Source organism: Abrus precatorius, unplaced genomic scaffold (assembly GCF_003935025.1).
Source record: "Abrus precatorius isolate BTA unplaced genomic scaffold, Abrus_2018 Scaffold11, whole genome shotgun sequence".
NCBI classification, from domain to species: domain Eukaryota; kingdom Viridiplantae; phylum Streptophyta; class Magnoliopsida; order Fabales; family Fabaceae; genus Abrus; species Abrus precatorius.
This window is the reverse complement of record NW_020874303.1, coordinates 12,851,821-12,923,909: the sequence shown is the minus strand read 5'-3', so window position 1 is coordinate 12,923,909 and position 72,089 is coordinate 12,851,821. Positions and strand designations below refer to the sequence as shown.

Here is a 72,089-nt window from a genome sequence, read left to right as displayed (position 1 = left end):
ATCGAAACCTCCACTAATCCTGACGCGAGCAAGCATTACCGAGGATCGTGGAAGGACTCGTTCCTGAGGAACCGAAATGGTTAAATTGGGAGAATATTCTTGATGGATTACATACAATGTGTGCTTGTAGGGAACGAGGGCCTCCGATCACCTTGACTGGAGGAATAGTGGGAATAAACTGAAGAAGTAGTGACGTTTCAATTACCCTGAGTATAATTATATTATGAGGAACTTATTCATTTTGTTGCGTTGTGGCTGTTTGATGAATATTATGTTATGATAATTTGATTATTGAACTATGAGTCAGTAGGTCCGTTACTATTATGCTGATTTTCTTTTACTTATTCGATTTTTGATAATTGAATGTATCGAGCTCACCCTTTCTGTTCTGTTTTGTCTGGTGTTGCATCTTGTCTTGCTGTTGTTGTGTGTTGCATGAATGCATGGCAGATGGACCCACTCCGAGCGAGGATTTGGGGAGAGGATTCGGGAGGAAAGGAGGGATGGATCTACGACCCAGCAACGCGCCGCTTGACGTACCAGGGAATGGTCTCCATGACCATGGGACCTCTCACTGAAGGCGAATGGAAGCCCAACTGGATGGACCACATTTTTGCCGAAATCTCCGTGCCCCTACCACCCGAACGGAGTATCATCATTCATACACCTCCCTCTTCTCCACCGTCTCATAAACCTCCCGCCAAACGTCTTAAGACTTTTGTGGATAAAGGTAAAACTATCATTGACCTTGACCCTGAACCCAGCCCTTGTCCTAGCCCTACTCCTGCGCCCGCACCTGAAAGGAAAGTCATTAGAGTGGTTGCGTCTTCCGTCAGGCCAGTCCCTCGTCAACCTCTCAATATTCAGGCGCCACCTTCCGACGAAGCTGGACCTTCCACCCGACACCCTTCTCCACCACTGCCATCCACCTCGAGATCGCCACCGCCTACCATCGGTTGGATTGACAGCGACCCTGACGACTTGCCACCCTCTCCTCGCCCTCAGCCTGTGGATGCTTTACCTGATTCTGATGGAATGGAATCTGATCCTAGTGAGGATTCCTTTCCATCAGAGTTTTATATGTAGATGATTTATTTTTTTTTGTCATGGATGAACACTGCTCTTAAGTTTTATATTTTCCTTTCTTTTAGGGGCTATTTATAATTAATTTTGAAATACTGAACCATGAGGTCTTCTCTTTTGTTCGTTTCACGATAGTTTACCTTGAACCGTTTAGACTTGGGACGTATATGCACAAAATTGAAATTTTCTCTCTATTTACATGTCTCTCGTTATGATTTCAGAATTTCAGTCCACGAAACATGTGATGTTGAACACTCACCTTTATCTCTTTCATAAAAAGAAATTAATTTGAAGGAATTTCAAGTACACTAGTAAAACATAGTACAATATGCATAATTTGGTAATGAATAGATTGGATAACGAAATGAAGGATAATGTACCCTCACCTATGAATTAAATTATGAAATTGTTGTTTAGTTCCACACTAATGTCGAATGAATAATTCCTTGTTCATGTTCATTTGGGTACACTATCTTAGGGAAGTCTAAATACATACATTTTTAGGAGATAGGATCTTGGTAGTAATTTAGGTGTTACACTTCTAAAGATTCATTGGAGAATTTATTTATTTTGATTATTCTGCGATTGTTACATATTTCTATTTGCTTGACTGTGTCTTACATGAGGACATGCAAGAGCTAAGTGTGGGGGAATTTGATCAATTGGATTTTTATAACCTTATTTCCTCTCATTCCTAGCTCATTAACCCTCTTTTGTTCCTAATTGGTTTGAATTGGATCATTTTATGATGTTTGAATTTTATTTGGGCTTTATTTAATTTTTCCAGTATTCGGCAAATTCTAATACTGTTTTGGTTTCTGGACCATATCTTGAGTTGTAGAACTTATTTCATTGTGATTCTTGATTTGTAGAAAAGCTAAGAGAAAGGTTCACAATTCCTATGAAGAGGTCAGAAACCAATTTTGATGATAAGAAGCTGAAACTGGGCCTGGAAAAAGTTGAAACGCTGTAGTCGCGGATCCTGAGCAAGGTGCAGTATTTGGGCCATATCTCAGTCCACAGACATCCGATTAAGCCCATTCCAGTGGCGTTTTGAAGCTAACATCCAAGGCTACAATTTTCCTTCAGGCCACAAACCAAAAAAGGCCGTTTTCACAGTCGAAAAAAGGAACAAAGTGACGAACGGAATTTTTGAATTTTGAATTTTGAATTTTAATTTTTTTGGCTCGTCTCCTCTCTTCTCCTCTCTTCTCTTTTTCATTTTTTTTCTCCCCTTTTACGACTTGTTTCCCTCCATCCATGAAGGCTTAGATTTCTATCTAGTCCAAGGATTGAAAAAGGGCTGAGACATTCTTAAGGATCGGTTTCACAATTTATTCAACAACAAATTCGGTTTCATCTCTTCCTTCTTTCTTCTTTTGCTAATTATGATTTTGAATTGAAGTTCTTCATTTGGATTAATAATTGTGCAGCTATTTGATTACATATTATTCGGTTGATGTATGTAATTAATTCTTGAAGGAGTGTGAATTAGATTTTTAGGTTTGAAATCTAAGATTAATGGCATTGGTGAATTAAATTAACACAAATCGATTAGGTTCTAGAGGTTTCTGAACTTTGATCGAATTGTGTAGTAATCAAATGCATGAGGGTTCTCGTGTGAATGCTTAATTTGAATTGAGGTTTTATTCGAATTTAATGTTAATCACTAATTTGTTAGTTGATGCATCTTCTTGGAATCCGGTGATAGAGTGGTCGTAGTTCTTCTAAATTCTTGGATTAGAGTTTTTAATTATTTTTAACTTTTGATTCTAATTAGTTATTCTATAAATCAAACCCCCTCTAAAAATTTTATAATCGTATAACGTTATCATCATTGGGAGACGACTCGGATTGCACCACTTACTACATAATTTTTTTGCAATTCAATTTTTATTAATTTGTCCGAGAGCGACACTCGCGATCAATCATCTCATATTCAAGTTGTGTACTAGAAAACTAATGCGAAATGTTGACCAAATTTTGTCAAGTAAAAAATACAACATTTAAGTAGCAATTGTTAATTAAGGTATAAAAAAGTTTGTTCTCAAATGGAATAGGGTCCAACCACGTGAGAGTTAATAAGACATTCATTCACATTTGTAATTATCATAACCATAGTTGGAGCAAATATGGATTGAAGTTAGATGGTAGTTGTTTTTTACAATTCTGAACACTAGCAAGTGCACTAGGAATTGCAGCAACTAATGAGTAATTTTTAAGATCAGAATATTGTCTCCATAGAGAATTAGGAAATCACAGAAGTATAACCATTTCAACCATACGAATTTGGAAGATTTATAACATTCAGAAGTCAAGAACAAGCACAATTTAAAAGTAAGAAACTTGCAGTAAAAACAGAGTATGAAAGTTGTGATGAAATGAGATAGGTGATCGCAAGTGTCGTGCAATGACAAATTATTAAAAACTGAATTGCATAAAAATTATGTAGTATGAGGTGCAATCCGAGTCGTCTCCCAATGATGATAATGTTATACGATTATAAATTTAGATGGGGTTTGATTTATAAAATAATGCTAATTAGAATAAAAAGTTAACAAGAATTTAAAACTTTAATCCAAGAATTTAGAAGAACTACTGATGAATCCATATTTTGACTGATATTTTAGCATAATTCTAACAATTGATAAGAAAAATATATAAAAAAAAGAAGAAAAACTTAGAAAAAGAGAAGGAATTGAAGTTTTGTTTAAATTTGTAGTTATTTTAGCAATTATGAAATTTTTGCTTAGGAATTAAGTTTTTAATCTTGTTTTGCAGGAATAAATTGAGCAATGATCATATCCATGGAGGTTTGATGACAAGGAAGAGGAAAGAAGCAAGTCTAAACTCCAAAAACACAAGAATAAGAATTTGCAGACTGGGCGTGATCACTATTGTCAGTGAAAGTGATCACTTCAGAGCTCAAAGAAGAAGTGAAGCCTGGGCATTACCACTTCTATCATTAAAAGTGATAGTTCTAAAGAGGCAAAATATAAGGAAAGCTCTGCGTAACCACTACTGTCATTAAAAGTGATCGTTCCAGAGAGTCTTCAACTTGGCGAGTTGCGCGTAGTCACTTTTATCAACAATAGTGATAACGCGCAATTACCTTGGCTCTGCGTTGTCACTTTTATCATCAAGAGTGATAGTTCCAGAGAGCTCTCAATATCAGGAAGTTGCGCGTGGCCACTATTTCTGGGAAAAGTGTTAACGCGCAACCAAAAACTCTCTGCGTAACTACTATTTCTAATAAAAGTGATGACGTGAAAATCAGGGAAATTTTATAAATACCTGAAACGATCCGGAAAAAGGGGATTCTGTTCATTTTCAGTTTTTTTAGTTAGATTCTCGTTAGAGGAAGTGAGAGAGAGGAGTGGGGATTCGAATCTTGGAGCTTCACGAAGAGGAATTGGAGTGGAGCAAGCTTCCATGGCGTTTCTGAGTTTCTTCTTCTCTTCTTCTCTTTCTTTTTTTTTCTCTGCTGCCATGGCTGTGTAATTCGTTCATAGTTAGGGATTGTAGATCTAAAACGAACATGTTGAATTGATTTGGATATGAATTTCAAGCTTTGGAATAGATTGAGTGATTGATTCTGAACTTCACGTGGAAATTGAATGGAAATTTGATTAACTAAATTCAGAGGAACTCTTGTCAATGGAAATTGAATTTGTTCTTCAGATCTGAACCAATCACCGAGATTATAGTTTTCTTAGGGATAAGGAACTTTGATCTTGCAATCTTCTGGTTTCTTATACTTAAAGCAATATTGAATTGAATCAGATCTAAGGAATTAGAATGATTTAATTGAATGTTAGGTTCACTGAGTTAAGGAATTAACCTCTGAATAATATAATGTGAAACTGATTGTCATTCTTTTCAATTGCTTGTTAATTCAGAACTTTATTGATTAAACATTGGAGTTTTGGTGAAGCAATTCCCTAGCTATGGTTTCTTCCTCTGTTATCACATAACTGTGTGTTCATTGTTCTGTTTTCTGCAAGTTCATTTTACTTTTAATTGTTCTAGTTTGCTGTTATTACATGTTACGACTCTCCTTCCAATTTCAAAAAAGCTTAAATGGTTACAATTCTATGAAGTGGTATTTGAAACCTAAATTCCCTGTGGAGACGATATTTGGATCTTAAATTTACTTATTACTTGCTGCAATCCTAGTGCACTTGCTAGTGTTAGATTGCGAACAACAAGTTTTTGGCGCCGTTGCCGGGGAATTTTGCATTTCAATATCATTAGTAGTAGAAAAGTAACTAGATTGAGCATTTATTTTGTTGCTTTGTTTTTAAATTGCTTTCTGCATAATTTCACTGCACCTTGTGTAGTATTCTGCATAATAATTCTGACTGCTGCATAGAAATTTTAAATCCTTTTTTTATATCTGCATAATTTCAGTTTTCATTGTTCTTCATATTTGTAATTGTCATTCTGCATATCTTTTACATGATTTTACAATTCTGCAACTGCTAGATTTAAACTTCTATACGCTTTTACTGATAGATTTTGCATGATTTCTGTTGTGCATTTCTGAATATTGATTGTAGTATAATTTTGCTTCAATTTGATTTGTATATGCGTGGTAAAAACAAGAATAAATCAATTCTGGTCTTTGATCCTGACATAGACATAACTTTGAGAAGATTGAGAAAAGAGTCTAGAGCAGAAAAAGCCATAGGGAGTGATAGTGAATTAGAAGCTGTCCATTCTCCAGAATTTCAGAGTAATTCTAGAGTGAAAAGAACATCTACACCCTTGAGACAACTAAATCCAGCAATAGAAATGGCAGAGCAAAACAGAATTAGAACATTAGGGGACTATGCTATTCCTAACATGCAAGGTTTTAACTCTTCTATAATTAGGCCAACTATTCAAGCCAACCATTTTGAGATTAAACCTGCCCTACTACATTTAGTCCAATAGGATCAGTTTTCTGGAGGAAATTCTGATGATCCTAACTTACATATTTCAAATTTTCTGCAGCTATGTGACACCATAAGAATGAATGGAGTTAGTGAAGAAGCTATCAGATTAAGACTATTTCCTTTTACCTTGAGAGATAGAGAAAATGTTGGTTACAAGCTCAACCATAAGGAAGCATCACAACCTGGACAAAACTTGTGAATAAGTTTCTAACTAAGTACTTCCCTCCATCCAAAGCTGCTAAGTTGAGAGGAGAAATTACATCTTTTGTGTAGCAAGAAGAAGAATCATTGTATGAAGCTTGCGAAAGATACAAAGAATTACTTAGAAGGTGTCCATATCATTGTATCCCAGACTGGATGCAATTGGAAACTTTTTATAATGGAATGAATGCAATAACAAGAACAATGGTTGATGCTGCTGCTGGAGGTTCATTAAATACAAAGTCCTTGGAAGAAGCTCAGAGAATTATTGAGATGATGGCATCTTCAATGTATCAGAATTCAAACTCAAGAAATCAAGGAAGAAATTCTGGTCATAAAGCTAAGGTTCTGGAAACTTTTCTTGCACAGAATCAGCTACAAAATCAAATGTTTTCAGAACAATTAGCTGCCTTAACACAACAAATCAGCAATCTGCAAACAGGGAGTATGCCTACCAGTCAGCTAAGTTGTGATTTTTGTGGAGGAAACCATGTAAATGGTGCATGTGAGGCATCCACAAGTGAACCACAAGAGCAAGTGAATTATATGAATAATTTTCAGAGACAACAGCCATCATATCCCCCTGGATTTCAATTTTCGAATAATAGAACTCAACAGTATTCTAATTGGAATAATCAATATTCTGCTGCAAAGAATTCTAACTCAAATTTTCCTTTTTCTAATGCAGGTCCAACAACACAACAGCCTTATTTTCAGAGGAATTCATTCACTCAACCTCAAGGAAATCAGAAATTTTCCAAGCCTATGAATGAGAGGTTGACTGAGATGGAAGAAACTATGCTGCAATTCATGAAGGTGACTCAAACAAGCTTCAAGAACCAAGAAGCTTCCATGAAGAAACTAGAAACACAAATCGGACAATTAGCTGAACAACTATCCAGCAGGGATGAAGGAAGATTTCCAAGCAATACAGTAATCAATCCTAAAGAGCAATGTCAAGTCATAACTACAAGGAGTGGAGCTGTAGTTGCAAGTCCTAAACCAACAGAAAAGAAAGTAAATGATGCAGAAGAGAGAAAGATTGAACAAGATCTGCAACAAGGAAATTTTAAGCTATTGAAGAAAGACCATTCAGAAGAAAAAGTAGATGTTCCTATGAATTCTGAGAGGAAAACCAAAAAGCAACTCTTTAAGGAAGCTTGTAGGCCAATAGATCCAGAAAAATACAAGAGGCTGCCTTATCCTCAAAGAGTCCAAAATCCTAAACAAGAGGAACAATTTGAAAGGTTTATGAATGTCTTTAAGAAATTACAAATTAACATTCCTTTTGCAGAAGCTTTGGAGCAAATGCCTTCATATGCAAAGTTTATGAAAGAACTACTTTCCAGAAAAAGAAAGCTAGAGCATGATAAAACAGTACCTTTGACAGAGGAGTGCAGTGCCATTCTCAAGAGAAAGCTTCCTCAAAAGTTGAAAGATCCTGGATCATTTAGCATTCCTTGTGAAATAGGAAACTGCACTGCGGGAAGAGCATTGTGTGACTTGGGAGCAAGCATAAATCTGATGCCATTGGCTGTTCTGTAGAAACTTGGCATAGAGGAAGTGAAGCCCACCAACATTACACTGCAGCTAGTTGATAGATCATACACTTATCCATATGGAGTTGTTGAAGATTTATTAGTTAAAGTTGATAAGTTCATTTTTCCTGCAGATTTTGTAATTCTGGACATGGAGGTGGATTCTAACATCCCTTTGATCCTAGGGAGACCATTTCTTGCAACCGGGAGAGCCTTAATAGATGTGCAGAAAGGTGAACTTATGCTTCGAGTTCAAGATGAGAAGGTAGTGTTTAATGTGTTTGAAGCTTTAAAATATCCAATTGAAGATAGTACATGTATGAAGGTAGATATACTGGATGCTTTTATTACACAACGCCATATTAATGAAATTGATGAACTTGCTGTGTTAGAAGAAATAATATCTGCAGGGAATAACAAATCTGAACTTCTGCATGAAGAATACATCATGGAAGTGCAGCAGCAACTAGAAGCTCTGCCAATTCAAAAATCTGCAGAAAATTCAGTGAAGGAGAAGCTAGAAAAGGATGATAAAGAAGAGGAAAAGCAAAAGCTAGAGCTGAAACAACTTCCTTCCCATCTACGGTATGCATTTTTGGATGAGAAACATGAAAATCCAATCATCATCAATAATGAACTTAAGGAAGAACAAAAGGAAAAACTGTTGAGAATTTTGAGAGAACACAAATCTGCAATTGGATGGAGTATTGCAGATCTAAAAGGTATAAATCCTTCATTTTGTAAGCACAGAATTTTATTTGAAGAGAATTTTAAGCCTGTTGTGCAGCCATAAAGGAGGTTAAACCCAACCATGAAAGAGGTAGTTAAAAAGGAGGTCATGAAGCTGTTAGATGCAGGAATAATATACCCTATTTCTAACAGCAATTGGGTAAGTCCAGTCTAAGTTGTTCCAAAGAAAGGTGGTATGACAGTTGTACCTAATGAAAAGAATGAACTTGTCCCTACTAGGACTGTGACTGGATGGAGAATGTGCATAGACTATAGGAAATTAAATGATGCAACTAGAAAAGACCATTTCCCACTACCATTTGCAGATCAAATGCTAGAAAGACTTGCTGGACATTCATTTTATTGTTTTCTTGATGGGTATTCAGGATATAATCAAATAGCTGTGAATCCTTTGGATCAAGAGAAAACTGCATTTACATGTCCATTTGAAGTCTTTGCATATAAGAGAATGCCATAAGGAACTTTGATCTTGCAATCTTCTGGTTTCTTATACTTAAAGCAATATTGAATTGAATCAGATCTAAGGAATTAGAATGGTTTATTTGTCATTCTTTCCAATTGCTTGTTAATTCAGAACTTTATTGATTAAACATTGGAGTTTTGGTGAAGCAATTCCCTAGCTTTGGTTTCTTCCTCTGTTATCACATAACTGTGTGTTCATTGTTCTGTTTTCTGCAAGTTCATTTTACTTTTAATTGTTCTAGTTTGCTGTTATTACATGTTACTACTCTCCTTCCAATTTTGAAAAAGCTTAAATGGTTACAATTCTATGAAGTGGTATTTGAAACCTAAATTCCCTGTGGAGACGATATTTGGATCTTAAATTTACTCATTACTTGCTGCAATCTTAGTGCACTTGCTAGTGTTAGATTGCGAACAACAACTACGACCACTCTATCACTGGATTCCAAGAAGATGTATCAACTAACAAATTTGTGATTAACATTAAATTCGAATGAAACCTCAATTCAAATTAAGCATTCACACAAGAACCCTCATGCATTCAATTAACACACAATTTGCTCAAAGTTCAGAAACCTCTAGAACCTAATCGATTTGTGTTAATTTAATTCACCAATGCCATTAATCTTAGATCTCAAACCTGAAAATCTAATTCACACTCCGTCAAGAATTAATTACATACCTCAACCGAATAATATATAATCAAACAACTGCACAATTATCAATCCAAACGAAGAACTTCAATTCAAAATCATAATTAGCAAAAGGAGAAAGAAGGAAGAGATGAAACTGAATTTGTTGTTGAATAAATTGTGAAACCGATCCTCAAGAGTGTCTCAATCCTTTTTCAATCCTTGGACTAGATGAAATTCTAAGCCTCCATTAATGGAGGAAAACGAAAAGTAAAAACGGAAGAGAAAAAAAATGAGAGAGAGAAGAGCCAAAAATTGAATTCAAAATTCCATTTGTCACTTTGTTCCTTTTTTTCGGCTATGAAAACGGCCTCTTTTTGGTTTGTGGCCTGAAGGAAAATTGTAACCTTGGATGTCAGCTTCAAAACTCCACTAGAATGGGCTTAATCGGATGTCTGTGGACTGAGATATGGCCCAAATACTGCACCTTGCTTAGGATCCACGACTGCAGCATTCCGACTTTTTACAGGCCCAATTTCAGCTTCTTATCATCAGAATTGGTTTCTGACCTCTCATAGAAATTATGCACCTTTCTCTTAGCTTTCCTACAAATCAAGAATCACAATGAAAGGAGTTCTACAACTCAAGATATGGTCCAAAAACCAAAACAGTATCAGAATTTGCCAAATACTGGAAAAATTAAATAAAGCCCAAATAAAATTCAAACATCATAAAATGATCCAATTCAACCAATTAGGCACAAAAGAGGATTAATGAGCTAGGAATTAGAGGAAATAATGTTATAAAAATCCAATTGATCAATAGGAATGAAGAATAGTTAGGAATTTATTTCACAAGAATGTCAATATCAATTCAATCATGCCTCTAAATATTCAAGTAATTAGTTAATTGCCTATCAGTTTCTCTTATTAATAGTCAAAGTTTAATTCCTTAAATCATTGACCCTAACAAGCAACTAAACCCCCCAAATCCCTTAGGTAAAGTTCAATTTCAAGTTGCATTAAGACTTAGAACCGTAGGATTGCAGTATTAGGTCTCTTTTTCCCTAAGAAATCCCCATTTGATTGCTAACTCAGATCAGAGAAGCAAATCAAACTTCCATTGGTAAATGTTCCTCTTTGATTAACCATACAAATTTTCATTCACAAAGTGGAATAACAACAGAATTAACAATTCAATTAATCCAAAAACTCAAATTTCAGAAGCAAATATCGAATCAATACATCAATTCAAGTTCCATAAACTCCTAACTACAAAGAATTAAGCAAACATTGTAACAGAGAAAGAGAAAGAAGGAGAAGAAGAGAAGAATTGCAGAGAAGCCATCTCCACGAGCTCCAATCCAATGCCTCTTCTTGGAGCTTCAAAATTTGACCTCAATCCTCTCTCTCAACGAGAATCTAACAGAAAAAATGGAAAATGAACAAAAAAACTCCGAGTTCTGAGCTTAAAACATGTATTTATAGAAATCCCGATTCTGTGCGTTATCACTCTTGTTGATAAGAGTGGCCACGCAGAAGCTCATGTGGTTTCTGGAAACTGGAACTATCACTTTCGCTGCTAAGAGTTTCAACGTAGGAGGTCGAGTAGTTGTGTGTGATCACTTTCGAGAGCAAGAGTTACCACACACAACTTGCCTTGATTCACTCCTCTCTGGAACATCCACTTTCGCTGGTAAGAGTGTTAATGCAGAGCTCGCTGAAATATTGCCTTCTTTGGAACACACACTTTCGCCAGCAAGAGTGTTAACGCAGAGCTTGTTCTTCTGAATAACTCTCTGGAACACTCACTTTCGCTGGTAAGAGTGACCACGCCCAGACTCTTTTCTTCTTTTAAGCTCTGGAACGATCACTTTCACTGTGAAAAGTGTTAATGCCCAGTATGTATTCCTCTTTGATATCTGGAGTGATCACTTTCACTGATAATAGTGATCATGCCTAGCTTACATTCCATTGTTCTTGTGTTTTGGAGTCCAGAATTGCTATTCTTCCTCTTCCTTTCCATTGATCTTCCATTTCCATGACTTTTGCTCAGATTATTCCTACAAAAACAAGATTAATTTTTTAAGATCTAAGTAGAAATTTCACAAATGTTAAAATAACTACATATTAAAAGAAAACTTTCAATCGTTCTATTTTTCTGAATTTTTCTACTTTTCTTATATATTTTCCTTATCAAATGGGTTAGAAATACACTACAATATTAGTAAAAATATGGATTCATCACTACCCCAAACTTGAATTTTTGCTTGTCCTCAAGCAAATCAAACTAAACCAAGGGTAATTCCTCCATTTTTCAAAATCAATTCACACACTGCTTATTTTAGAATTTTCAATTTTCAATTCTGTGTTTTCTGCCAAATTTTCAATCAAATTGTTCATCCCAATACTCATTATAATAGTCATACTGCATTAATCAATACTGGGCAAGAATTTGCTATCTAAATTCATATATATCAGCAAAGTTCATATGAGTACAATTAATAAACATGATCACAGCTCACTTGGAAGTGTTTCTCTCATCACTCAACAATGTTTGTGTACTGTTTTCTCTCTAAATCATCAATTTCACTACACTCTACCATATGCTTGCCCATATTCTCAATCTCCTCTACTTAATACAGGTAATCACACATCCAGAGAACTTTTTCAGGTTATAACAGGGCTAAGGTCAACGTAGGTATTGAATAAAATGGAAAACAATTTATGCATTTTCAAAAGATTAGAGACATTTTGAGTGAATAACTTTAAAACTAGCATGGGTCTACATTATCTCTCATTAATTCTCTCAATGTATGCAACACACAGATTCTTCGTGCAACAAGGTTCCAGTTTTTCTTCTTTCTTTCTTGCTTCCCTTCACTTCCTTTTCATTCCTTTTTCTGCAGCATTTTGCTGCATATTCTTCTTTTGAATTCACATTTTGCTATTTTCATAATCTTTGCTGCATATTTTTCATTTTTCTGCAGCTTTTTGCTATTTCTTTCTGTCTTTGTGAAGTCAAAACTTAGATAGCTTGCTATTCCCCACCCCAAACTTAGAACATTGCTTGTCCTCAAGCAATTAAAATGTGGATGCCACCCCAAACTTAGTTTTAAAACTCATTCTTGATTAAACTCACTATGTCTTTTTTCATTTGAATGGTAAAATTAGTTTTTCAGCAAGGCTTACAATGAGGTAATTTCAAGACAGGGATATTAAGCTCAAAGGGGTTAACTAAGACATTCAATCATAAAGGAAGGCATTTAGGCTGACTAGGCATAATCAAACATGGCCTCCATCATATATGTGAAAACTGTAAAATGCATATTCAATCAAGAAACAAGGCAAGTTCTAGAGAATGCAACAAAATATGATTAATCACACATGAAGAAAAAGTATGTAGCTCAAGCCTCACTAGGGGTTTGTAAGTGAACCTGTTAATCAATGAACTCACAATTCACTTTTCAGAATTATATGCACCTAGCGGCAAGACTGCCTCATTTTGAAAATACAAGTGTGATCTCATTTTTTAGAATGGAAAAAAAACTTAAAAAGAAAAATTAAACATATTTCACATAATTATCAATTAGGCTTTGTTTGGTTCACAACCAGCAGTTTAATATTTATTCTAGTATTTCGGTGTTTTTCAGAAACAATTCAGTGTAATGTGAAGCTAACACATGAACAAGAGGTAGAGAATGAAACCCCCTTTTCATGATAACTTGTGCAAGTGTGAGCATCCATTGTGTGTGATTGCTGTGTGATTGTGACATTTTCTGCATAAAAACACTAAAATTCCATCAATCATCAGAAAATAAGGTAATTGAAATTTTAAAAATTATAAAACTAAAAGAAACTGAACTTCATTACAACTGAAAAGTGTTAAAATTGTTCTGAACAACTACTGCATTTACAAAAATTAAACTGCTCAGTGCTAAAATTTACAAAAGCTGAAATTAAAAACAACAGAATTAAAATCCTAAACTATTCTTCTGCTCCATCTTCCTCCTCTGAGGTATCTTCCTCTTCTTCTTCCTCTTCCTCCTCCTCTTCTTCTACTGGTTGTGGAATGTGTGTTTTATACATGGGTAAATCCTTAAACACATAGGAGCGAAGGCATTGGACATTTTCTGCCAGATTAGGTGTGTGGTACATCTCCTCTTTGGTCATTCCCATTTTCTGACCAATATTAAGCATGACACATTCCAGCAGCATAATCCCAGCCTTAAGACTACTGTGCAGCTCAGTTTGTCTTTCAGCTAGCTGATTTTGTTTCTCAGCCATCTACTTTAATGCATCCTTCATCAGCATTGGTTTCTCCTTTTTGTATTGGGAAGGGATGGGAGCTACAAAGGTGCAGGAAGTGGTGGCATAAATTTCCTTCACCATGGAGACAGAGATAGGAGAAACAGATCTGATCTTTTCTTGGTATTCACCAAACTCCACTCCTGCATCTTCACAAAGTAAAGTGATTACTGAGGGAAAAGCTAGTGAATCCCTCTTGGTCTTCAGGATGTTGTGTATGCATTCACTAATGATTTCCCCCACATCTATGTACATATCTGTGACTATGGCAAAAAAGCAGCTCAGCCCTCTTCATTGCCAATGTTAAGCTGTGTTTGACTGGCATGAAGGAATTCAGGATGAAGGTGCTCCATACTTTGGCAAAAGGCAACAGATTCTTAGTGACTACACATTTTGGTTTCTTTGCTTGATTCAGCTTCCAAGTTGTTCCTAGCCTTCCAATTTTCTCCAAGATCTGCACATAGTCTATATCAGGACTATTTTTAAAAACACTGAACTCCAGCTGTCCAGGGTATTTTGCAAAATTTATGTTTAGTACTCTGTTTATGTTGGCAAGGGTAAAGTCTACTCTCATTCCCTTTACCATTGTATGAAATTTAGGGAATTGATCTCCCTTGAACTTCATCCCTCCAGCCCATTCCAGCTAAAGAACAGAAGTCATCCCACTCTCTCTTTTGAATCTCTTACTTGTATTTAGGATAGTTGTCTCCAGCTATTTCAAAAGCTCTGTCTGGGACAATCTTTCTTCTCAGAATATTTGCCCTGACGAAGTTCTCATGGGCAATACTTCTGAACCTTGGATCACAGACTTCAATTGGTGAGGAAGTTGAGGCACCATCTGTTTTGGCCTTCTTTGACCTTGGAGTGTTTCTGGCGGATCTAACTTGGATGTTCCTGTTGGATTTCCTCTTTGGAGTGTTGCTGGAAGATCCAGCCTGAGTCTTCCTGGAGGAGCCAACTGGTGTGTTCAACGAAGTTTTGGCCATTTTTCAATTTCTGCAAAAATGAAGTAACTTAACAGTTTAAATTTGTAACACATAATTGTGAAAGTATAGATCTCTGTACTAAAGAAAGTTCAATCAAACAATTTGCAGAAATTCAATTTTTCTAACCAATATAACATGCAGTCTACTGTTAGGCGAAATCAATCATATAGATACAAAAGCACAACTGCACAATATTAAGCATTCACACTCAAAGCATGTTAAATCCTAATATATGAGTTCAGAGTGTACACTCTCAGAGCATATCAGGTTAACGCAGAGGGATTATTACAGGTTATCAATCTATTTTCCAACAAACTCTATAATTTCAGCATAACAGCTATTTTAGCAGAATAGGTATGTCAATATTCGAATATAAAAACACAGATACACATAATTGATTAACCATATTCAGAGAATTTTTAAATTGATATCCCTACTTTGTACTTGTAGAATGCACAATTTCACATAATATTATGGTAATGCAGAGAGCTAAGTTCAGGTTTAAACTAATTTTCAACACAGTTATGCACCCACTCATTATCAGTAAAGAGTTACTGTATCACATTCATCAAGAACTGGTTTCAGAATCACAAATAATTTCAGATAATCATATTCAGATATTTTCAATCCAACACTTACACAGAAGTCTATTTAGACATATTGGATTCTGCAGATTCAAATAGTGTGCAATGTAAGGTTAACTTTCCTTAAAAGAAATATCATGAATGATAGTGAACACCTATTCAGCATTTTGTCCATTCTATTGTTGAATCAAATAATACCATAACAGTTCCCCGAATTCCCATTTCTGACTTTTCCCAAAACCTCAAACACATAATACAGTTTAGAAGATAAGTTCAGACAATCAATTTCAATACTTTTCAACAAACTTAGGCACTGCTTCATTACCTTTCTTTGACATTTTCCAAAACAATACATACAGAACACAGTGCATAAGATAATTTTATACCATTATCCTTCAATCAAAACATTTTTTATTAAAGTCTTTATAGATCACTAAACTTCTACAAAAATTTAATCAGAAAGTTGGCACAACGCAGATTCTAATCTCCTAGAAAATTCATACGTAACAGAGAAACTTATTCAGTGTATTGTTCATGCTATTATTGAGTCAAATAACCTCAAAACAATTTCCTATTACCCCCTTTTTCATTTTCTCCAAAACATTAAGACAGAAAACCCTAATCCCATATTTCAGAGAGAAGAGAGTTGCATACCTGGCGAAAAGGATGTAGAAAATGGGGAAAAAGCTTGTTGTTGCTAGGTCTATGTATACAAGGAGTGAAATCTCAGAGAACGCTCAGAGAGAAGAGGAATTTTTAAGTGCAAAGGTGTGTGCGTGTTCACTTTAGTTTATATTTATAGTCACGCGTTGGCACGTGACAACTTTAAGCAAGAAAAGTGAACGTTACAACATTTAAGACACTCAGCGTGGTTACTTTATCTGATCAGCGTGAGCATTCTAGAGAGTTAAGTTTTCTGGGTGAGGGCCGCGTTATCACTATTGCTGGACATAGTGATAACGCGCAAGCAATATTGTAACTTTTTTCACAAAAAGGAGTAACGCACATAAAAAACTCATACTTACCTTGCGTAGCCACTTTTGCCAAGGAAAGTGAGCGTTCTAAAGAGTATGTTTTCCCATCTGCCTTTGCGTGATCACTCTCATCAGTGAGAGTGAGTGTTCCAGAGGAGCGTGTTTACCTTGATGCCTTTGCGTGATCACTTTTATCAGTAAAAGTGATTGTTTCAGAGGGAAACATCAAATTTCACTCTTTGCGTAACTCCTTCCCTGCAACATAGTGACTCCTTTCAATAGTCAATTGCTTTTCAAAACTCAAATAACTCACTTGTCACACTTTAAACCTTCAAAGACACATTCACAACATCAAACCTCTAATCACTTATCAAATTCACCTTAGAAAATCAGATGCAATAGAATTCTAATTTGCAGAATTTGAAAATATGAAATGCAAACTTCTAAATAGTACAAAAAGCTTAAAATGGGTTAGAAATGTGAGTTGCCTCTCACAAAGCGCTTCTTTAACGTCACTAGCTTGATGTTAAATGTTCCTCACTCAAGAGGAACCAATTTCATGCATGAGATTTTCCTTGTAAACTTTTTTCCCTGATAAATCTTCAATCTCTGGCCATTAACCTTGAATTCTCTCCCTGTCTTTTGATCCTCAATCAGAATTGCTCCAAAGGGAGATGTTTCCTTGATCAGAAAAGGTCCAAACCACCTTGATCTAAGTTTCCTTGGAAATAGTTTCAATCTAGAATTAAACAACAACACTTGTGGTTTAGGTCTAAATTCTCTCTGCAGAATGAATTTGTCATGAATTCTCTTGGTTCTCTCTTTGTACAACTTTGCATTCTCATAAGCTTGCTATCTGAACTCCTCCAATTCATGTAATTGTAGAATTCTCTTCTTTCCAACACTTGGTAAATCAAAGTTCAACCACTTAGTAGTCCAATAAGCTCTGTGCTCCAACTCCAAAGGTAAGAGACATGCCTTTTCAAAGACTAATTGGTATAGTGACATCCCAATTGGAGTTTTAAAAGCAGTCCTGTATGCCTATAGGGAGTCATCCAGTTTCTTTGACCAGTCTTTTCGTGAACTACTCACTACTTTCTCCAAAATCTATTTGATTTCTCTGTTTGATACTTCTACTTGTCCACTTGTTTATGGATGGTATGAAGTACCAACCTTGTGCTTCACACCATAGTTCATTAATACTGTTTCAAGGTGTTTGTTGCATAAATGAGCATCTCCATCACTTATAAGAAATCTGGGTACTCTAAACCTTGCAAAAATGTTCTTTCTTATAGAAGATATCACTACCTTGGCATCATTTGATCTTGTGGGAATGGCTTCCACCCATTTGGAAACATAATCCACTGCCACTAAAATGTATTCATGCAAAAATGATGGGGGAAAAAGGTCCCATGAAGTCAATCCCCCATACATCAAATAGCTCTACTTCTAAAATGTTTGTCAATGCCAGCTCATGCCTCCTAGAGATGTTGCCTATTCTTTGACATTTATCATAGCTTTTAACATACTTCTTAGCATCATTGAAGAGTGTATGCCAAAAGAAACCTGCTTGCAGTACTTTTGTAGCAGTCCTTGAACTTGCATGGTGGCCTTCATATTCTGAGTTGTGGCAATGCCATAATACCTCAGATTATTCATTTTGTGGAATGCACCTTCTAATTAGACCATCTACCCCAATCTTGAACAAATAAGGGTCTTCCCACATATAGAATTTGCTATCATGTAAGAACTTCTTCTTTTGCTGCCAAGTAAACCTCTTTGGGATGAATTGGGTAGCTTTAAAGTTTGCAATGTCAGCAAACCAAGGCATCTCTTCTACTGCAAGAAGCCTTTCATCTAGAAATTCTTCATTAATTTTCAAGGAATTAGGAGTTAGACTTTCCAATGGAAGTCTGCATAGGTGATCAGCTACCTCATTTTCTTTTCCCTTTTTATCTCTAATTTCCAATTCAAATTCTTGCAGCAATAGAATTCATCTCAGCAATCTTGGCTTGGCATCCTGCTTTGACAACAAGTATTTAAGTGCAGAATGATCAATATACACAATAACTTTTGATCCCATCAAATATGATTCACTTGGGCAGGATTTAAAACTTTGCTAGAATAGTAAATGACATGTAATTTCCTATCCTTTGTCTATCTTAAAATAGCACCCACTGCACTATCACTTGCATCACACATTAATTCAAAAGGCAAATTCGAATTAGGTTTTACAAGAATAGGTGCAGAAATCAGTTTTTCTTTCAAAACAGAAAATGCATGCAAACAAGCATCATTAAATATGAAATCAACATCCTTCGTAAGTAGATCACTAAGAGGTTTTGAAATTTTAGAAAAGTCTTTGATAAACCTCCTATAAAAACCAACATGCCCTAAAAAACTCCTAACTCCCTTAACATTAATTGGTGGAGGTAGTTTACTAATGACTTCTATTTTTGCTTGGTTGACCTCCATTCCTTTTTTTGAAATTTTATGGCCAAGAACAATGCCCTCTTGGACCATGAAATGACATTTCTCCCAATTCAACACAAGGTTAGTATCTTGACATCTCTGCAAAACAATGGATAGATTAACTATGCAATCATTAAATGAATCACCAAAAACAAAAAAATCACCCATAAACACTTCAATGATGTTTTCTACCAAATCAGAAAAAATGAAAAGCATGCACCTTTGAAAAGTGGCAAGAGCATTGCATAATCCAAAAGGCATTCTTCTATATGCAAAGACTCCAAATGGACATATAAAAGCAGTCTTTTCTTGGTCCAAAAGATCCACTGCTATTTGGTTGTATCCTAAATACCCATCAAGAAAACAGTAAAAAGAATGTCCAGCAAGTCTTTCCAGCATTTGGTCAACAAATGGTAGTGGGAAATGGTCTTTTCTAGTCACATCATTTAGCTTTCTATAGTCAATACACATGCGCCAGCCAGTAACAGTCCTAGTAGGTATGAGTTCATTTTTCTCATTAGGTACAACTGTCATCCCTTCTTTCTTAGGGACAACTTGGACTGGACTCACCCATTGGCTGTCAGAAATTGGATAAATGATCCTTCCATCTAGCAACTTCATGACTTATTTCTTGACTACTTCTTTCATGGCTGGGTTCAGTCTTCTTTGTGGCTGCACAACTGGTTTAAACTTTTCCTCAAATAAAATTATGTGCTTACAAAAAGAAGGATTTATACCTTTCAAGTCTGAAATACTCCAGCCAATTGCAGATTTGTGTTTTCTCAGAATTCTCAGCATCTTTTCCTCTTCTTCCTCCTTGAGATCATTGTTGATGATGACTGGATTTTCGTGACTCTCATCCAAGAAAGCATATCTCAAGTGGGAGGGTAGCTGCTTGAGCTCTAGCTTTTGATTTTCTATTCTTTGACCTCCTTTTTCAGCTCTTCTTTAACTAATTTTTCTGCAGGATTCAGAATTGGTAGGACTTCTAGTTGCTGCTCGATTTCCATCATTTGTTCTATTTTACAAATCTCAGAATTTGTATTTCCTGCAGCTATGGTTTCTCTCAACACAGAATTTTCATCAAATTCATTAATGGGATAATGTGTAATAAGAGAATTCAATATATCTACTCTCATACATGAATTATCTGCAACTGGATATTTTAATACTTCAAACATATTAAACACTACCTTCTTATCTTGAACTCAAAGCATAAGTTCTCCTTTTTGCACATCAATAAGAGTTCTCCCTGTTACAAGAAATGGCCTTCCTAGGATCAAAGGTATGTTTGCATCCACCTCCATGTCCAGAATTACAAAATCTACAGGAAAAATGAACTTGTCAACTTTAACTAATAAATCTTCAACAACTCTATATAGATAAGTGTATGATCTATCAGCTAGCTGCAGTGTGATGTTGGTAGGTTTCACTTCTTCTATGCCTACTTTCTTCATAATAGCTAAAGGCATCAAGTTAATACTTGCTCCCAAATCACATAGTGGTCTTCCTATAGGGCAATGTCCTATTTCATATGGAATGTTGAATGATCCTGGATCTTTAATTTTTTGAGGAAGCTTTCTCTTGAGAATGACACTGCATTCCTCTGTCAAGGGTACTGTTTTGTCATGCTCTAACTTCTTTTTTCTAGAAAGTAATTATTTCATAAATTTTGCATATGAAGGCATTTGCTCCAAGGCTTCTGCAAAAGGTATGTTAATATGTAATTTCTTAAAAACATTCAGAAACCTTTCAAATTGTTCTTCTTGCTTAGGATCTTGAACCCTTTGAGGATAAGGCAGCAACTTGTATTTTTCTGGATCTATTGGCTTGTAAGCATCTTCAAAAAGTTGCTCTTGGTCTTCCTCTTAGAATTTATAGGAACTTCTATCTTTTCTTCTGAATGATCTTTCTTTAATAATTTGAAATTTCCTTGTTGCAGATCTTGTTCAATTCTCCTCTCTGCTGCTTCATCATTGACTTTCTTTTTTGTAGCTTTTGAACTTGCAACTATAGCTCCACTCCTTGTAGTGATGGCTTGACATTGCTCCTTAGGATTGATCACTATATTGCTTGGAAATCTGCCCTCATCTCTGCTAGACAATTGTTCAGCTAACTATCCAATTTGGGTTTCCAACTTCTTCATAGAAGCTTCTTGATTCTTGAAGCTTGTTTGAGTCACCTTCATTAACTATAGCATGGTTTCCTCCATCTCAGTCAACCTTTCATTCATAGGTTTGAAAAATTTCTGAGTTCCTTGAGGTTTAGTGGATGGATTCCTCTGAAAATAAGATTGTTGCGCTATTGGACCTGTAATAGAAGTCTTGGCAGCAGAATATTGATTATTCAAATTAGAATACTGCTGACTTTTATTATTCAAAAATTGAAATCCAAGAGGATATAAGGGTTGTTGTCTCTGAAAATTGTTCATATAATTCACTTGCTCTTGTGGTTCACTTGTAGATGTCTCACATGCACCATTGGCATAATTTCCTCCACAAAAATCACAGTTTAACTGACTAGTAGGCATACTCCCTGCTTGAAGATTGCTCATTTGTTGAGTTAGAGCAGCTATTTGTTCTGAAAACATCTGATTTTGTAGCTGGTTCTGTGCAAGAAAGGTTTTCAAAACCTTAGCTTCATAACTAGAGTTTCTTCCTTGATTTCTTGAGTTTGAATTTTGGTACATTGATGATGCTATCATTTCAATGATTCTCTAAGCTTCTTCTAAAGATTTTGTATTTAAGGAACCTCCAATAGCAGCATCAACCATTGTTCTTGTTGATGTATTCATTCTATTATAGAAGGTTTCCAATTGCATCCAGTCTGGAATACAATGATGTGGGCACCTCCTTAGCAGCTCCTTGTATCTTTCCCAAGCTTTATACAATGAATCTCCTTCCTACTGCACAAAAGATGTAATTTCTCCTCTCAGCTTGGTAGCTTTGGATGGAGGAAAATACGTGGTTAGAAATTTATTCATTAGCTTTATCTAAGTTGTGATGCTTCCTTGTAGTTGAGCTTGCAACCAGCATTTGGCTCTATCTCTCAAGAAAAAGAGAAATAATCTCAATATTTCATTTTGACTCTAAACTTTGAGTATTTGATTTGATTGAGGGATTAATTTTGTGTTTAATTGATCTTTGAATGGAAATTCAATTAATTAATCAAAGAGTAACCTTCACTAATGGAAATTGGGTTTGTTGCTTGGATCTAAATTAATCACCAAAACTATTGATTTTCTTAGGGATAAGTGGTCTTAGTTTTGCAATCTTTTGGTTCTAATTCGTAATGCAATATTGAACTATATTTGGCCTAAGCAATTAGGGAGATTTGGTTGAATATTAGGACCAATGAGTTGAGGAATCAATCTTTGGTTATTGTAAAGAGAAACCGACTGTCAATCAATCAATTGCTTGAATGTTCAGAGGCAGAACTGAATTGATATTGATATTCTAGTGAAATAAATTCCTAACTTTCATCCATTTGTAATTCCTTCTAATAGTACAAGTTAACATTCTGTTTTTAACAATTTCTCATTTCTTTAATTTTGAATTTTACTTTCTTGCATATTGAAATCTGTTCAATGAATTGTTTGGTGCAAATGGTTATTATCTTGTGAATTGATGATTAAAAATAAGATCCTAGAGGACAATATTTGGAACTCAATCTGATCTCCACATTTTATAACTTGCTACAACTACCTAGTACACTTGCTAGTAGTGAATTACACCATTTAAGTACTACGATAGAAAGCGTGTATCAATTCCAAACTCAACCTGTCTTTTAATTGTGTTTAGACTCACTTTCAGTAATTAAGACATTTTAATTTTGTACTTTAATTCCATTTTTACAATTCTGCACTTGTTTAATTTTTTTGCTGTTTATACATTATTTTTGGGTGACCCAACTAGTGTCATTCTTGTGGTTTAGTATTTAGCATTAATCCTTGTAGATGATAATCTTTTGTTACTTCAATGATTCGGTGCACTTGCCAAAAAGTTTATCAAAATGTAATTTGTGAGACTTAATCATAGCAATGTATTTACACAATGCAGGAATTTTGGGTTATATGTAAATGACATTTCTTAAGAACATTTAGTACAATTTTAGAAGCAAAAGGGCTTACTCTATTATGCCATAGTTCATACATGGGAATATTCTTATTTGTACTCATAGTATTATAACGTACAACAAGATGTATAAAAGATGAATGATTATTACTCCAAGAATTAGCAACACTAGGTTTGTAAAATGTAGAAAGAATTGACCAATTTAAGAGGAGAGGTAGATAGTTGAATATTGTCAAATGCATAAAGACTATTCTTAAGCTTCCTTGCTAGAACTAGCTGATTGGTTCCCTAGGTTTTAGCTAAACAGGAATTTACATAAAACTCAAAATAAACATTGTCGTACATAGTAAATTAAGAAACACTTAAAAGATTCTTTGAAATTTTTGGAATATGAAGTATATTCTGTAGAAAAAAAGGTTTATTACATAAAGGAAATGGAAAGGGTTATCCATGTTTTGAATATTTGTAGCTTCTCCATTTGTAACTTGAAGCATGATATCCCCATTATAAGTGATTTTATTGTATAAGTTGTAGCAATCTGCTGTGACATGATTTGTTGCACCAGAGTTAAGGTACCAATTGGGATCATATAGTGTTTCAAGTATATTGAAGTTTTGATAGATTGCACTTTCAGCTGTCATAGCTTTAGGAGACGAGTTGTTAAAAACACCACTATTATAGCTATCATTATTTGTATTATTGAAAATCTACTTGGAATCTTGAAATTGAGGGTCAAACCTATGATAGCAATTTAGTGTTATATGTCTAAACTTACCACATACCTATAATTAAGGTCTGTTTTGAGTTCTACCGCCTCGATTATTGTATCTCTCTTTACTTTTGAAGCTGAAAGAACATTTGTTATGTGTAGTTGAGTTCCTTCCTTTGCTAATATTGCAATTTGAATTTCTCATGAACCTTGAATCCTAATTTTGTGTAAGATTTGCTTGTACATAGAGAGATCTTTTCTTTTATGCCTTTCTATTCTTTCATCTATGGTAATTACTAATGCTTCAATCTTAGTGGTTAAGTATAGATTAAACTTGATATGTAACAATAAGATCATACTCTTTAAATAGACTATCTAGAATGGCTTTGATGCATTCTTATTCGTTAATTGAAGAACCACTAACATTTAATGTATTTGATATTTTCATGATGGAAAGAAAGCAATTGTTGATAGTACTTGTTTTCTTAATATTCTTGAGTTGTTGTGGAAGTTGGTTAATTTTGGCTCTTATTATTGTGGTAAAATAAACTTTTTATTTCTTCTAGATTTGATAAGAAAATTCACATAACCATGCATGTATGAATACTTGGTGACCTAGAGGCAAGGATCCATGTTATAAAGTAATCCTACTACTCCCATTTTGTAAATTATCAGACTTTATCTTTGGTTGAATCTTCATCCAAGAGATATGTTTTCGATTTTCCTCTATCTTTTTCATAGATAATCCTTTGCAAATTGTGTTCCTTGATGGTTCCCAGTGCTTGTTATTTTCATGTAAAAAAAATTTCATCATCCAATTTGATACTAATAGAGACAAATAGTGGTTGTATGATAGTCAAGGAGGATCGTACAATGCCCAAGGCCATAGTAATAGATTGTGCTTTGATACTACAAAGGTTTTTGAGCATTAAGGGTTAAAGGAAGGAGTGAACACAAAGTGAGAGAGAACAATATAAATCAAAATACAAAGGTGTTAGACAATGTGTATATATATATATATATATATATATATATATATATATATATGTAAGTAAAAGTAACAAACTACTTTTTGTCTATATAACAAAACAGATTAAAAACTAGTAATAGATATAACAAATAATTTTAACTAACTTTATCTCTAATATAATAATTACTCTCAACATCAACATGGAGAACATGGAGCAACCTTGTGAACAAACATGCATGTTAACACACCAAAGCAACTATCAAAGCCCCCATATCTTTGTACAAATGCAAAAATTAGAGTATGATTACAAAATAAGGGCAGCCACTCTTGGATAACGTTTAAGGTAAAAAGAGAAGGAGGCTATTATAATAAGTAGCAATGGAAGTTGTGGAGATGGAAAATAGGAAGAAAATTAAAGAAATTAGAGGGATTGGGAGATGATGGGTAGAGTCTTGAGGAGAATGAGAAATGATTTCATGCTTAACGCACAATACTAAAACGCTAACAAAATACAAAAATTTTAGGCTCAAAATGTATCCACCATTTGAGTTAGACACTAACAAAACTAATAAACCCAACTTGTGTTTGGTCAACAAAATTTGTCTCATTAAATCATTTTTTAAACCATACCCATTGACCCCAACTTGTTTGTAACACCTTAAATTTAATTTTCAATAAATAAATTTCAAAAGAAAAATAGAAATAATAAAAAATTTTCATTGAAGTGGTTCTTAGTGTAAAAGTTCAAACAAATATTTCAAAGTGAGGATGGTTTACAAGTTTGTATCAATAATTGCTACAAGACTTAATTAATACATGAAATTTTCAAAATAAATTTATAAGTCCTATAGCAATTTCATTCATCCTTCACTGAGTCCAGTGCTGATCATCTTGGTCACCTAAAAAACAAATGTAAGGTTGAGTACTCTACACTATCCAATATACATATAACCTAGAGACTCACCTTGCACACCCACATGCATTCTAACATAATCCACTCAAGTATAGGCAATCACAGACAACACTTTCAAGTAATTCATTTTAATTCATAACCGATACACTCACGACACCAAAACATTTTTTGATACACATGTGTTCACTGCACATAGCCATGCTCACTGTGATCACAGATTCACACTATGGATGGTCGCTGATTACCCTCGCCTCACGGATACCGTATGGGCAATCATGAGTCACTCGGCAAAGGTGTTGGTCAGAGGTCTAGTCAGGAAGAGAGTGTGTAGCCTGTGGTGCACCCACGCTCATTGTTGGTGTCATCACCACTCTCTCTTTCCCAAGGTATTTCTACTGTCCCCATTGATAAATCCATATTTACCAGTATTTTATCTTAGTTTTAATACATTTGATAGAGAAAACATGTTAGAAAAAGTCATGAAAATAAGAGAATGTTCAAAGTCTTTTCTAAATACATAGTTGTTTAGATTTTATGAATTTTCTATATAGGAATTAATGATTCAATAGGAAATTCTGAGCTAAATTCATAAGGCTGGAAGATTAAGAGAGAGATAGAAGAAAAGTAGCAAAAATTGGAATTAAGGAATAAGGTCTATGAAACAAGAGTTGGGCGTTATCACTTTTATTCACAAAAGTGATTGTTCTAGAGCCTAATATTGAAGGATGACTTGCGCATTATCACTATCGCTAATGATAGTGATCGTTCCAGAGAGCTCTCAAGCATAGCAAGGTGCGCGTTATCACTTTTGCTCACAAAAGTGATCGTTTCAGAGAAGCCTTTAAGAAAGTAAGTTGGGCGTTGTCACTTTTGCCCACAAAAGTGATCGTTCCAGAGAAGCCTCTAGGAAAGCAAGTTGTGTGTTATCACTTTTGTTCACAAAAGTGATCGTTTCAGAGAACCTTCCATCACTGCAAGCTGCGTGTGTCTCCTATTGTTCACGAAAGTGAACATGCACAAACCTTTAACCTCTGCGTTGCTACTTTTATGAAGAATAGTGATCATTCCAATCCTAAAGATTATCAGAAAGGCCTCTGCTTGGCTACTATAGTGAAAAATAATGACCACGCCAGAAAGGCGGGAATTCTATAAATACGAATTAGCTCAGATCTGTTAGGATCTTTTTGTTCATTTTTACTTTCCATTTGTTTTTTGGTGTTGAGAGAGTGTGAGAGAGAGATTGGGGATAAACATCAAGCTTCAAATCTTGAGGAATCGGATTAAAGATTGACTTGAAGATAATTCTTCGTTCATCTTTTTCTTCTCTCTCTCTCTCTTTTCATTTTGTAATGGTTGCTTAAACTATTTGTAGTTAGGGATTGTGGATCTGAAATGTAAGTGTTGAATTGATTTTGGATCTAAACTTTGAGTATTGGATTAGATTGAGTAGATGATTCTGTTAATCAAGTAGTTGTTCAATGGAAATTTGATTTACTAATCACAGAGAAACTTTTATCAAAGGAAGTTGAACTTGTTTCTCATATCTGAATCAATTACCAAGATTATTGATTTCTTAGGGATAAGACATCTTGATCTTGCAATCTTTTGGTTTACAATGCTTAATACAACATTTAATTGAACCAGATCTAAGGAATTAGAATGATTGAATTGAATGTTAGATTCACTGAGTTAAGGAATTAACCTTTTATTAATATATCGTGAAACTGATCATCATTCCATCTAAATACTTAAAAGTTTAGAAATTTATTGAATCAACACTGAAGTTTTGGTGAAACAAGTCCCTAATTATGTTTTCTACATCTGTTAAATACACATTTTCATTATCTTTGTTCTATTCTGTTTTCTGAGTGTAATATTTGTTGCTTTTGCTTCCAAACTTCAACTGAATTTCATAAGGTCAACTACTTGTTAACTTGTGAAGTGATATTTGAGAATTTTACTCCCTGAGGACGATATTTGGGACTCAAACACAGTTCTAACAATTTTATAACTTGCTACAATAACACTAGTACACTTGCTAGTCAATTTTACTTCTGTTGAGAAAATGACAAGTTTTTGGCGCCGTTGCCGGGGAATAGTTGTTTTCAATATCATTAATAACAGGAAAATAACTAGATTGAGCATTTGTTTTCTTTAATTTTCTGCAATATCAAAATTACATTTAGAATTTTCTATGTTATAATCAATTTAGTAGTTAACTCTGTACCTTCATAGTCTTATTTCTGATAAATTTTTGTATTTTTATAAGTAGTTTCATTATTTGCATATTGAAATAGTGCAGTTCTATATCTGTGTTTGTTTCTGAAATTGTGTACAAATTCTGTAGTTTTCAGATTTTTTTTCACATTTTCACTTTATTTTAACTGTATATGCATGGTAAAAACAAAAATAAGTCTACTCTTGTCTTTGATCCTGATATAGATAAAACATTAAGAAGATTAAGAAAAAAGGCTAGAGCAGAAAATTCTATAGAATGTGATAGTGACTTAGAAACTATACATTCTCCAAAAATTCAGATTACTCCTCTATAGAAAACACATTCACCTTTAGGACAGACAACTCCAAAAATTGAAATGGCAGAACAACATAAAATGAGAACACTAGGAGATTATGCAATTCCAAATATGCATGGCTATAATTCTTCAATAGTTAGACCAATCGTTCAAGCTAATCATTTTGAAATCAAACCAGCCTTACTTCATTTGGTACAACAGGATCAATTTTCTGGTGGAATTTCTGATGATCCTAATTTGCATATTTCTAATTTTTTGTAGTTATATGATACTATAAGAATGAATGGAGTGAGTGAAGATGCTATAAGACTGAGGCTATTTCCATTCTCTTTGAGAGACAAGGCCAAGTGTTGGTTACAAGCACAGCCTCAAGGGAGCATCACTACATGGACAGAACTTGTGAACAAATTTTTAACCAAGTATTTTCCTCCATCAGAAGCTACCAAACTAAGAGGGGAAATCACATCCTTTGTGCCACAGGAAGGAGAATTACTTTATGAAGCTTGGGAAAGATATAAAGAGTTGTTCAGAAGATATCCACATCATTGTATTCCAGAATAGATGCAGTTGGAAACTTTTTAGAATGGAATGAATGTAGTGACTAGAACCATGGTGGATGTAGCTGCAGGAGGTTCTTTCAGCATGAAATCCTTAGAAGAAGCTCAAAGAATTATTGAAATGATGGCTTCATCTATGTACCAGAATTCTAACTCAAGACATGCAGGGAGAAGTAACGGATATGAAGCTAAAGCTATAGAAACTTTTCTAACACAGAATTAGCTGCAGAATCAATTATTTTTTGAGCAAATAGCAGCTTTGACTCAGCAGATCAGCAATCTACAAGCTGGAAATGTTGCAACCAATCAATTGAATTGTGATTTTTATGGAGGGAATCATGTTAATAGTGCATGTGATGTGCCTACACCAGATCCATAAGAGCAAGTCAATTATATAGGGAATTATCAAAGACAACAACAATTTTTTCCTCAGCAATTATTTCCTCCTAGGTTCCAATATCCAAATAACAGGAATCAACAATTTCACAAATGGAATCCTCAAAATTCTGTTGTGAGAAACATTAATCCTTCTCTTCCATTTTTGAATGCAGGAACTTCACAACAACAACAGTATTTTTAAGGAAATTCCTCTACTCAACCTCAAAGAAGTCAAAATTCGTCCAGACCAATGAATGAAAGAATGAATGAGATTGAAGAGACAATGCTGCAGTTCATGAAGGTTACTCAAACTAGCATTAAAAATTAAGAAGCTTCCATAAAGAAGCTAGAAACTCAGATTGGATAGTTAGCTAAACAACTAGCAAATAGAGATGAGGGGAGATTTCCAAGTAACACAGTGATAAATCCAAAAGAGTAGTGTCAAGCTATAACAATGAGGAGTGGAGCTGTGATAGTGATCAAGTGGAATGTTTACAATCTTTTTTCCTCTCATTCCTAGCTTATTAATCCTCTTTTGTGCCTAATTGGTTTGAATTGGATCATTTTATGATATTTGAATTTCATTTGGGCTTTATTTAATTTTTCCAGCATTAGGCAAATTCTGATACTGTTTTGGTTTATAGGCCATATCTTGAGTTGTATAGCACATTTCATTATGATTCTTGATTTGTAGGAAAGCTGAGAGAAAGGCGCACAATTCCTATGCAGAGGTCAGAAACCAATTCTAATGATAAGATGTTGAAACTGGGCCTGAAAAAAGTCAGAAATATGCACTCGTAATTTCTGACCTTGGTGCAGTATTTGGGCCATATCTCAGTCCATAGATGTTTGTTTAAGCCTATTCTAGTTTCGTTTTGAAGCTAATATTTAGGGCTACAATTTTTCTTCATATCAGAAATCGAAACGGACAGATCTTCATGGCCAAAAATACCACACAATATCTTCTCAGATTCAGCATGGATACTGGGCAGCAATTACAAGCATAACTTTCCCTCCAAAATTCAAACTTGAACAAATAAGGATTCCAAAGATAGCTATTGAGTAGAGGATTAATGTAATTGAATAGTTATTAATTAGTTTTTATGTTTTGACCCTTAAAAAGGTCTGTATTTAAATTAGGGCAGCAGGTTGAAAAAGGGTTGGTTGTTTTTCGGGAGGAATAATACAAGTTTTAAGGTTTTTGTCTCTTCTTCTTTGCCTCTTCTCTTCTCTCACATTTTTACCTTTTGTTTTCCTCCATTAATGGAGGCTTATACTTTCATCTAATCCAAGGATTGAAAAAGGGTTGAGACATTCTTGAGGATCAGTTTTGCAATTCATTCGACAACAAATTCGATTTCATCTTTTCCTTTGTTTTCCTTTTGCTAATTAGATTTTCAAATTGAAGTTATTCATTTGGATTGATAATTGAGCAGTTGTTTGATTACATATTATTCAATTGATGTATGTAATTAATTTTTGAAGGAATGTGAATTAGATTTTCAGGTTTAAGGTCTAAGATTAATGGCATTGGTAAATTAAATTAACACAAATCAATTAGGTTTTAGAGGTTTCTGAACTTTGAGCGATTATGTGTTAATCGAATGCATGATGGTATTCATATGAATGCTTAATTTGAATTGAGGTTTCATTCGAATTTAATGTTAATCACTAATTTGTTGGCTGATGCATCTTATTGGAATTCGGTGATAGAATGGTCATAGTTCTTCTAAATTCTTGGATTAGAGTTTTCAATTCTTGTTAATTTTTCATTCTAATCAGTGTTATTTTATAAACCAAATCCCATCCAAATTCGTAATCGTATAACATTATCATCATTAGGAGACGACTCAAATTGCACCTCTTACTACATAATTTTTATGCAATTCAGTTTTTAATAATTTGTCCGAGCGCGACACTTGTGATCATCTAGTTAGTCCAAAACCTGCAGAAAAGAAAGTGAGTGATGCAGCAGAAAAAGGAAGAATAGAAAAGATCTGCAACAAGGAAATTTCAAGCTACTAAAGAAAGAACATTCAGAAAATAAGGTAAAAGCTCTTACAAATTTTGAGAGAAAGACAAAGAATCAGCTCTTTGAGGATGCTTGCAGACCAATTGATCCAAAAAAATATAAAAGGTTACCTTATCTTCAAAACGTGCAAAATCCTAAGCAAAAGAAGCAGTTTGAAAGATTTCTGAATGTGTTCAAGAAACTACAGATCAACATTCCTTTTGCAGAAGCATTGGAGTAGATGTCATCTTTTGCTAAGTTTATGAAAGAATTGCTTTCCAAGAAAAGGAAGTTGGAACATGACAAGACAGTGCCACTAATAGAAGAATGCAGTGCTATTTTTAAAAGAAAACTTCCTAAAAAACTCAAGGATCCAGGATCCTTCAGCATCCCTTGTAAAATTGGAAAATATACTGTGGGAAGAACTTTATGTGATCTAGGAGCAAGCATTAATCTCATGCCCCTAGCTATCATGAAGAGGTTGGGCATAGAAGAAGTGAAACTAACTAACATTACACTACAATGAGCTAATAGATCTTTCACTTATCCATATGGAGTTGTAGAAGATTTATTGGTTAAGGTTGACAAATTTATTTTTTCTGCAGATTTTCTTATTCTAGACATGGAAGTAGATGCAAATATACCTCTGATTTTGAGAAGACCATTCCTTGCAATTGGAAGAGCTCTTATTGATGTTCAAAAAAGAGTGCTCATGCTTAGAGTGCAAGATGAAAAGGTAATATTTAATGTTTTCGAAGAACTCAAGTATCCAATTGATGATAACTCATGTATGAGAGTGGATATACTGGATTCTCTTATTACTCCTTATCATCTTGATGAATTTGATGAAATTTCTATGTTGAGAGAAACCATAGCTGTAGGAAATACTAAATTTGTGATGCATAAGGAAGAACACCTTATGGAAATTATGTAGTAATTGGAAACTCTACCAGTCCTGACCCCTACAGAGAAACCAATCAAGGAAGAACTGAAAAAGGAAGTAGAAGAATAACAAACTCAAAAGTTAGAACTCAAGCAGCTGTTTTCTCACTTGATATATGCAATTTTTGGACCAAAATCATGAAAATCCAGTCATAATCAGCAATGAACTCAAGGAAGAAGAGGAAGAAAAATTGTTGAGAATTTTGAGAGCACACAAGTCAACAATAGGATGGAGCATATCAAACTTGAAAGGTATTAATCCAGCTTTTTGCAAACATAGAATTTTATTTGAAGATAAATTTAAACCAACAGCCTCAAAGAAAATTAAACCTTTCCATGAAGGAAGTGGTAAGAAAGGAGGTCATGAAATTATTAGACGCTGAGATTATATATCTTATTTTAGACAGCAGTTGGGTAAGTCCTATACAAGTGGTACCTAAAAAGGGAGGAATGATTGTGGTATCAAATGAAAAAAATGAATTGATACCTACAAGGACAATTACAGGCTGGAGGATGTGCATAGATTATAGAAGGTTGAATGATGTGACCAGAAAAGACCATTTTCCTCTGCCCTTTACAGATCAAATGTTAGAAAGGTTAGCTGGTCATGCATTTTATTGCTTTCTAGATGGATATTCTGGCTATAACTAGATTGTTGTGTATCCAATTGATCAAGAAAAGATAGCATTTACTTGTCCATTTGGAATATTTGCATATAGAAGGATGCCTTTTGAGCTTTGTAATGCTTCAGCCACATTTCAAAGGTGTATGCTTGCTATTTCTTCTGACTTAGTTGAGAAAATAATTGAAGTATTCATGGATGATTTTTCTGTGTTTGGAATTTTATTTGATGACTGCCTATCTAACTTGTCCATTGTTTTGCAAAGGTGCCAAGACACTAATTTGGTGTTGAATTGGGAAAAATGCCACTTTATGGTTCAAGAAGGAATAGTGCTTGGCCATAAGATTTCTGTGAGAGGAATGGAGGTTGATCAAGCTAAAATAGAAGTGATTAGTAAATTACCTCAACTTGTGAATGTAAAAGGACATCTTGATCTTGCAATCTTTTGGTTTATAATGCTTAATGCAACATTTAATTGAACCAGATCTAAGGAATTAGAATGATTGAATTGAATGTTAGATTCATTGAGTTAAGGAATTAACCTTTTATTAATATATATCGTGAAACTGATTGTCATTCCATCTAAATACTTGAAAGTTCATAACTTTATTGAATCAATACTGAAGTTTTGGTGAAACAAGTCCCTAGCTATGCTTTCTACATTTGTTAAATACACATTTTCATTATCTTTGTTCTGTTCTGTTTTCTGAGTGTAATATTTGTTGCTTTTGCTTCCAAACTTCAGCTGAATTTTGTCAGGCAACTACTTGTTAACTTGTGAAGTGATATTTGAGAATTCTATTCCCTGAGGATGATATTTGGGACTCAAATATAGTTCTAACAATTTTATAACTTGCTACAATAATACTAGTACACTTGCTAGTCAATTTTACTTCTGTTGAGAAAGTGACACTTATCTTCCACACCTCCAGTGTATCGTTGAACCATTCATAGCATATTTACAACCACATTTAACATGTCTCATTCACACACATTTCAATATAATCTACATTCATTACACTATACTCTATTCAATCTTTCCACCACACTCTCACCACAATCAATCAATATTCGTTTCATCATATTTAATCATGGAATTTCTACCAAAACATGCATATTTCGACATCCTATCTCAATCACATGGTCACACATAGCAAAATAAATGAAATCTAACAAAATGAGATAGGGTAGAGTTCCCCCTTACCTCAATTTGAAGACTCACAACGTGAATCAACAATAGAATTGTCCCCTACACAGGTTCCGTCCTAAATACACGAAGAATTTTCGTGAGAACTCAAAGAGAACCACGAAAATAGAGAATGGGGGTCGAGAAACCAAAACCCTAACCATAAAAACTTACCTTCAAACATCCAAAATGTGAATCCAACCTTCAATCTTGCTCCCAAACAGCTTTGGAGGCAATTTAATTAGTGAAATAAGGTTTGAGATTAAAAGAAATGAAGAAATTTCAAAGGGGATATGAGAAATGAAATTCTCCAAACCCTAAACCCTTTAAATCCCTTTCTGGTCGCAACACTCCTGCTACAGCGAGATACTCCCTTTGCGGCAGCGACACCCTCCCTCACTACAGCAAAAATCTCACAGAAAACTGCACTCTAGTTTCTATAGAATCTTGCTACAACGAGACCCTTTCGCTACAACTAGATTGCACGCAAAATTGCACCCCAAACTGTCGCTCTCTCGCTGCAGCGAGAACACCTTGCACCTTACACTTAGCCAAATTTTTAGTCCAATTTCCAATCATCTACAACAATTCTAGTTTCACCACAACCAATACACATGCTCATACTCGCATTTACACACTCATACAAGTTTACATCATCACATAATCATGTATTCTCATTACTACATATATATATATATATATATATATATATATATATATATATATATATATATATATATATATATATATATATCAAATACACAAACACATGAAAATTTCCATAACGCTTATATTAATAATCAAATAATATAACAAATTTGGGATGTTACACTGCTCGCTCGTTTTGATATTTTTTTTTCAATTTTATTGGATTTGGGTTAGGCCTTGATTAGATGCTTACTCATAGAGTCTTGTATATTTATGAAAATTAAGAAAGCTTCACTAGTGTTGTATGGCTTTTTGGTTTGCTAGGGAAATAAGTCTTAATAGAATGCCCTTCCCTCTAATTCTTTTTTGTGTCAAATTTTGAAAAATTTGAATTATAATATGAATATAATCAAATGATTTTTATCTTCATGTATTACATCAAGTTAATTTTACTGTATATCAAATAAGTATTAACTAGAAAAGAATATTAAATATAATTTTTTGGAAGTTGCTACATAGGGTAAATAACCTCATCTTAGGTGGTCTAATATCGTTAAAAGTTTGTATTGAAAATCGTATCAACTTTTGTTTGATATTTTTGTAGACCGTCTCATTGGTCTATCTAAGATAGGTTTATTTAGCTAACGAAATAATTTAAACAAACTATTCAATATTAAGGTTTGAATGATGTAAAGAGTATTTGAACTTATAGTGATATGGACCAATGCTCACTTATACAAAGGGATCTCTATCCTACACATTTTTACTATATTTTATATAAAATTGGTCAGAACCTTCTTTGATGTGTGTGTCTTAACTATTTTTATTTTAAATAATTTTTTATTTTATTTAATGCACAAGCCATATTATAATTCATAATGTTGATTTTTACATACATTTTTTTCTTGTTTCCTTATCTCTTTTCTTGGAGAAGAAACTTGACAATGTTGATTCATGGTAAATTTATAGTGTTTGGTTGGCTCTACAGTGACAATCAATGTGGAAGCCATAAATTACATATATTTAAACAGCACGTGGTCCATACTTTTGTTATGCTTATTGATTTTGATATAATTGTACGATCGAAAGAAAAAAAAATACAAATTAATTAGACTTATTATTTTTTAAATAAAAAATTACTAAAATAAAATAATTTTTTTGTTTGAAACTTTTTAGTCACGTCAGGTTTTGTTTTGTAACTTTTTTTTTACATGTATACAAAATTTTGTTCAAAGATGAAATAATATCAAATTTTAAAAAATTAAAATTAATTTTAATAGTTATCACCTTGTGTTGACTCCTTCCAAACATAATTCTTTATTTTGTCGTTGACAGGAATAAAATTCTCATAGCGACGTGTCAACATGGTCAACCATAATCATGTCTAATCCTTCCGCTATCCTAGTTGTAACTATTTTAAATAAATTATTTTAAATATTTACATACTTAAATTATAAATTTAAATAGTAAAAATTATATTTGTAATTAATTAAAATAAATTATTGTTAATTAGATATATTTAGTTATGATTAAATAACAAATTTAGAGTACTTAAGATAATATAAATTCTTTTAATTAAATTTAGTGTTTTATTTTCTTTTAAAAAAATTTATTTGGTTAAAATATAAATTTAATTTTAAAATATTTATTTATAAATTAATTACTTTATTTAAAAATTTATTTTAATTTTTAGACAAATATTTTATTATATTTAAATTTCTTAATCATTGAAGGTGATACAGTAAAGAAGAATAAAATATATCAAAATACTGGTGGATAAACTAAAATAAAATGTAAAAAATTTTTAGTGCAAGGAGGGCGAACGGCAACGGCAGGACTTAAATTGGGATATGCTGATTACGAAATCCTTTGCAACTGTAATCCACCCCTAATTAACAGTGAATAGATTAGAGTGCTGGGTTTGCCTTACACTCACTCCGAACAATGAGCAAACCGCCACGGAGTTTCACGGCGGCGGAGGAGAAGAAGGCTCCTCCTGCTACGGCCACCGCCGACCAAAGGAACAAACGCCGGGAAGCGCCGACCACAGTACTGTCCCTTAATCCCGACATCCTTTGCATCGTCTTCGCTTTCCTCAACATGTTCGACCTCGTTCGCTGCTCCCTCGTTTGCAAACTTTGGTACTTCACTTCGTCTTTCGCAATTTCAACTAAACCATCGCAATTTGTCACGTGCCTTACTCAAACGCGCGCACGCGCTCGTTCTTTAATTTCGTGAAGGAATTCTGTCCTTGAGTCCCGTTCGCTGCGAGAGTTTTATGAGAGGAGGCTGAAGGATTCTTCTACCTTCCCTTCGAGCTCGTATGAATTTGCCGAAAAGCCCTTGAGGGTGATTTTGGGGGATGTGGCTATGCAGCAGCATAGGTTGGCGCTTCAATGTGGTGGCGTTTACGTTGATCAGTGGAAGGGTCATTCAACCTCGTAAGTGACTTTTCTTCCATTCAGTGCTGTTTCAGTCACCTGCTTTACTTATATAATTGGAATTAGATTCAGTGACAATACTAGTTTTTGCGTAGTTGATGGAGATATTTGGCACGGGTGTTCCAAGTTTATGTGCCTACATTCTCAAAAGATTTGCTTACAGTGCTGCAGCACTAGTCCCATGCTCATTACATCAGCTTCAATCGTCACTGTTTCTCATAATTAGAACTTAATGGATTATATATGAAGAATCGGTCGATATACTATTGATGAACCCCTACTCAGTGCTATGTTGCATGCTTTTTGTGTGTCTGCATGATATGTACACATCAAATCAACATGTATTGATGTTTCATTCTTAACTTCCAATATAGTGTTGCTCAGTGCCGGATGAAAAGGGGCATACTTGTTACTGGCGTGGGTGATAAGGTATGTGCAGTGTTTTATTTCCTATATTTCCAATTTTCCATCCTTCAAAGCTTTCTTTGCTAAGCTGCTGGCATGCACAAGCTGTTTGTTTTATTGTCTATTAAATCTATGGTGGATTATGATTGCTTTGTGCTTAATGACGGAATTGATGTTATCTGTTCTAGAGCCAATCAATTCCTCTGTCTCATCTCCTCTCTGTTTTTCTGCCCTTTAAGACTTGCATATCTTGTACCAAGTACAATTTGCAAGCTTATCGCTCAGTAGTTAGTTATTAAACATGAATAGTGGTATGTCAATATATATCTTCACCTTTACACAAGACAGTATCTAAAGATCTTACACTGACTGAGGAACCTGCAAAGGTAGCAACAATAAATTGTTGCATAAAATTTGACATCATTAGCTGATAATTTCTGAAGTATGAAGTGCTTAGAACAGGAAGAAAGACTTTGACTGCTTATAATTTGAAGCTTCATAGGGTGGGTGTTTCAAGATGGATTCAAAATGAGATATTACAGATTAGTGGATTAGCAAGCTTGTGAGACATGTGAAAATGGAGGAACAGAGGATCTCTTAAATGGCTTAACAATGAACAAATGGGTTGATCCTGGTTCCATAGAGGGATGAGATGTGGAAGGATCAAGGTGCTTTTGTTGTTAGTCCTGTTTTACTGTGCTGCTTAATGGTGGTTGCCTCCCCATTGGGCTTTCATTTGAACATATTTCAAAACAGAATTTTAAACAGAGAGATATGAAAAAACAGAGGATGAAGAGAATGGGATTGTTGTTGCTCTCTGGCTTTTGCTCATGGTCATGGTCCCTGGGTGCAGAGAACTTGTGTGTTGTGTTTATATAGAATGTTGGGTGGTCAAAAATTGGGTATGAAAAAGTGCCACTAGATAGTGTAGATGGCAGAGAACTGGTCACTTTCATGGGGAGATAAGAGGACAAGTGCATTCATTATCAAGTTCCTAAGTTGGGATGATACTTGCTATTTTGGGTGAGACAAGCATATTATTCATCTACTAAACTTTTACATCACTCATAATAACAAACTAATTCTGTTATAGCAATAGCAATAACAGAATGCTAACAGCTAAGCTGTCAGTATAACTACTTCACTAACACAACAAACTAGCTGTATACTCTTAACAGAAAGTATGCTTCTCATTCACAAATGGTATTTGATATGGCCTGGTACCCACAAAATGTTGAAAGAAATGTTTCTTTATTGATAAACCCTATGATTTTGTTAAGATGTTCCACATTAGCTAGGAATAGAGACAGAATACTCCTTATAAGAGCTTGGGCACTCTTCTTCTTATGAGCTAGCTTTTACGACTGAGTTAGGTCTACTGTTGTCAAAAAACAGTTATGGCAGTGCCATGGTGGTTAATGGTGGTGGTTTTTGACTAAACTGGCACAACCATGGCAGAAAATGGCAGTGCCATGGCCAGCCATTATGCACTTGATGGCCATGTTGGCAATGGGGGTTTTAGAAGGAAAAAACATGTTGGGTCATCTACCTGACCCAGTCTAGAGGGACGACTTGCGAACCCAAACCCTAAAATCTTCCTTTCATACACATCTCTTCTTCCTCTCTTCGTCTTAGTTCTTTGTCTAAGTTCTTCATCCTCAGTCAACATCCCTGTTCTTCCTCAATGTTCAACAGTGGCGACTGTCTCTACTGCATCTCCAACAACTATTGTGACTTCTGCTACATCTCTAATGACTGCTACTTCCATCTTAGACGACTATTTTTTCCAGTAGCTACTTCTTTTATCCCTTTCCCTCTTTCTTTGTTCTCTGTTTTAAATTCTTCTTTATTTCTGTTTTTCCCTCTCCCACTTTCTCTACTCTCTATTTTAAGTCGTTCTCTCATCTCTGTTTTGAAATCATTTCTCTTTTTTTTCTTCAAATCATTTTTCTCTTTATTTCAACTTTCCTTAACATGGCTGAACAAGAGTTTTCATCAAATTTTTCAAGAGCTGTTAATTGTACTGATTCAGGATGGAAATATGCTCATTTGTTGACAGATGGTGATACAAATAACATCTTATGCAATTTTGGTGGAAAAGTTGTGAGTGTAAGGATCACTAGAGTCAAACAAGATCTAATTGGGAAGAAGGAAAATGTGAAATATAGCTCAAAGTGATGGGCCTTGAAAGTGTAGGCTTTGATGAAAAAGATGAGCAAGATAGCTTGACATGTAGTATTGCTATTGGGAATAAGGTTGATAAAAAAGGTCAATGGACTTCTTTTTTAGGAAGCCAAAAATTGTCATTGTAAAAAACAAGAAACTATAATTGAGGCAAGTAAATATAAGAGAAGTATGTGACAAGGAAGCAAAGACAAGGATCCATCAATACATAGCTCGATTTTGATATCAAACTGGTCTTTCTTTAACTTTGTTAAATTAAAAAGCTTTCAAGAAATGGTTACAACTATTTGTGCTTTTGGTCCAAATTTGCTAGTTCCGAGTTATCATGAGATTAGAGTTCCACTTTTAAAGAAGGATTTAGAATACGCTGATTTTCTCCTAAAAGATTATCAAGAGCAATGGAGCATCATGTCAAATACATGGATCGATCGTTAGTGTAGATGTTTGATTAATTTCTTTGTGAATTCTCCTATTAAGACTACGTTTGTGAGGTCCATTGACGGATCTAATTTTGTGAAGGCCAGTGTAAAGCTTTTTGAGTTGCTTGATGCTTTTGTGGAGGAGATTGGAGAGGATAAAGTTGTGCAACTTATAACAAATAAAGGAAACAATTATGTTTTGGCTGAAAAGATGTTGGAAGAAAAAAAAACCACATCTTTATTGAATTCCTTGTGCATCCCATTCCATCACTTTCCGTTAACAATGTTCTTTATGTACCTAGGTCTCCCTTTATTTTGTTATCTATCAATTGTCTAACTCATTCTCTTGATTACGTTGTATCTTTTACTGAAGATTGTTTTCCTATAAGACCAGAGTTCATGGCGGATGATTAGTGCTAGATTTGAGTCACAAGGACTCTATCATCTATATCCCTCTGCTTATGTTGGTTTGGTGGTGGACTCTCCTCTCTTGGTTAATGCTTAATTAGGTCATCCCAGTCTTAAAAAATTACAGCAAATGGTACCGAGTCTCTCTAAATTATCTACTTTGTCTCTCAAGTCCTATCAATTAGGCAAGCATATTCATAATTTCCTAGTCATATTAATTGTCGAGCTTCATCTCTTTTTAGTTTGGTTCATTCTTTTGTTTGGGGTCCAAGTCGTACTATGTCTGCCTTAGGATTCAGGTATTTTGTTACCTTTATTGATGACTATTCTCGTTGTACATGATTATAATTAATGAAAAATCCATCATTTATATTTTATACCCCTCATACCTTGCATAGTGATAATGCTCATGAATATTTGTCTCATACCTTTCAAAATTTTGTGACTTCTAATGGCATTTTTCATTAGACTTCTGTTTCTTATACCCCTCATCAAAATGAAATTGCAGAAAGAAAAATATGCTTTATTGAAAGTATTAACACTCTTCTTCATGGTAATATTCCTCATCGTTTATGGGATGATGCCATCCATACAACCTATTATCTTTTAATTGGATGTCTTCTTTTGTCTTTAACAATCAAGTATCGCATTCTATCTTGTTTCCTTATCAATCTTTACATCCTCTTCCTCCTTGTGTCTTTGGATCCACTTTGTTAGTCTAGGAATTGACAAAATCTCTACTTGTGCTCATAAATGTGTTTTTGTTTTTGTTATACTTGATCTCAAAAAGGTTATAATTGTTATTCTCTGACTCTTAATCATTATCTCGTCTCGGTTGATGTTACCAATTCTGTTTTGGTGGCTAAAGACTATACCCAAGTCTTCAATTTCGATTTTGGTGATACATTCTCTCTAGTGGCTATAAGGGCCTCTATTTGCCTATTCTTGTTCATGGCTACAACCTGGCCCCTTTACTAGCATGATATCAAGAATGCCTTTCTCCATAATGACCTCTTGAAAGAAGTATACATGAAGCAATTTCCTGGATTTGTTGCTCAGGAGGAGTCTTCTAGATTAGTTTGTTGTTTGCCAAAATCCTTATATGGATTTAAACATTTTACTAGGGCATGACTCAAAGTGAAGTTCATCGCTCAATTTTTTATTGTCATTCTGCCTCAAGATCCCTTTATTTAATTCTTTATGTCGACGACATTGTTATTACTGGTAACAATCACCATGATATTACATAGATAAAGCAACATTTATGTTACCATTTTCATACAAAAGATTTTGGCAGACTTCGATAACTTTTGGGAATAAAGTTGACACAATCTAACAACAACATTGTGATTTCTCAAATGAAGTACGCATTGGATATTTTAAAGGAAGCTAGATTGATGGGTGTTAGGCCCGTAGACTCCTATAAATCCTAATTCCAAACTTTTGCCAAGTTAAGGGGAGCCTCTTTCTGATTTGAAGTAGTATAAGAGAGACTTGTTGGAAAGATAAACTATCTCACTATCACTCGTCCAAATATCTCTTTTGCAGCCAGTTTGGTAAGTCAGTTTCTTAACTCCTCTTTTGAAGGACGTTGGGATGTGATGATTCACATTTTAAAATACATCAAAAGAATTCTAGAAAAAAGACTCTTGGATGAAGTAAGGTCACACTTGAATTTTGAGTTACGTTGATGTAGATTGGGCAGGTTCTGCTACCAATAGGAGATCTATTTATGGGTATTGTGTTCTTATTGGCGGTAATTTGATTTTATGGCAGAGTGATAAACAAAGTGTAGTTGGTCGTTCAAGTGCATAAGCAGAATAACAAGCCATGGCCTTAGCTATATGTGAACTTATTTTGTTGAAACAACTACTCAAAGAACTGAAATTTGGAGCGATTATGAAAATTACACTTATTTGCAATAATCAGGCAACCTTACATATTGCCTCAAATCCAATGTTCTATGAAAGAACAAAACATATTAAGATAGATTGTTACTTCATTTAGGAGAAAATTCTATTTGAAGACATCACTAATGGCTTTGTCAATTCAAATGATCAACTGACAAATGTTTTAACTAAATTATTGAGAGGTCCTCATCATAGTTATCAATAGTGGCGGAGCGGCCCTTTCCCGCGACGGAGAGCCTGTCGTGTCGCGTTTCAGAGTAGCAGCCGTCGCGCCGCGATTAGCGGCAGAAAACTCTGAAAATAGCGGATGGAGCGGCCGTTATCTCATCCTCCCATGTTTCCGTTTTTGCCCCTCATCTTTTACTGTTGGGGCCTTTTAAGGGGGGGCAATTTTGGAATTTCGACCTCCCTTATATTTCTGAATCATCTTCTTCAACCCTAGCCTCCGTCAGCTCCTCTCTTCTGTTCTCGGTTCTCTCTCCTCTGTTCTTTGTTTTCCGGTCATCCTCTGTTCTCTATGCTCTATTTTTCCGACGAGGCTTCCATTTTGATTTCCGGTCATCTTCTTCGTCTCCGGCGAGCTTCTAAGGTGACCCAAATTATTTTGAGTCATTTTCTTCATCTCTTGTCATCTTCTTCAAGGTCAGCACAACTTTCCAGTCATCTTCTCCAACTCCGGCAGACTTCAGTTCCGGCAAACTTTCCGGTACTGAACATTTGTTTTTCCTATATTTTTCTCTGGTTTTTTACTCTTCTCTGTTTTGATTCTTCTATTATTTTCTGTTTGAAATTTTGAAAGCTTAAAAAAGAAGTAATGGCTACTCCTCCCAATCAGTCACAAGGAATCGGTTCTGTTTCAATTTCATCCTGTGCATTAGTGAAGCCTTCAGGAAATAATTTGGATATAGGTTGGCAATGGAATAGTTTGAAAGACATAAATAATAAAAAGTCAGTTACTTGTGATTTTTGTGGAAAAACGATTGCAGGCGGTATTACCCGAGCAAAGAGGCACCAAATGGGAGTGAAGGGAGATGTTGATAAGTGTCCAAGGATTCCCAAAGAAATAAAAGAAACACTTATAGCAGTTCATGAGAAGAAGAGAATTGAAAAAGAGGTATATTTACTTCAGCATAATGAAGATGATGATGAGGAAGAAGAGGTGCAAGAAATTCAAAATATTCGTAGTGGAAAATGACCTTCAACCTCAAGTGTTGCATCAGCTTATGTTAGTGGTTGTAATGCCACCAAAAAAGAAAATAATGTTAAGGGCCCATTGGATTTATTGTGATTAAAGAGTCCAGAAACAAGCATCAAATTAGCAAAATCAAAAAGACAAACAAGTATAAATGATGCTTGTATCAAAGAGGTAAGAGCAAGAACAATTCAATACATAGAAAGATTTCTTTGTAGGAATGGAATTGCTTTCAATGTTGTGCGCTCAAAAAGTTTCAAATTAATGGTTGAAGCTATTGGAAACTATGGTCCACATCTAAAGCCTCTTAGTTATCATGAGTGTAGAGTTCCTCTTCTTAAAAAGGAGTTAGAGTATACAAAGGAAATGTTGAAAAGTCGTGAAGAAGAAAGAGAAAAATGTGGATGTTCAATTATGTCAGATGCGTGGACGGATAAAAAAAATAGAACATTGATCAATTTCTTAGTAAATTGTCCAATTGGTTCTATGTTTGTAAAGAGTATTGATGCATCTGCTTATATGAAAACTGGAGAAAAGTTGTTTGAGCTCTTGGATAGCTTTGTTTAAGAGATTGGAGAGAAAAATGTTGTACAATTAGTTACTGATAATGGAAGTAATTATGTATCAGCCGGTAAGAATTATTCTTAACTCTATATTAATATCAGTTTCTAATTATTTTATTAGTTTCTAATTTTAAACTATGCAATTTAATTTTAGGTAAGTTGTTGCAAGCTAAAAGACCACATTTGTTTTGGACTCCATGCGCTGCACACTGTATTGACTTGATATTAAAAGACATTGGAAAAATACCTAGAGTCAAGAGAACAATCTAAAGAGGAGTTACTCTTGTAGGTTTTATTTATAATCATTCATTGACTTGAACATTATGAGGAGGTTCACAAATAAAGCTGAATTGGTTAGATATGGAGTGACAAGGTTTGCCACAACATTCCTCACATTACAAAGGTTGCATAATAAAAAAAACAACCTTAGAAAAATGTTCACTTCCGATGAGTGGTTAAAGTCCAGAACAGCCAAAGAAGCTAAAGGAAAAAGGGCAACAGACACTGTGCTTATGCCTTCTTTTTGGAATGATGTGGTTTTCAGTCTTAAGGCTATGGGGCCACTTGTGCAAGTTTTGAGACTTGTTGATAATGAAAGAAAACCTGCAATGGGTTATATATATGAGGCAATTGATAGAGCTAAAGAAAGCATTCAAAATGCATTCAAAGGAAATGTAGACAAATATAAGGAGATTTTTGCTATAATTGATAGAAGATAGGAGTGTCAACTTCATTATCCATTATATGCTGCAGGTTATTATTTGAATCCTCAATTTTTTTATAGCAATAAACAAATTGAGAATGATCCTGAAGTTGTGGAGGGCTTGTATAAATGTATTGAGATGCTATGTACAAGTGAAGATGATGTAGACAATGTTACAATTCAATTATCAACATATAGAAGAGCTGAAGGTCTCTTCGGTTTAAGTGGAGCAAAAAGACAAAGGGCTACAATGGCTCCTGGTAAGAGATTTGTTTAATTTTTTTTATTGTAATGTAATTATGTAGATATAACACTAAAGGTTAATAAGTTGATGCATAACTTGCAGTTGAATGGTGGAAGAATTATGGAGTACGTACACCACATTTACAAAACACTGCTATTAGAGTGTTGAGTTTGACTTGTAGTTCATCTGGATGTGAACGAAATTGGAGTACTTTTGAGCACGTAAGTAAATATCAAGTAACTTCAATTTAAAGTTCTTATATTGAAAGTGAAAATCTAATATATATTTTTTTTATGGTAAAATAGATTCATTCTAAAAAGAGAAGCAGACTTGAGCATCAAAGGTTACAAGACTTGGTTTTTATTAAATATAACCAAGCTCTTAATGAACGTTTTGAGTGTTCTAACGTGGTGGATCCTATTATCTTAAAAGATGTTGATGATAGTAATAATTGGTTGCTAGAAGGAATAGCTGGAGATGATGAAGATGCTGTAGATGAATTAGTGTTTGATGATGATAACTTGACTTGGGGAGCTGTTGCTAATGCAATTGGGGCTAGTGAGCCTATAGCCTACACTAGGCGACAAGCTAGATCAAAATCCAAGACAACTACAATTGCTTCTTCATCTAAATCTAAGGGAAAAGGAAAAGAAATTGTACAAGAAGAAGAAGAAGAATGTGATAAGGAAGACTTTGAAGAAGAGGAGGAGGAGGAAAAAGTTCTTTACAAAAGTAGTGATGAAAGTGAAAATGAAAAAGACATGACAAATCTTGGAGATGAAGATGATGATAATTATTAAAATATTTGTATTTGAATTGAACACTTAGTATTTTTAAACATCTAAGCATTAGAGACTTAAATTTAGTTAGTTAAATTTATTTTTATATTTTGTTGTTACTTGTTATTGACATCTAAGCATATATATATATGTGTGTAATTTAATTTATGAGTATATTTATAATACCTAAAATAGCGGCCATCCCGCTATCCGCTATGCCGCTATAGCGTTTTTGAGGTCGGTCGCTCCGCGCCACTATCCGAGATTGACTACTATGGTCCTCATATTAATTATATGTGACAAGCTTGGTGCATATATATGATCCAGCTTGAGGGGGAGTGTTAAATATATGTAATTATAATAGTAAGACAAGTTTATCTTTGTAATTATGATAATTGGGTAACTAAATTATTCTATAAATATTATTGTTAATATAAATATATGCTCTGTTGTATAGTTGAAATATGCAAATTCACATGTTCTCGCACGCCTAAGACTTGACATCTCATGATTGAAGTTTACAGGATTGGACATGCAGGTGACCCAACAAGACTGAACATCTGTGGGCAGCCCAACATTTGAACTAGATAGGCTTTGATATTATATTAGAAAAATTAGGCCTAACTCACTCCAAAAAACTAGTTCATAGAAGGAGGACTATTCAAGCTCTTATAAAGAGTATTATGGCTCTATACCTAGCCAATATTGGACATCTTAACAAACTTAAACAATTGCTCAAAGAATTGAGATTTGGAGAGGTTACACATGTCACTTATCTACGATAATCAAGTAGTCTTGTATATTGCCTCAAATCCATTTTTTATAAGAAAACTAAATATATTGAGATAAATTGTCACTTAATTAGAAAAGAAATTTTACCTAAAGACATCCCCACCATCTTTGTGAATTCTAATGATCAATTGGTAGATGTCTATACCAAGTCATTAAGCGATCCTCAAATTAGTTATATATGACAAGCTTGGTGCATATGATTTATATGCTCCAATTTGAGAGGGAGTGTTAGAAATATGTAATTTTAGTAAGGCTATAAACAGTGAAGTTAATATCTTTGAAATTATAGTAATTAGGTATCTGCATATTTATAATATATGTAGATTCATCTTGTGTCTTATTGATTCTCTCTTTCAACCATTTTTAACTATGTTAGACCTTGTTGGACTAACTATTTCTATGGTGATATGACAGGTTATTCGTCTCTGGTCATTAGACAGCTACAGATGCATAGAAGAACACTCGATACCACATCTGTTCCCTTTTGTTGACTTTGATTTTGATGAGAGCAAGGTAAAGTAATTGATGGAATGTTTTATGGATTCAATTTTGCACAGTAAACATTTTAGAAATTTACCTCCATTAGTAAATCATATGCTGCCACCTTTATAAAATATAGTTAAGCTTTTATTGGGAGTGAAAACCCTTACTATCAATTTTAAACATTTGCTTTATTAGTTATCATATGTAAGATCTAAATGATATACTTCTATTATCTTGCATTTAAACTGGAAGTCAATTTAGTCATGGTTCTAGGTAACTACAGTAGGTCATTGTATCTATTGGATGTTGATATGTGAATAGAAGTTATAAGTAGAGTAAATTGCACGTTCCTCCCTCAAGAGATGCTTAAGTTACAGTGCTCTCTCCTCTTATTTTAAGAATTATACTCCCCTATCTTGAGACATGAATTTATGCTGTGTACTTACACTTTAGTCTATTCATGTAAACGAGCATAGTAGGAATATTTTTTTCTATCACTCTGAATTTTTATATCATGAACAAGATGACAATCAGTTTTGAACTACTATTATCAGCTTTGCAATTTTAGAATACAGAATAACAATTTTGGGTGAAGTATGGGTGTTTAAAACTCCATTTCATCTTTTAAAGTCCTAAAATTAGTAATGTTATGTCTCTTTTTATTACTTGTCTTTACTGAAGTCAGGAATCAATCGATATTTATTGTCTGCCTGCAGTGTGGAAATAATATATAATTCATTTCAAATAAAATGATTCCCATGCAGTCTATCTGCAATGGATTCTGTTGTGAAAACTTTTAATACATCATGTTTGATCTACTGTCAAATTCGTTTGGAAAAAAGGTGCAAAAGTCTTTAATTTAGGGTTTCTATCATATTCCCTGAAACTAGAATGAAAGGGCTAGGGTTAGAGTGAGTCCCAACAAAAAGGACATTTTAAAAATAAAATAATTTATTGACACAAAAATGAGTACTATCTCCAATGCTGTTATTCTGTAATTATGTTTGAAATTTTCAATGGAATTTCACTGTGCTGCAAATCACCTGTAGTTGACGGTTAACTTGCTATATCTTTTCATTTATACTGTCAATTTGCCAAAAATATGTTTGTTAATTCAAGTTTCTTAAATTTGCTGGCTTGCTCAAGTTTTGCATGTTTATAGTTTCTGAAATCTCTCTAAATACTTATTTGTAGATTGTTGGTCTAATTGGTAGTCATTTATGCATATGGAGGCGGAATGGGAAAAGAAGCATGTTCCCTTCACTTGAAGGCAAATTTGTAAAAGGTTCATGCATGCGGTAAACAAAATCAATGCTCTGTTTTTCTTGTTTCTTGTTTCATTAGGGAGTTAGAGTCTTGCTTGCTTTGTGTGGAGTGATGGCTTGTAGTAAGTTGGGAATCAACCTATATGATATAAATGAGAGTTTACTATTTGGGAAGTGAAGCATATAGATGAGCTACACTCCACAATTTGTCACATGCATAAAAAGAAATTGTTTAAGAATAATGTGTGAATTGCACTCTCTTTCGCTGCTATTGTTTTACTTTTTACCCACGTGTTTTGTTAATTTCCTTCTTAATTGCGAAGATCAAAATTGTTATTACTTTACATAAACTTTTATATAAACTTTTCCTTATTACTTTACATAAACTTTTAGATTTTTGTGAATACTTAATTTTATATTTATACAAATTTCCTTGTTACTTTACATAAACTTTCAAAATTTTTATAAATATTTATATTTATAAAATTGTCTTTATTACCTTATATAAACTTCAAATTTCTTATAAATACTTATCTTTACATTTATAAAATTCATAATATTTAATCTATTATTTGCAGTACTCTTAGTCAAAATTCTCAGCAATTATCTTTAATTTCATGTAGAAAACATGTTTTCTTTGTTAGAAATTGCAAAGTCTATCACTTCTATTCATTTTTTTCCTCAAAATTCATATTATTCTAAAATACTCTCTCATAGTCATTTCTTTAGTTAATTATAACATTTATTTTTAACATTAGGTTGCCTTTTACTCTTCTCTCTATCTATCACAATATCATATTATAAAAATGTGCACTTTTTGACATTTATATCTTTTTAATACAATACTATACATGTAAATTACATTTTTGTTGAAATATACATCATAATTGATCTATTCTTTATCAGTGTATTATATTTATTAGTTTTATAATTATGCAAAATTCTCAATTTTTTATGTCTTCGATCTTTATGATCTTTATAATATATTTTGATGTTTCATATTTATTTTAAAATAAAATACATGTGCATTGCACAAGATACTAAACTAGTTTATATCAATTGTAAGCTTTGCACAGATTTTTCGTGAAGATCATGCCTTCTGTAATCAATGCCCATGTTCCACCTTTCTGAATGAGACTAACCATCTGTATAACAATATTAACATCCAAATGCTCTTGTGAAGTTGACTTTGCAGGGCTTGAGGTTACAACTTTGTGCTATTCATATTTATAGTAAGATAGGTTGAGGGGATAGTTCAGTGAGATAGCAGTAAATATTAAATAGATGCTTGGTAGAAGATAAACAAGCTATTGACATATCACATATGATTCCTGAAAGTTTTTCTCTTCTTGTTCTGTGCTTTCAGTTATTTTGATCCAGAAGCTGTGGTTGGATGTGATGATGGGGCTGTTCGCATTTTTGACATGTACAGTAGGACATGTTCTCAAATAATAAGGTATTTTGTAGTTTTTCCTATTATGATTGCTGATCATAAATGGTTAGCAACTTATGATCAAGGTTATTGTAAAAAGAACCTGAATTTTAATTGCATATTGCTCATTAAAAATGGAGCCATTCATATTTTCTGGTAGCTTGAGAGAAATAATCTCATAATTCATTCATATACAAAATCGATAATCTCATTCTTATAGATTGATTCATATATACTGCTTGAGGAATAACTTAAAAATGTCAACTAGCAATCGTGATGTGTACAACTTGCTATCTGCAGGATGCATTATGCACCAATAACATGTTTATGTTTGGGTGAAGATCAAGTGATACTGAGTGGCTCCACTTTAGGGAGTATCACAATATCAGATCCTTCCTCTGTTCAACAGGTAGCAACACTTAGATCAAGTGACACCAGAGGTAATAGTTTATCCCTTTTAATTGGCATCTTGGTTGATGTTAAGGGAAGAGAAGAGACATTGGACGAATTCCATGTGTCTTAAACTACACAAAGGACCTGAAATTTGATACACTAAAAAAGATAATAATATACACACAGTTACCCTAATTACCGTAACTTCATTATTTGGTTAGCCTTTACAATGAACCTTGACGCTATTTATATGTTGTCCAACAATCCCCCCTCAAGGTAGAGCATATAGGTCAAATGCATCTAGCTTACTACATATTTAATTTATCTGAGAACCTCTCAAAGACTGAAGGAAAACATCTACTAACTGATCATTAGTTTTAACAAAATGAATGTTGATGTCTCTATGTAAGATCTTCTTTCTAATGCAATTTATCTAAATGTGTTTGGTCCTCTCATGAAATACTAGATTCAAGGAGATATGCAAAGCAGCTTGATTATCACACATGAATGACATTTACAAAATCTCCCCTTATCTGAGTTCTTTTTGCAACTATTTGAGCCAAATGATTTCACTCATAATTGATTACATGGACTTTTTCTTTTCTTTTTATTTTTTTCTGTTTTAGCACCTAATCTTGCACAACACCTTGCCTTATTTTTCTAGGATATTAGTTTATCCCTAATGAATACACAATACCCAGAGGTGGAATAGGGGAACTTGCCCAACCAGCATTTGACCACCAATAATCTGAATGTGGCCATGATCCGCATAAATAAAGACCAATTCCTTTAGCTCCTTCAACGTTTTTTTAGGATACAAATGATTGGATCCCAATGTCCATTATAAAGTGAATTTCAGAACTAACTTACCATACTAACTGCGAGATGTATAAACGAGTGATTATGACAAAGTTGATAGTTTAGTTTCCTAATTAATCTATGGTACCTTCCTTGATTTGGATGTGGCTCCCCATAATTGGTTGGTAAAGCTTAGCATTTGGTTGAATTGGAATGTCAACAAGCGTTGCAATCAATGGACCAGATTCCTCAAAAATATCCATGGCATACTTTTTCTGAAAATCACAAATATTATCCTTTGATTATGCCACCTCTATGTCAAAGAAGTATTTGAGTTTTTCTATATCTTTTATCTAAAAGTGATGACAGTGATTTTATTTAACCTAATATGCCATGATGATCACTGTTTATGATGACCGTGTCATCTACATACACAGTCAAGTAAATACACTCTTGAGTGTTGATAGAACCGAGTGGTCAGTTGTACACCTTGTCATACAAGACTACCACAGTTATAATTCCATCTAACGAGACCATAGGCAATTGTTTAGGGACATATTCTTTCAATTTTATGCTCCGAAAATCTCTTAAGTTCCATTCTCTTCATTCCAACCTCTGGATTTTTCAAGTTTTATCTTCAAAATCCACTCTTTTACATAAAAAAAACTTATAAAACAAGTAACTTGAACAAAAGTAAAACATTTAATGAAATTAAATCTAAATGCAAGATTATACATGATTAAAAAGAAATACATACTTGAAAATACTGAAATTCTATTCTTATTTCAATACATTTCAATTTACATGCATATATAAGAGTCTAATCCTAATATTTACACAGGAGAATATCCTAGAATATCTTCTAATAATCTTATAAATAATAACAAATAATTACAGAGATATTGACAATAAATGTTTACAATAAATTATAATCATTATGATATATTATCAACACTCCTCCTCAATTTGGTGAATGAATATCTATTATTCCCATATTGTGAGAAAGATCTTGGAACTACTCAGTTGTCAATCCCTTAGTGAACATGTCTACTAATTAATCTCGAGAAGGAACAAAAGTAGTAACCATGAGACCACTCTCTAGTTTCTGTTTAATGAAATGCCAATCAATCTCTATGTTTTGTCATATCATGTTGGACAAGCTTATGAGCTACGTTGATGGTGTACTTATTATTACACAAAACTTTCATTAGACTAGTGAATTTTAATTTGAGGTTGCCAAGAATAATTTTTATCCCGAAAAGTTCACACCCTTCTTGGGCCATGGGGAATTCAGCTTCAATACTTGATTTAGCTACAACATTTTGTTTAACCCAGAAACATACGATATCCTAAAGTGGATCTTCTATCTACATTGGAACATGCATAGTTAGCATTTATATATATTTCAAAGGAAAGAGACTCCCTTTTCAAAAAGTATGCCTTGTCCAGGACTTTCTTTCAAATGCTGGAGGATCTTGTTCATTGTTTGTAAATGTCTTTTACATGGATCATGCATGAATTGACTGACGATGCTAACAAAATATGCAATGTTAGGTCTAGTATATAGATTAGTTTTTCCACTAGCCTTTGGTATTCAACTTTGTCTACAATAGAGCGCTCCTCCTCTCCTTTTATTCGGTTGTTCTGTTCTACAGGTACTCCAGTAGTTTTGCAGCCTAGCTTTCCTGTCCCCCTGAAAAGATCTAGAACATATTTTTTGTGAGATAAAAATTTCTTATTTTGAGTACGGAAGTACTTCAGTTTTTCTAGATCCTTCATCTCAAACTGAGCAGCTAATTTCTCCTTCAAGCTTTTGTTTTTAAATTTCATCATCACTTGCAATGATCATGTCATTCGCATAAACTAGCAAAAGTGTTAGTTTACCATCTTGTGAGTGTTTTATGAAAAGAGTATGATTACCCTATCTTTGCCTATATCCTAAGGACACCACAGCCTGAGTAAACCTCCCCAACTGCTTAAGTTCATATAAAGCTTCCTTCAATTTGCATGCATTGCTTTCACCATTAATGGTGTCGTTCCCTGACCCTGAGGGAATATTCACATACACTTCCTCCTTTCCAACCAAAGGAGTGCTAATGAAAGGATAGTTTTAACGGTATTCATTTTTGCCACCAGTGCAAATGTCTCTTCATAGTCAATTTCATTGGTTTGACTGCATCCCTTTGCAACTATTCTGACTTTGTATCAATCAAAGGTATCATCTGATTGATATTTAATTGTATATATCCACTTGCGACCCATTGTTTTCTTATCCTTAAGTCATTTTATTCCAATGCCCTCATCTCTTCATTCATGACTTGAACTTAGTTCTCACCCTTTAAGGCTTCTTATACTGTCTTAGGGATATTTGAAAAATCAATAGCAGAGATGAAACTACAATGCTATATAGATAAATGTTTAGTGGACAGAAATAGAGAAATAGGATAATTGATACAAAACATTTTTCTTTTCATAAAGCAAAGGAAGGTCATTTAGGTTAGGTTCACAATTGTTTAAATAAATATCTAATGATTCAGGATCAGTGGTATTAGAAGATAGAACTTCCTCTAGTTCAAGAGACTAAATTTGTTGTTGGACCTGGTTGGGTTTTCATAAACCTATGCATAACATGCACTCATCATAAATGCTGTAAATATTCTGTTTTTAGAAGACATTAACTGATATTATTCTATATTTACAGTGGTGAATCATATCAAATATTAGGATTGATTTTATTAGTTAATGAGACATTTTCTCCAAAATTAGGATTGGTATATATTAGTGATTGTAATCAGTTTTTTTAACAAGAAAGATAATATTCAGAATTTCCTTTCTTCCAAGTCTCTTATTTTCTTTGGTGGACACACTCTGTTTGATAAAATATTTTGTAGATATTTGTATGTCTAGGATATTAACTTTGTATGAGATGCAGTACTATGATTGGTTTTAACTTTTAACCAACATTTTGAAAGCACTATATATCTCTGGTGCAGCAAGTGAATCTTAGTGTTTATCTCTCAGGCATAAGGACCTTGTGTTTCAATCCCTCCTCTCAGCTACTGTTTGCTGGATCTGCTGTTGGATATACATATTGTTGGGACCTAAGGTATGTCAGCAATAGGATAATAAAGGTGGTTCCTTGAGCGAATCAATGCTCTTAAGGTGGCACATGGTTCTACATAGGCAATTGCTACAACAAAAGTATATTGATTATTTCCACAAATTTGATTGAGAGTAGCTTTAATCTTCTATGTTAGGGGGATACCAAATAGACAACTAAGAAATGACTTGTTACAACAAAATTATCTGTAGCTGATATAATGTTTATAGACTCAGTAAGACTGCTGTAATTAAAAGTATTTTAAATGTTCCTCTGGCCAGAGCCTAGTTGTATCCTTCCCAGAAATTTAGGAATTTGTCATAATAGTATTACATCACATTCTTGTTTTGTCATAATAGTATTACATCACATTCTTGTTTTAATATATTGTGATGGGTAATAAGGTGCCGCATGAACCTTTATGTTTCTCAGACAACATGGCAAGGATTAAAAAACCCTGTTACCTTAGTTAGCTAACCAAAATATCAACTGCAAGTATAAACCAATAGTGATCCATTGTTATATTTAACACTACAATATCATCTCTTTGATTAATCAATTGCTTAACTTTTTTTGTTTGCTCCATGTAGAACAAGGAAACTGTTGTGGGGCAACCGAGTGAGTCCTAATGTTGTATACTCCTTACAGCACTTGCAGAGTGACACGTCAACATTAGCTGTTGGTGGAATCGATGGCATCATAAGAATACTTAATCAGAATGATGGCAATGTTGTTTCAAGTTGTTGTCTGGAGGATAAATTGTTATCAACATATCAAAGTCCTACGTTCATTCAGAGAAGGAAAGGAAGGAGGTTGCCTGAAGATGCCATAAATATAGACATTATTCCTACGACTGCTCGACCTTCTATTACATGCCTCGCCGTTGGAATGAAGAAAATTGTTACCACACACAATACCAACGACATCAGATTATGGAAATTCAAATGCAGTACTCCTACCTTGTAAATTTGGGAATTTAATATTCTGTATACCCTTTGTTTGGGATAAATTATCTTGTAGGAGTGCCATGTAGTGAGGAAGAGAAATTTACCTATTTTAAAAAAAAGAAACCTATACATACGTAAATATTATCTTGTTCCGCTATAATATTGGTCTTGTTCAAGGAGGCACTTGGCAATAATTTGAGGAGTCCCAGGTGCAATCCAAAATCATTTGTAAGTGTATTTGGCTATGTATCATGTTTGGTTGAGCAACAAAGGATTCGAACTCTCTTATGTTATTTCATAACAAGAGATTGTTGAGCTGAAGAAAGACAGGAGAAGGAAAACATAAATAATGTATTTTATAATTCAATCGCTGTTATTTTTCTCTTTTCTTTTTAAGGTCTTATTCTATGCAAGAGCTGGTAGTCAGCAGGGTAGGAAAGCATGATATTGAGTAAATTTCTGAACTGCTTAAAATATGAGTTGAATATTTTAGAGCCCATTTGCAGTGGATTTTAGTTTTAAAATTTTTTTAAATTAAGATCAGTTTTCGATTGTGATTTTGATTTTAATTTTTTGATATAGTTTCACGTTTTTATCAAATTTTAAACCTAAAGCATTCAAATCATTCATTATATATATTTTGGTTTATTTATTACCACAGTGGTAGTGGTAAATAATAACCGTGATTACAACAATGGTGATGATAATGAAAATAGTAGTAGTAATTTGTCAGAGTAATTGAGAAAAAAAAAGCTAAAAAAGATAAGTATGATAATAGCAACAATAACTTTGATGTAATCAATGGGAAGGTAATTTTGGTGACAACAATGAGGAGGAAGGGTAGGAAGGGTGACAGTGAAGGAATTCATATCCTTTCAATTAAATGTTTAGTTCTTTTTTAACATTAGCAAATTAGCAAATTTTGAAATAATTGCTTAAGAGAGTTCAATTTTTGCTCAAGTTATAAATAACTTAAGTGAATATATATCATGCTTTAGCGAGAACACCTTTGCATAATTGATATTTGTTTAAGTAATTTTCATCTCGCTTAAGTGAATATATCACTTCAATGAATATTAATAACTTGAAGCGAAAATGGAATAAAGAGCATACATTAGAGACATTACTTTTGACTTAAGCAAGAATTTGTTTGCTCAAGTGATTTCTAATTATCTTAAGCAAATATTGGACAAAGAGTAGGCCCTTTTAGGTTGAGTAACTTGCTTAAATGAGATTGAATTTATTTAAGCTAAGTATTTTTTGCTTAAGTAAGTATTAAATGGCTTAAGCAAATCATCCATAGAGAGCAGAGTTTTTAAGTCTAACTATTTAGCTTAAGTGAATCACACCCACCTTAAGTGAATCAGGTTTACACATACTAATACAAATGATCAAAGCTTACATAAATATTGTATTTAACTTACTTTAACAAGAGTTTACTTTATTTTTAGCCTCTACATTTGAAAAAGAATTGAACATCTCCTTTAATTTGAATAGGTCATTATTATAGTCAACCAAGAGAGATCATGGAGAGTACCATTTAATCATGTCTCAAAACTCTATATGTTACGCTTGTAAAAAATTTAAAACATTTGACATATTTTGTTCTTATGCATTGAAGGTTTCTGAAGCAAATAATGTCAAGGTTGTTCCTAAAAAATACATTCTTACGCAATAGATAAGAGAAAGTTGTTCTAGTATTATACACTGTCAAGGGAATAATAATTGAAGGGGGTCTTAAACTTATTATCACACAATGATATTGATGACTACCTTCTAAAATGATTAGACTTGCATTTGAGGTATTTATTTCTGCAAAATATTTTCAGCTAATAAATGAAGTCTAAATGTTGTTCGTTGCTAGATCACACATTCAATTTACAAGTACAAAAACACTGAGAGTCACAACAATGATGTCTCTACATTAGTGATTAATGATGGTACACAAGCTAAGAATTTCAAACAACAACCAAGCATAAAAAGGAATAGGTATAGACAATTCAAACATTGGGTTGAGCTATAGGAAAAAAGGGGAAAAGAATGATTAGAGGTCAATCACAAAGCCAAGTTTGTTGAATACATATATCTATGCATATACCAATAAATAAGTTAATTTATACATTCTTATTATAACTATGTGTTTGTCAATAATTTAGGAATATGAACTCATACTTTATAAATTGTGTGAGGTATATTGTTCGACACCTTTGTGTTATTATTATTCCATGATACTTTCAATAATCATTTTAGTTTTACTATATATTATTGATTGTAAGATCATTTAACTTAAAAACACTTCAATTATATTTACTTATTTCTTAATATAATTTTTGCTATTTTATATGTTTTTTACGAATCCTTTGATGATACAACTCATTCAATCCTTGATCAACTTTGATTTTATTTTGAACCTTGTTTAGTTTATTCATGATTGGTGTATTTCTCTAATCATGTAAATGTATATTTTAACATTATATAAATGTATTGGTCTTTCTGTGATAAAAATGTATGTTCTTTAAGCTTGTATTTCAATTATAAATTTGAGCAACATTTACAATATATTTTGCATAATTCACTTAAGTCATTACAAAATTGTTTAAGCTAAATACCTTGTTCAATGTCAAGAATTCGCTTAAGTCATTTAATACTCACTTAAGTGAAACACACTTAGCTTAAGCAAATTCAATCTCATTTAAGCGAGTTACTCAATTTGAAAGGATTTGATCTATGTCCAATATTCACTTAAGAAAATTATAAATTACTTAAGTGATAAGTGTTTCGCTTAGGTGAATAAATTCTCGCTTAAGGCAAAAGTAATGTCCTAAAGGATAATATTGCTATTGACATTGATAACAAAGATAATATTTTAGGTAGTCATGAGATAACAATGGAGGTAGTGATTATCAATAATATTTATAGTGATAATAATAATTGTGACAATAACAACAACAATCCACAATGACAAGGTTTATAATAGTGATGATGATAAAAATAGATATTGGTAGTTCTTTGTAATAAAAGTAGTAAAATGATGATAGGTGAATAGTTATGGGGTTCCATGTAACACCCACTTTTTCATTTTTGATTAGTTGGTGAATTGATGATATTATGTAGGGTTAGAATGTGTTTAGGAATGATTTATGAATGTTTTGCTAGAAGTCTGGTGCAAGGGATCTCGCTCACTCAACCCAACTGTTACCTTGCTCAGGTGAACTGAGATTTCGCTCAGGCGAGATGAGTCGCTCAGACAAAAACTTTCAGGAAAAATATTCAACTCTCTATACGTCATCTTACTTAAGCAAAATTGGACTCGCTCAAGCGAGAATATCAGAAAATAGTTAGAGAGTACTGTCTGCATATCTCGTCCGGGCAAGATGGAGCTCGCCCAAGTGAGAATAGTCTCGCTCAAACAATAATCCACTAGCTCAAGAAAGAGCGTGCGAGGTTCAAGGGGTATTTAAGGGATTTCAGACGTGAGACTTGCATTACAATCCAAGAAACATTTCCTAACTTTTTTTCTCTGAACTCTCTCCTCTCTCCTCCCTCCTCTAGAGAGAAAATCCTCAGAAATTCCAAAGTTACTCTAAATCTGAGCTTGAACCTCGACTCTACAAAATTGTTGGTGAGTATCTCAAAGCTTAGTTCTTTATTTTTTCACCTCTATTTTTTTTGTTTTCTCTCTTCTGAAAAAGTACTCTCTGTAATGTGTAGAAATATCTTAGCTTGTTTGATCCCCTTTTTCACTAGTTATTTTCATTAAACTTATTCGCTGAGGTAAGGAGAGCTCTATCTCATTGCTGAAAACATAATATGTTTCTACTCATGAAAATGTTGTAGTGTAATATATGATTGTGAATAGATGATAGATTAAAATATGTTTCTCTGTGTTGTTAAGGTATGAATGATATCTATATTGAGTGTATATATGTATGTATGTTATGAACTAAGACCAGAGGTGACTAACTTCCAACAATGACTGATTAATGCATGATATAGTTAATGGAATTGAATAAAATAGAATGAGAAAAAGATGAATAATATAGTAAAGTGGTAATATCAACATGAATTATGATGAGAAATATGAGAAGAGAAGTGGAATGAGAAAACAAAAAAAATATAAAGAAAAAGGGAAATAATAAAGATAAGTGTGAATAGTTTAGATATACATTAGTTTAAGAGTTTGGAGGGGGAGAAAAGGGAAGGATTTGAAGGAAGAAGGAAGGGAAGGGAAGGAGAGAGAATGAGGTTAAACCCCTCTAGAGATAAAAACAGGTCATGCCGCCTGACAGGAGTTTGTGGCCTGACTTGGTTTAGACCTGATCTTTTTAATAAATAAACAAGACTTAGATTTTTTTAAAAGTCTGTTTAAGTAAACACGCCAGACCTGAGCTATTTATAAAATCTGTTAAGCCTGACAGACTATATATATATATATATATATATATATATATATAATTTAAAAATAGAACTGTTAAAATATATTTAAATAATAAAGTTATTTAATAATATATTTTTTATATTCTTAATTCTGTTCATATTAAATTAATATATTATGTTATAATTCTTTTTATTTATAATTATAATAAACATAAATTATATTTTATTAAAAATATTTATACAAGATTACACTTTTTCAATAATAAATTTATTAAATAATAAATTATCATATTTGCTATATTTAAACAAGTTAAAGAATAGTTAAGTCTTTGAATAGGAATAAGACGCAATCAAAATTAAACAAAATAAAATTTAAAAATAAAATAATAAATTATATTAATATATTTTTTATACTCTTAATTTAATTATTTAATTATTACATTAATATATTATATTTAATTCTTTTTCTTTATAATAAATAGAAATTATTTAAATATGAATTATATTTTATTCAAAACTAAAATTTTATAAAAAAAATTGATAGAAAAATAAAAAAAAATTAATATACAATATATATATATATATATATATATATATATATATAATAGGACTATATAGTAAATAATATAATTTTAAATAAATTATGTATAATAATATATACTTTTTATAATTTACTACACATTTTACCTTTATTGGTATAAATTTTTTGATTAAAATACTTATAAAAAAAATTTAGATACCAGGTCCATAGCACACAGCTACATACCTAAATATAAATATGTCAAATTTTAAATAATTCTTAAATATTATATTTGAAACTAAAAATATTTATACACGATTACACGTGTTTAAAAAATAAATTTATTTAATTATAAATTATTATATTTGTTACATTTAAACATGCTAAAGAACCTTTAAGTCTTTGAATAGAAATATGACACAATCAAAACTAAACGAATTAAAATTTAAAAATAAATATTAATATTCTATTAATAATTTTTTTATATTTTTAATTTTATTATTGTTAATATTTAATTATTATATTAATATATTATATTATAATTAGTTTTATTTATAATAAATAAAAATTGCTTAAATATGAATTATGTTTTATTCGAAAGTAAAAAATTATAAAAAATAATAAGAAAATAAAATAAAAAATTTATTATAATATATATTAATATATATATATATAATCATACTATCTAACAAATAATATAAATAATATAATTATAAATAAATTATATAATAATATATATTTTTTTAACTTACACGTGTTTTAATTAAATTATTGATTAATTTATATGTAATATATAAATATGTATTTTAATTTATTGTATCAGTAATATTTTCTATATTATATTAATGTTATAGTGTAGTTAATTTTATATTTATTTGTTAATTTAAAATAACAAATTAGTGAAACAAATAAAATTAAATATTTTATAATTATTTTTTTAATTTAATAGTTATTATTATTGTCATTATATATATATATATATATTGCATTAAGTTTAAATTTATTTATATTTTAAAACATAAAAATTAAATTTAAAACTAGTTAATATTAATAATATAGAATAAAAGGTAAAAATATAAAAATTTATTTTTCATAAATATTTTTACGATAACACATTAAAATAACTAAATACAATTTTTAATAAAAGTTAAATATAAATATTAATAAAATCGAAAGGGTTAATAAACTTTTTGTTTCTTAAAATGTATTATATTTTGACTTTTGTTTTTATAAAAATATTTTTTAGTTTTATATTTTAAAATATTATTAATTTTTTAGTCTTTAATTATTATTAAATAACATAATTAATTTCAATATTATTGTGTATTAAATTTTGAGTCAAATGTTATGTTTTTAGCAAATTTATTCAAGTGAAATAGAATAAAACAAATATTTTTGAAAATACAGAAACTAAAACGAAAAAATAAAAATAAAAATATGCTGTATTTAGTAGATAAAAAATATATTTAAGTCATCAGAACACGAGGACTAAGAGCAAACAAAGCATTTACCATTTCCCGTTTCCCATTTCCGTGTTGGAGCCCTAAACCTTACTTACAGACAGCGACAACGATGGTGTGCATAAGGAAGGCTACGGTGAACGACCTGCTTGCGATGCAAGCGTGCAATCTCTTTTGCCTTCCTGAGAACTACCAGATGAAGTACTATCTCTACCACATCCTCTCTTGGCCCCAACTTCTCTACGTCGCCGAAGACTACAACGGTCGCATCGTCGGTTACGTTCTCGCCAAAATGGAAGAAGAGACCAACGAATGCCACGGCCACATCACCTCCCTCGCCGTCCTCCGCACCCACCGCAAACTCGGCCTCGCCACCAAACTCATGACCGCTGCCCAAAACGCCATGGAACAGGTCCGTTACAAATTCGTTTCAAGTCTGTTAGGAGTTTGTTATAAATTAGTTACAATTTAGTTACGTGCAGGTGTTCGGCGCCGAGTATGTGTCGCTTCACGTGAGGAAGAGCAACCGTGCGGCGTTTAATTTGTATACGGAGACCTTGGGATACAAGATTCATGATGTGGAGGCCAAGTATTATGCGGATGGAGAGGATGCTTATGACATGAGGAAGCAGCTCAAGGGCAAGCAGATGCATCAGCATCATCATCACCACCATCACCATCATCATCACCATCATGAGCATGGTGGTGGGTGCTGTTCTGGGGAGGCTAAGGTGGAAAAGGCGGAGACCAAGGGGAATGCAAAAGCCTCCTGATTGTGAGAGCAAACTTGTTTTTGTTGTGGAAAAACTGTGACTTTAAGGCGTGGCTGAATTGTCATGTGTGAACTTGTTATAGATTTATTGGGTTATGAATATTGATGCTGGTTGTGCTGCTTCATGATGCTTGAATGAATAAGATTGCATTTTAGTGTTTTTTGCTGTTTTTTCATGGGGAATTATTTTGACTTGTTCTGATGATTGTGGTGAAGTTTTATTTACCCTTTCTATTGCTTAGGTTGTTGAGGGGCATTCAATGAGCTATTCGAGTTTTAAATTATGTTAGTTACTAGTGGGGACTGATGTCGATGATGGCAGAGTTGTTAATTGCACCATTTTTTGGCACTATAATGTCATGATGCGTGGAGCGGCCTCCAGCTTCTACTGGAGATCCATTTGTGTTGTGCTAGTCATAGCTGAGATATTGGCTGTTTGCAGCTCTCATTTTGTGGCTGTTGCGGCCACTACTGTCAACAGTTTGGCCATCAGAAGCAATTTCTTGGCCAGCCCGCTGTCTTCTGTCTGATCCCAGCCCTTTTCCAGCTGTCCCACCCTCTGTTTGCATCTCCATCATTTGACAGGAATTCTGCAATTGTGATAAGTGGGTGTTGTGAACCACTTCTATGGTTCTATATCCTTCAAAGAAATGAAAAACGCACTGTTTCCTCCTCTTGCTAATTCATTTCACTGGATCACTGTCCAAGTGCCTATATTTATTCATTTACTTTTCCTTTACTTTTAATATGTTAGACTATTGTTATCTTTTACTTGATAGACTTATTATTTGCCATTTTTCTGTGTGTGAGCAAATTTTCAGCTGCAACCATTCTCACTTTGTTGCTTCTCTTTACCCTGTTTGATTAAACTGCAATTCTTTATGATTTTTGATATATATGATGAATGTTCCTTAAGTTGAGTGTTAAGTATACATTAAAAATTAGCATTGTAGTGCTATCTTCAGTATGACAGAATGTTATCGCCTTGTTTGATCCATGTAGCCAGTTCCACTTAGTGGGAAAAGACTTGGTTGTTAGTGGTGATTTACCTCTCTATCTTCAGTATAGTTGCCTCTTCATGATCTGCTATGCCACTGTAGCATGTTTTGAATTGGCTGGTTCATGCCGCCAGTTGTAATTAATTTGTAGGGATGATAGAAATTGAGGATGAATATTGACATCATGTTACCGATTGAGAACTGTTCTTGCCTAGTTTTGGATGAACTAAAATGTGGGAATGATGATATTTTATTGCTGATGCAAACCAGATAAAAGAGCTGGGTGATTGTGGAGTATTTTAGGGGTTGTTTTGGAAAGGAAGTTTTGAAGGGGAGGAAAGGGGGATGGTAAATTTTCTATTTTAAATAAATAAATTTAAAATTAATTTTTTTTTAAAATAAAGGATATAAAATGATATATTAACCTAAACTTAAACTATTCATTATGTATTTATCATCATAAATGATATATAATTTTTTTAACTTAAAATTTAAAAATATGCCCTCCCTTCTCCTCCAACCCCTTCTCTCAAACAATACCTCTCTGCATCATCCTATACTCATTATTTCTGATTGTTACTAACACCTACAAAGAATGGGAATATCATTGTTTTTCATGAAAACATGAATGCAACTCTGATTACTGGTTCTTATCTGGATGAATTCTTCAGCCCTGGATGTTATGTCTATTTTACGTGGATTGCTGCAATTTTAAAGTTATGTACAGTGCGGCAAAAATTGAGAGTTGCGAAATCTGAAGAGTTAAACCAAAGTAGGCAAAAGAAGAACAGTGAAGACATCCGGTTTCTTCGAAACAATTTTTTTTTTCAGTTTTCTTATCTGTCCATACATTTTTCTTTTATATAATTTATAATATGAACATTGGCAGCTAATCAGCTCTACAACTTTATGGAACATTGCTTGACCCGTTGCTGGCACACTTACTCCAAATTCATGTCTTCTCAGATCAATTGGATACTTAGAACTCAATATGGATTTTTTCTTTCCTCTACTTTGATGCGGCAAACTTGTTCTTATGCATGTTCTGCTCTATTTATGAAGGTAATTTTGCTGAGGCGAACATCTACTCAGAATCATTGGATGGTTGCTTACTCGACGTATACTCAAAAATGGCTGTAATTTAAAGTGAGCTAGCTTTATTATATTAAGAGAGAAGACGTAACCTTTTTTAGTTTGTCAGCTTAGTAGAATACAAAAGTACTGGGCTTATTTGTTAAATACTTAAATTTGAAAAGACCTAAGCTTTGGAACACTTCCCAGTTCACCCTGGCATTTTCCATGTATCGAAACACAGTGAACGGATGATGTTGGTATTCTTTGAAATTTTCTTTTAATTTTTTGAAAGCTTTTTTAACTTTCAGATTTGCTGGACCTATCACTACCCTTAATTAGTTGTGTGCGTCTTGGGAGTATTACAAATATGGTTGATCGTGTTCGTGACCTCTTGATAAATCCAAAATAAACCATCACGAAACAAGTGAAAGATAATTATACTAAAAGCAGGCTTTTGCCATAACATGACTTTGAAAGAATACTTTCACAATCATGTTTCAACTATTTTGTACTGTGCTGGCCATGTTGCATTATGGTAACAGTTTTTCCTAAAGCTATGTTTCCGGTCATAATTACTATTTTGATTTTGACAAGCCAAACCTTCATAATATTGATATTTGGTTAATCGGAGTTAGGTGTTTTGAGGTTTAATCTTACACGTCATTGACATTGAAATTGATTAAAAATTATTTTTTCAGAAATCTTTTTTATTAAATAGATTTTTTTTAATAACTTTTAAGATTCTTCCGTTAAAAGCTGTTATCTACTTTTTTTTTTTATTAGTGCTTCTTAAAATTTTGTTTTCACATTATTAAACCACATTTGATGGTTTTTAGTTTGGTTTTTTACTATAAATGTTATTTTAATAATATTGTGTATATGATTTTTTTTTTTCTAATTTTTGTAACATTCTTAATTTCTTATTCAATATAGATAATAATTTATGAGGAAGAGCATTAAAGTGAGAATTTTTTTATATTTATAATTTAAAAAGTTAAAGAAAAGTAAAATTTATATTTCTTTTATTTATTTTTTATGAAAATTTGAAGGTATTAAAATTTTATATGAAATAGTTTTAAAATTTTGAATTTATAAATAGAGTAAAAATTAAGATTTACCTCTTGACAATTTACTTAATTCATATTATATACTTATAAGTTTAAAATATAGATGGCAATACTTTTTTCAGTAGAGTAAATTTTTATCTAAAATTGAATGTAAACTACAATTAAAAATAACTAACTATCAATTTTACAAATACATTTTAAATTATTATTTATAAAAAAATTTATCAAAATATTATAAATTCTAAAATTGTTATTAAAAGTGCTTACATAATCTTGTCAATTTAAAATAGAAACTAAATCAAAATTATTACAATTTTCAGACTAATTTAAATTCTAAAAGAGCAGTCTTTCCTATAACTTCACGAAGAGTATAATTCTAGGACACATTAGTCTTCATTTCAATTCCTAAAAAGTAATTATGAGGGTGAGTATTCACCGTTCCAGTAAATCCTTTATTTTATAAATGAAACAAGTCATACTAAATTATCATTAAATACAATATACACCAAAATAATGCTAGCTCATATATTATACTAAAGAATTTTCAGCAGATCAAGCATCATAACAATCACATCATTAATATTTCAAAACATACACTAAGATTATATCCTTTCATATATTCTTACATAGATCAAAATGTCATAATACATGTGTTATAATCATATTAATTGATGTATTACAATACATGTATTATATCTACACCCGTCGATGTATTACAATACCTATATTATAATCACACTAATCAATCTATTATGACTCACGTATTATAATCACATATCTCACAATTTCATTATCATTGTTCATAGGATCCCTTGAGGTCTTCTATAAGTATAGATAGTCGCTGGTTAGCCCATTACACAGATATAATGTATACAATAAAGGGTCTTTCAACGAAAGTATGGTCAGGAGTATTAGTCAGAAAATGAGTGTAAGACCATGTGATGCATTTGCATTCAATAGATTTTGTACACATAAGCGAATATCATTCACCAACCTACATATCCCCCAGACCTCCACAATCGGCTCCATATTCTATACTTTCAGTATCTCTGTAATTATCTATACACAATTTAGTCAATTTTTCATGACACATTTTCTTAGTAATTCTCAATATTCACCTCTATTTCCTTTCATCACTTTTCATGATAGTACAATTTTCACTCTTTTTCTTTTTCATCATAATACAATTTCACCATACCATGTCATTCATTACTTTAAACAAACAACCATAATCTCAACTCATATTCTAAAATGAAAAAGAGAAGATAATCACACACACGAATAGTCTTTCTATTATATGCAATCAATTTCACATCATACAAATCAATATAATATGCTAAAGGTTGGATACCTTCAAACTCAAATCAATCGTACAATTTAGAAATACATTGTCGGAGATCAGACTCTCTCAATTTTAAATAAAATCTTCTATCATAAAGTTTAGCATCATTCACAGCACACATATTATTCAAAATAAGAATTTATAATATTAACTATACATACATAATGATCGATAGTAAAATCATGAAACTTCTTAAAATGGTTTTATTTAGAGCTATGACTATGAGATTTATTTAAGTAGTTCCGGAAACAACCATATATTTTTCATGCCTAAAATTCTATTCTTAATACTAAGATTTTAAGAAAATATTAGAGTTCTATGATTCAAAATAAGAAACAAATGGAGTTTTCGAAGCAAAACACATAATAGGAGTTAGGGTTTGGAATCAACTTTCTTTACTTTGAAATAGGTCTCTTAAAACCAAAGGGATGAGAGCTGGTGTATCTAAGACCAATATCTCTTTAGGATTCAGAAGGAAGTGCAACATTTTGAAGGAGATGTTGTCCAAAGACCAAGTTTCTCCTATATATTACAAAGTAGAGTACTTTTAAGAAAGGAAAAAACAGAAATAGAAGTGAGATTGAAAGATTAAACTCCAAGAAACTTACTTGGGATCAAGAGGAAAGGATGTTAGAGCTCAAATTCGGAAGAGATTCAGGGTTCAAGAGAGTTTTATCGAAGGAAGGAAAGTAAGAGAGCAGGGAAAGAAGTGTGAGAAATGTTTCTCGACTTTCAATACAAGTTTTAGAATGAAAATTCCTTAAATATCCTTCAAAACTTATGAATTCTTGCTTGAGAGAGGTTATTCTTGTTTGAGCAAGAAAACCAAACAAAAATTGCTACTCTTTTGCTGATATATTTGCCGAGCAAGGGTATTTTTACTTGAGCAAAAACACGGTAGAGAACTATCCACTTATGTTATGAATTTTTGCTTACGCAACAAATTTCTTGCTTAAGTGAGAGTATAGATGAGAAAATCTAATTTATTCTTGTTTGAGCGAGAAAAATTTACTTGAGCTAAAAGGAATATTTTTTTTAATCATTTTTTTAAACTCTTCTATTTTTGTAAATAAAAAAATACAATTGAAAGTTTAGGATGTTACAGTTCTTTCTTGTGATCACTTATTTACTTTAATATTTTTATTTATTATACCTTATCTTTTTATCATGCTTTTACTTTAACATCCAATATTTATTATCACATCATGTAATTAGTTATATTGCAGTATGATAAAAATGTTTTTTTTTTCTAGTTTGATAGGTATTAAATGATTGTAAATAATTTTTAATGTTTTTCTCTACTATAATTATCTAACTTGTATTCTAACTGTATCATATTCATTAATTTCTTTATTAAAATTGATCACAAGTATGAAAACTTAGAGACGTGTGATATAATATTATTTTCAATTTTAACACATAATCCTCATCTAGTTTTTGTTAAAATTGTCATGCATATACTGTCTTTCTTACATTTAAGTGAAAATTTTTAGATTTTAAAGTCTCTATTCATAATTTAGGTTTAATATAAATCTTTTTTTTTATTTCTTAACTAATATTATGTCATTTGCGAAGAGTTATGTAATTAAAATTATATTTTGTATGTACCAAGTGATGAATCCATATTTTGACTGATATTTTAGCATAATTCTAACACAAATGATAAGAAAAATGTATAAAGAAAGCAGAAAAACTTAGAAAAAGAGAAGGAATTGAATTTTGTTTACATATGTAGTTATTTTAGCAATTGTGAAATTTTTGCTTAGGAATTAAGTTTTTAATCTTGTTTTTGTAGGAATAAATTGAGCAAGGATCATATTCATGGAAGTTTGATGACAAGGAAGAGGAAAGAAGCAAGTCTGGACTCCAAAAACTCAAGAATAAGAAATTGCAGACTGGGCGTGATCACTATTGTCAGTGAAAGTGATCACTTCAGAGCTCAAAGAAGAAGTGAAGCCTGGGCGTTACCACTATTGTCATCAAAAGTGATCGTTCCAGAGAGTCTTCAACTTGGCGAGCTGCGCGTAGTCACTTTTATCAGAAAAAGTGATAACGCGCAACTACCTTGGCTCTGCGTTGTCACTTTTATCATCAAGAGTGATAGTTCCAGAGAGCTCTCAATATCAGGAAAATGCGCGTGGCCACTATTTCTGGGAAAAGTGTTAACGCGCAACCAAAAACTCTCTGCGTAACTACTATTTCTCATAAAAGTGATAACGTGAAAATCTGGGAAATTTTATAAATACCAGAAGCGATTCGAAAAAAAGGGATTCTGTTCATTTTCAGTTTTTTTAGTTAGTTTCTGGATAGAGGAAGTGAGAGAGAGGAGTGGGGATTCAGATCTTGGAGCTTCACGAAGAGGAATTGGAGTGGAGCAAGCTTCCATGGCGTTTCTGAGTTTCTTCTTCTCTTCTTCTCTTTCTTTTTCTTCTTCTGCTGCCATGGCTGTGTAATTCATTCATAGTTAGGGATTGTAGATCTGAAATGAACATGTTGAATTGATTTGGATCTGGATTTCAAGCTTTGGAATAGATTGAGTGATTGATTCTGAACTTCACGTGTGAATTGAATGGAAATTTGATTAACTAAATTCAGAGGAACCTTTGTCAATGGAAATTGAATTTGTTCTTCAGATCTGAACCAATCACCGAGATTTTAGTTTTCTTAGGGATAAGGAACTTTGATCTTGCAATCTTTTGGTTTCTTACACTTAAAGCAACATTAAATTGAATTAGATCTAAGGAATTAGAATGGTTTAATTGAATGTTAGGTTCACTGAGTTAAGGAATTAACCTCTGAATAGTATAAAGTGAAACTGATTGTCATTCTTTCCAATTGCTTGTTAATTCAGAACTTTATTGATTAAAGATTGGAGTTTTGGTGAAGCAATTCCCTAGCTATGGTTTCTCCCTCTGTTATCACATAACTGTGTATTCATTGTCTTGTTTTCTACAAGTTCATTTTACTTTTAATTGTTCCAGTTTGCTGTTATTAGATGTTACCACTCTCCTTACAATTTCGAAAAAGCTTAAATGGTTATAATTCTATGAACTGATACTTGAATATAAATTCCCTGTGGAGACGATATTTGGATCTTAAATTTACTTATCACTTGCTGCAATCCTAGTGCACTTGCTAGTGTAGATTGCTAACAACAAGTTTTTGGCGCCGTTGCCGGGGAATTTTGCATTTCAATATCATTAGTAGTAGAAAAGTAACTAGATTGAGCATTTAATTTGTTGCTTTGCTTTCAAATTGCTTTCTGCATAATTTTACTGCACCTTGTGTAATATTCTGCATAATATTTCTGTCTGCTGCATAGAATTTTTACATCTTTGTTATCTGCATAATTTCAGTTTTCATTGCTCTTTATAGTTGTAATTGTCATTATGCATATTTGTACATGATTTTACAACTCTGCAACTGCTAGATTTAAGTTTCTATATGCTTTTACTGATAGATTTTGCATGAATTCTGTTGTACATTTCTGAATATCAATTGTGGTTTAATTTTGCTTCAACTGATTTGTATATGCGTGGTAAAAACAAGAATAAATCAATTCTGGTCTTTGATCCTGACATAGACATAACTTTGAGAAGATTGAGAAAAGAGTCTAGAGCAGAAAAAGCCATAGGGAGTGATAGTGAGTTAAAAGCTGTCCATTCTCCAGAATCTCAGAGTAATCCTAGAGTGAAAAGAACATCTACACCCTTGAGACAACCAAATCCAGCAATAGAAATGGCAGAACAAAACAGATTTAGAACATTAGGGGACTATGCTATTCCTAACATGCAAGGTTTTAACTCTTCTATAATTAGGCCAACTATTCAAGCCAACCATTTTGAGATTAAACCTGCCCTACTACATTTAGTCCAACAGGATCAGTTTGCTGGAGGAAATTCTGATGATCCTAACCTGCATATTTCAAATTTTCTGGAGCTATGTGACACCATAAGAATGAATGGAGTTAGTGAAGAAGCTATCAGATTAAGACTATTTCCTTTTTCCTTGAGAGATAGAGCAAAATGTTGGTTACAAGCTCAACCACAAGGAAGCATCACAACCTGGACAGAACTTGTGAATAAGTTTTTAACTAAGTACTTCCCTCCATCCAAAGCCGCTAAGTTGAGAGGAGAAATTACATCCTTTGTGCAGCAAGAAGGAGAATCATTGTATGAAGCATGGGAAAGATACAAAGAACTGCTTAGAAGGTGTCCACATCATTGTATTCCAGATTGGATGCAATTAGAGACTTTTTATAATGGGATGAATGCAGTAACAAGAACAATGGTTGATGCTGCTGTTGGAGGTTCATTAAATACAAAGTCTTTGGAAGAAGCTCAGAGGATTATTGACATGATGGCATCTTCAATGTATCAGAATTCAAACTTAAGGAACCAAGGAAGAAACTCCGGTCATGAAGCTAAAGTTCTGGAAACTTTTCTTGCACAAAATCAGCTACAAAATCAATTGTTTTCAGAACAATTAGCTGCCTTAACACAACAAATCAACAATCTGCAAACAGGGAGTATGCCTACCAGTCAGCTAAGTTGTGATTTTTGTAGAGGAAACCATGCAAATGGTGCATGTGAGGCATACACAAGTGAACCATAAGAGCAAGTGAATTATATGAATAATTTTCAGAGACAACAGCCATCATATCCCCTTGGATTTCAATTTTCAAATAATAGAACTCAGCAAAATTCTAATTGGAATAATCAATATTCTGCTGCAAAGAATTCTAATTCAAATTTTCCTTTTTCTAATGCAGGTCCAGCAACACAACAGCCTTATTTTCAGAGAAATTCGTCCACTCAACCTCAAGGAAATCAGAAATTTTCCAAGCCTATGAATGAGAGGTTGACTGAGATGGAAGAGACTATGCTGCAATTCATGAAGGTGACTCAAACAAGCTTCAAAAACCAAGAAACCTCCAGGAAGAAACTAGAGACACAGATTGGACAATTAGCTGAACAATTATCCAGCAGGGATGAAGGAAGATTTCCAAGCAATACAGTAATCAATCCTAAAGAGCAATGTCAAGCCATAACTACAAGGAGTGGAGCTGTAGTTGCAAGCCCTAAACCAGCAGAAAAGAAAATAAATGATGTAGCAAAAAGAAACATTGAACAAGATCTGCAACAAGGAAATTTTAAGCTATTGAAGAAAGACCATTCAGAAGAAAAAGAAAAAGTTCCCATGAATTCTGAAAGGAAAACCAAAAAGCAACTCTTTGAGGAAGCTTGTAAGCCAATAGACCCAGAAAAATACAAGAGGCTGCCCTATCCTCAGAGAGTCCAAAATCCTAAACAAGAGGAACAATTTGAAAGGTTTATGAATGTCTTTAAGAAATTACAAATTAACATTCCTTTTGCAGAAGCTTTGGAGCAAATGCCTTCATATGCAAAGTTCATGAAAGAACTACTTTCCAGAAAAAGGAAGCTAGAGCATGATAAAATAGTACCTTTGACAAAGGAGTGCAGTGCCATTCTCAAGAGAAAGCTTCCTCAAAAGCTGAAAGATCCTGGATCATTTAGCATTCCTTGTGAAAT

The 72,089-nt window shown here is 33.1% G+C and overlaps 2 protein-coding genes and 4 non-coding genes across 8 annotated transcripts; 3 read left to right on the top strand and 3 right to left on the bottom strand.

Moving 5' to 3' along the window:
* Positions 1 to 6,260: 6,260 nt before the first annotated feature.
* On the bottom strand, positions 6,261 to 6,367 carry LOC113856708. The gene has a single exon (XR_003502941.1). It is a non-coding gene; the product is annotated as a small nucleolar RNA R71 (small nucleolar RNA).
* Positions 6,368 to 21,757: 15,390 nt separating this feature from the next.
* Positions 21,758 to 21,864, top strand: LOC113856695. The gene has a single exon (XR_003502925.1). It is a non-coding gene; the product is annotated as a small nucleolar RNA R71 (small nucleolar RNA).
* Positions 21,865 to 28,569: 6,705 nt separating this feature from the next.
* Positions 28,570 to 28,676, bottom strand: LOC113856780. Its single transcript, XR_003503013.1, has one exon. It is a non-coding gene; the product is annotated as a small nucleolar RNA R71 (small nucleolar RNA).
* A 7,519-nt stretch (positions 28,677 to 36,195) lies between these two features.
* LOC113854027 (F-box/WD-40 repeat-containing protein At3g52030) lies at positions 36,196 to 55,456 on the top strand. Of its 2 annotated transcripts, XM_027484832.1 has the most exons (11): positions 36,287 to 36,610; positions 36,710 to 36,910; positions 37,285 to 37,339; positions 44,745 to 44,954; positions 45,041 to 45,159; positions 46,924 to 47,022; positions 48,187 to 48,290; positions 49,624 to 49,713; positions 49,990 to 50,129; positions 53,902 to 53,986; positions 54,571 to 55,424. In XM_027484832.1, the coding sequence occupies exons 4-11, from the start codon at positions 44,834 to 44,836 to the stop codon at positions 54,944 to 54,946; spliced, it is 1,134 nt and encodes a 377-aa protein (XP_027340633.1). In that variant the 5' UTR covers positions 36,287 to 36,610; positions 36,710 to 36,910; positions 37,285 to 37,339; positions 44,745 to 44,833; the 3' UTR covers positions 54,947 to 55,424. The 2 variants fall into 2 exon arrangements, with proteins under 2 accessions (XP_027340632.1, XP_027340633.1); XM_027484831.1 differs by lacking the exons at positions 44,745 to 44,954; positions 45,041 to 45,159 and having other exon boundaries at positions 36,196 to 36,610; positions 54,571 to 55,456.
* A 5,869-nt stretch (positions 55,457 to 61,325) lies between these two features.
* On the top strand, positions 61,326 to 64,431 carry LOC113854029 (N-terminal acetyltransferase A complex catalytic subunit NAA10). Of its 2 annotated transcripts, none has more exons than XM_027484834.1 (3): positions 61,326 to 61,696; positions 61,767 to 62,059; positions 62,299 to 64,431. In XM_027484834.1, exons 1-2 carry the CDS (start codon positions 61,397 to 61,399, stop codon positions 62,055 to 62,057), a joined length of 591 nt encoding a protein of 196 aa, XP_027340635.1. In that variant the 5' UTR covers positions 61,326 to 61,396; the 3' UTR covers positions 62,058 to 62,059; positions 62,299 to 64,431. The 2 variants fall into 2 exon arrangements, with proteins under 2 accessions (XP_027340635.1, XP_027340634.1); XM_027484833.1 differs by having other exon boundaries at positions 61,337 to 61,696; positions 61,767 to 62,104; positions 64,117 to 64,235.
* A 6,228-nt stretch (positions 64,432 to 70,659) lies between these two features.
* LOC113856775 lies at positions 70,660 to 70,766 on the bottom strand. Its single transcript, XR_003503008.1, has one exon. It is a non-coding gene; the product is annotated as a small nucleolar RNA R71 (small nucleolar RNA).
* Positions 70,767 to 72,089: the final 1,323 nt, after the last annotated feature.

Excerpts from the sequence above, each read along its gene's own strand:
- LOC113854027 (XM_027484831.1), top strand. The coding sequence starts at position 36,414 with ATGAGCAAACCGCCACGGAGTTTCACGGCGGCGGAGGAGAAGAAGGCT. Across the intron at positions 36,611-36,709 it reads TCCCTCGTTTGCAAACTTTG|GAATTCTGTCCTTGAGTCCC; the intron begins GTACTTCACTTC and ends AATTTCGTGAAG. Across the intron at positions 50,130-53,901 it reads TAGATCAAGTGACACCAGAG|GCATAAGGACCTTGTGTTTC; the intron begins GTAATAGTTTAT and ends TTTATCTCTCAG.
- LOC113854029 (XM_027484834.1), top strand. The coding sequence starts at position 61,397 with ATGGTGTGCATAAGGAAGGCTACGGTGAACGACCTGCTTGCGATGCAA. Across the intron at positions 61,697-61,766 it reads CCCAAAACGCCATGGAACAG|GTGTTCGGCGCCGAGTATGT; the intron begins GTCCGTTACAAA and ends AGTTACGTGCAG.